Here is a 72,089-nt window from a genome sequence, read left to right on the forward strand (position 1 = left end):
CTTTGGCGATAGAGGTGCTTTCGCAGATTCACCCACTTGGTGAGTGGGGAGAAAGATTTTTTTGTGGGGTTTTGTTTTGATTTTGGGATCTATTTTGTGTGATTTGCAGGAAGGATGCGATTGAGCTGCAGATGCCGTACCAGGAAGCGTTTGATGAAATTAAGGAAAACACCCGCCTGGTGCTGGAGAATCGGTGAGAAGCTGGATTCGAATGCATTCCACCCAGGGGCCAAGCAATGCGTCATTCAGATGGTCAAGGCACAGTTTGATTAGATGGAACCGACATCAACAAGAAGATTCCCCGGGGGCCTCCATCTCCGCAGAAAGCGGTGGTGGCGAACAACCCGAACCTGACCAGGAGGACGATCCTGAGAACAGGGACAACCGGAAGAAGAGACAATTCAACAACAAAAAAACAAATTTCCATTTTTGACAAGCAAAGTTGATAGAAAATAAAAGCTGTCAAATTAATTTTATGACGCAACTTCTTCTATTTTTAACAAACCGAAATCCTTTTCTATTTCACACAAACATGGATTGATTATAGAAGGAAACACCATTTAAAACCGATAGATATAATGTAGTTTTTCATGTGACACAACACATCAAATTCAAGTGTTGTGCTATTGAATTGACAGCATCTTAAGGTGCCCAAAATTCAAGTGTTTTGCGATTGATTTTTGAGTGCTCTGTACAGCAGGGCCAGATCATGTGTAGAACACTTCGTTAAGCTGTGTAAGTTTTGCTCAGTGATATAGACAAATCAAGCGAAAGCTTAACGCTGCTTTTTGATGGTGAGAGATTCGACAGCTCCCATACTAAATGTCTCGATTTTCATACTTTTTGTTAATTTTCTTCTAAAATAAAATACTTAACATATGAAAACTATATATTTTTGGTGCCCAAAATTACTGCTGAATCGAATGGTGTACTTATATCAATTGCAAATTTTTCGAACAGTTTTTATTTTAATAATATTCTAGACACGTTTTGTGCACCTAATCAATCAATACTTTTATCATAAATAATCATTTTATTGCTTAAAAATTGAGTTTTCCTGAGCTCCCATATTCAAATACATGGAAGCTGTCATTTCTAACACCATTGGCCACCTAGCGGACATTTCAAACTGGATACGTCTATAGAGTTATCTAAGCCCGATCTCACGCACACACGCCATTTGTTTTGCTGGCGGGTACAAAATTTAACCTCAATCTTTTTTCGTGTACGTACACGCAATACATGCGCACGTAGATAACTCTATGACAATTCAGAGTTCGAAGAGTTGAATAGACCTTTTTCTTTATAAGAGATACATGATCATCCCATGTAAAGTTTTTTTTCATTTTAATACCTAAGTTGAATGAGGTAAACCAGAGAAAAAAAAAGCCAAAACAGTGCCAAAAAATTTAAAATTTTGAAAAAATAGTATTTTTTGGGAAATTTATAATGTCAAATTAAAAAATAAACATTGTTGAATAAAAGATTTTCCGAATCCGGGCTTTCTCGGGGCTACCTCCAGTAATCAAGGATAGGTCCTTCGCCAGGCTAAATTCATAATTTGAGCTCGATCTGACTACGGGAACCCCTCTGCCCTCACAATATTTTGTTTTTGAATTCTTAAAGTTTTTTTTTGTTATTTTTAGAATTTTATTATATTTATTTCATGTTAAAAAAATGCAGCAAATAAAAATATAAAAGAAATGAAAAAAAATAAATTATAAAATTTATCAATCAAATTTTTATAAAATAACAAAACTCCAGAAATAAAAATAATGAATTTTATATTCTTTTTTTATATTTTAAAAGTGATGAGTTCAAAAGTCTTCATTTTTGAAATTTTGTAATTTTTGGATTTTTGTAATTTTGGATTTCAAAATTATTAAAATTTTATTTTTTTTATATTTTAGATCTATGCTATTTTGCATTTTTATTATTTTAGAATACATAAATTCTTTAATAATTTTTAAAACATTCGTTTGTCTCGAATTCCAATTTTTTTTATTTAATTTCAATTTGGATGCCATTTAATTCACAATTATTAAAGTTTTTGAATTCTAATATTTTTAAAATTTCTAAAATTTTAAATTTCTAAAACTTTTAATTTCTAAAATTTTAAATTTCCAAAATTTCCAAATTCATAATTTTAAATTTCTAAAATTTCCAAATTCATAATTTTTTATTTCTAAAATTTCCAAATTCATAATTTTTATTTTTTGAAATTTCTTATTTTTTTTTAGTTTTGGTACTTTTTTTTCAATTTCCTGATTTAAGAATTTGTGATTATTAAATTTTTGGGTATATATATTTTTTTTTAATTTCTATATTCTATACATAATGTAATTTAAAAATTTACAAAAAAAATTTATGTTCCAAATTTTTTGAAATTTTTTATTTTTTTTTAGTTTTGATACTTTTTTTTTCAATTTCCTGATTTAAGAATTTATGATTATTCAATTTTTGGGTTTATATATTTTTTTTAAATTTCTATTTTTTTTTCGTTTTTAACTATGAATCTTGAGTTCATGGATTTTGAATTGCTGAAAATTTACATTTTGGAGTTTTCAATGTTTTGTAGTTTGGTGTTTCTTAATTTTTTTAATTGTTTTTTTTTTTTATTGTAGAGTTACAGAATTGTTTTCTTTTTTGAATTTTTATATTTTTGAATTTGGAAATTTTGTATACATTAAATTTTTGTATTGAATTTTTAACTTTTCGTTTTATTTGAAATTTTGATATCGTTTTATTATTTTTTAAATCACTAAATTCTAAAATTTAATATTTTTAAGTTTTGAATAATTTATTCACTGTTAATTTCATAACTAAGATAAATCTAGATTTCATAACTTAAATATCTGTAATTTTTTATTTCTGAATTTCGTTATTTTAAATTTTAGAGAGATAAATAAATAAATACATGATAATTGTTGTGACTTTTTCATTAGTTTAACTTCATTCTAAGCAAATAATTATGAGGTTTATTATAATTATGATGTATCAATATTAAATATTAGATCGAATATAAAATTATTTTAACGTTTGTAAACTCCCAAAAATTAAAGGACTGATTTTGTGTTTTGCTCAGAATGAAGTAAACCAGAGGGGAAACACTATAACAATAATCGAAAACATAAAAAAATCCTAAATTTAAGAACAAGAAAATTTTTTTTTTGAAAATTCCAGAATCGAAAATAATAAAATTTGATGATAACATAATTTAAAAAATTAAAAAATTAGAAATCCATGAATACGAGCAGGCAAAAAATATAAAATTTATAAATTTAGCAAGTGCAAGTCAAAAAATTAAAAAAATGAACTCAAAAATTAAAAAAAAAACTGATGATTTCAAAATTTTGAATACTGTTCATACTAAATTCTACGCAGTACCTGCTAAAATTTTGTTTTGGATGATCGAATTTTCTAAAAAAAAAATTACCTTAAAATATAGCTCAAAAAATGCTACAAAGTTAACTGACTTTTTTGTAATCAAGAATGGCGAAAATGACCGAATATAAGAACCTGATAATTTAAGATAAGGATGATTATAGAAAGTTTTGGAACTTCAAATCTTATAATTCTATTTTTTTTAATTTTGTTTTTGCGTTCCTTCCTAAAAATATTCCAAACAAAAAATTCAAAATGTAACAATTTAAAATTTTCAGTACTTAGATTTTGAAATTCTAAAATACAAACCGTCATTTTTGCCACCATCATTAAGGACAAAAAATCAGATAATTTTGAAGCAATTTTAGAGGTATACTTTAGAAAAGAGACACAAATTTTAGAATAAAAAAAAACTAGATTTGCTTATTCGGATCTAAATTTTAGCGGATAATCGAGAAAAAACTGTATGTTTTTTTCCAAATCCCTAAATTATTGAATGTCTAATCCTCAAGTTTCCTTTTTTAATTTTTAAATCATTGATTTTTTTTATTTTCAAATTCCTAAATTCTTAATTTTTTTTTGTATTTTGTGTTTCTTTTATTTTAAATCCAAGATTTTCACATTTTTGAATGTTTGTATTTTTAAATTTTGATGCTCTTGGTAAACCTTTAGATAACAGCAATAATTGTTCCAAGATAAATTATAATGTAACACATAGCTGAATGAAACTTCAAAACTCTGCAATGTACATACTTCAAACTTACCTGTGCTTAGAAATAAAGTCATGCTTTCGGAATTATCAATAAGAAGTACGAAACCAGTTAAAGCAGTTACACAAAACGAATAATTTATTAGTGTAGCTTACGAGTTAAACAAGTCCAAACATTTTTGTGTCTTCTCTCAGCAGGATGATCTTTTATTTTATTTCATTATCATTTTATTTCTGTTTTTTTTTTTTGTTTCTGTGGTGAATGTATTGTGTGGTTCTGTTGTTGGCTATTTTTTTCTCTGTAGTCTCTCTCACTGCAACTGCGGCAAAAACAACTGCGCGTAAATGATCATGTTCAGATAGAGCAGCACAAAAATGACCGTGGCCGCCTTCTGGTGTCCGTATCACTTCTTCTTCGGATCCTTCAGCCCCGCACCGGCGTTAAACTTAAAGAAGATAATGTCCCCGTCCTCGACGGTGTAGTTCCGGCCCTGCTGCCGATACTTGCCCGCGGCCTTGGCGCCCGCTTCGCTGCCCTCCTCCTTAAAATCGTTGAAATGCATCACCTCAGCCATGATGAAACCCTTCTCAAAGTCGGTGTGAATCCGGCCGGCCGCTTGCGGGGCCTTCGTTCCGCGCTGGATGGTCCACGCCTTCACCTCGTCCGGCCCCGCCGTGAAGAAGTACTCCAACTGGAGCGCCTTGTAGCCCGTCGTGATGATTTTGTCCAGCATCGAGGTGCACTTGGTTTCCTCTTCGTACGCCTTCCGGTCGGCCGGATCTTCCTTTTCCGCCAGCGTGTGCTCAAACAGGCCGGAGAACGGAATCAACGGGGCTCCCGGGTCGTTCTTGTCGATCCACTCCTTGATCTTGGGCAGCCACTTGTTCTTCTTGCGGATAAAGTCCTTCTCCGACAGGTTCGTCAGATATATGTTCGGCTTGGACGTCAGGAAGAGGTACTTGTTCAGCACTTCGATGTCGTGGGCGGACCAGTCGGCGAACCGGATGTGCTTCTTCTCGTCCACCAGCACCTCCTTGATCTTCACCAGCGTTTCCTGCGAACGAGGCGGGAAAAGGTCGTGTCAATCAATAAATTATTTGCAAATCACAATACCCGCTGGCCGGCCGCGAAATTATGGGAAATTTTAGAAACGGTAAATAATTTTTACAAATCAACAAAAGACCATAATAATTTAAGAATTGACTGGAGTGAAACCAGTTCAGGACATTTAAAGCCATGTGTAAATTTTTATGTACAACGGTAAAAAACACGACTAAAAACCATTTCTGATCACTTATTTTCATTTTAATGCAAACTATATAAATTGACAAGACAACATTTTTTCGATGGATCAACTATGGTCCCCTTGGAACTAGCTGTCAAGTAGGACCTTTCCTATCAAGAAGGGCCGCGAAGTAAATTTTTCAAAATTGATTTTAAAATCAATTTTAAATCCTTTGCGGTCTTACAAAGGGTCATTGTACTCAGAAAAATAAGCTTTATCGCTGTGAACAATAATATCACAAATTTAGGCTGAATTTTATCTAAATTTCAGAATAATCGTTCTTTTTTTATAATCGTTATTCAAAAAAAAAATCAATTTTACCCCTATATTTTAAAAATATAACACAATTGGGCATAGAAAAGATTCCAAAAAGTTCAAACAAAAAAAAAATGAATTCCATTTCCGACTTCTTGAAGAATTGCTCTAGTTCGAAATTAGGTCCTAAGATTAAGCTAAAATTTGTGATATTTATGTTCACAACGATAACGCTTATTTTTCTGAGTACAATGACTTTTTGTACGACCGCAAAGGATTTAAAATGGATTTTAAAATGTGTTTTACTTGACAGCTCGTGTCAAAGGGGACCATAATTGATCCATCAAAAAAAAATGTTTTCTAGCCAATTTATTTTTCTTGCATTAAAATGAAAAAAAAAAAATCGATCAAAAATGGTTTGTTTTACGTGTTTTTTTTACCGTTGTACATAAAAATTTATATAGGGCTTTAGGACCCTATTGTTGAAATTTCTAAATCTTCTAATTTATTGATGTTCCAGTTTTAAAACTTTTGAAGTTTTGAATTTAAGAAGGGATAAGTTTATAAATTTATGAATCAATGAATTTGTGAACATAATTTTTTTTCACTTTAACATTTTAGAATTTCAGATATTTAGGATTTTTTTTCTAAATTCGTATTTTTTTTGAAATCGAATTTTAAAAACTCATGTCTCAGAGTTTTAAAAATTCCAGAATTTTGTACTTTCATATTTGTTTGTATAATTGTCGCGACATTCGACACTTATTTTTTTTTTCTCTGAAACAAATTACATGTTCATTGCTTTCAGTAAAGAGTATTTAATAGTATTTTTGAATTTCATAGTTAAAAAATTGATTGAGAATCTATCGAAAAACGGCTTTGTTTACAACTAGCGCTTTGGACCTATTGAAAACTAACTAACTCGATTTTTTTAAAAATTTTGTTTATTTTATATTATTTTTTCAAATTCGAAACTTCTCAGGAAAGTTGTTGAATATTTCTTTGAGGAGACTTCAACCAAAAAGGAAAATTTTAAATTGAAGTTTTATTTTTAAATTTTAGAATTTTTTGAAAAAAATAGAATTTTTTATTTATTGTTTTGAAATTTTAGCTTCTATTTTTGTTGAACCTTTTCTATTTATAAACTAATTTATTAAGGTTGAAAATTTAAAAAAATCTTATGAATAAAAAACAAATTCTTTTAAAAACACTAAAACTTAAAAAAAATAGTCTGATATTTAAAAAAAAACTCTGAATATATATTAAATTAAAGAACATAAAAATTAAAAATGCTGAAATGGCTTTAAATAATAAATAAAATTTCAAAATTATGATAATTTATGAAATTTATAAATCCAATTCAGGAAATAAAAAAAATCTAAAAATCTGTTCTAAATTGAATTTATAAATTTTAGAAATTATCATAATTTTTATTTATTATTTATATCCATTTCAGCATTTTAATTTTTTTGTTCTTTATATTTTTATATTTTTTTCATTTCAAAAATATTTTTTTTTCAATGTCGGACTTAATTCAATAAAAATAGAAGCAAAAATTAAAAACAATCAAAAAATTTAAATTTCTTGAAAAAAAACAAATTTCAAAGCTGAAAATGAAAAAAATCTCAAATGAAAAAAAAAACATTAAAAAAGAGTTAAAACTTTAAAAAATGTTTAAAAATGAGAGATTTTTTTAAATAAATATATCAAACCAAAAATTAAAAAAACGTTTATATAATAAATATGGCCAACATTTACTAAATTTAATTCATATACTTAAAAATCTTATTAGGGTAATCAACTTTTTGGTCCCGTTGGAAAAATTTCTCGATTACGCATCCAACGATGTTCTCAATTTTTATTCTTTACATTATAAGTAAGTATTAGACTACGACAAACAAAAAAACTTTTTGGCAGTTTGCCTGCATTTGTTTGCAGAAACGTCAGCATGCATACGTTTGGCTTTGTTTGCGAGTTTGGCAAAATGTCAAACACAAAAATATGTGAGTTTGTTTGTTTGATTGCCATAGTCTAATAGCTCCTTTAGTAATTAAAAATCTTAGAGGAAACTTTTTTATTCAAAGAAAATATTGTTGTTCAATATGTAGCAGCAGCGTAAATTTTATTATGTTCAATGATGATTTTATAGCTTTTCCTCAGTAACCTCAGTAAGATAAGGAAGGCAAAAAAAAAATCAACAGGTTTTAATTCAGAAATTTTAAAATTAATAAGTTTATAAATCCATAATTTAATTCATACCATAATGTTTTACCCAGAAAAATTACAAAAAAATAATCCAGAAAAAAACTGAAAAAAAACAAAAGAAACTGCCAAAATTCACAGATTAATTTTTTTTAAAGAAATTAAAATTCAAGAACATTAAAAAATTGCATTCTAGCCAGTAATTTTTTCAAGATTTGGTTGAAATCAAAGCGAACTCCAGCCGATTGATTTTTTAGTGAAGTTAGATGAGTCGTCTAATGTCATATACTTTTGACAGGTTGTGTAAACACGAATTGAAATGAATGAAATTGTCTTGTTACACGCTTATCCAAAATAATTTATTACTATTACTAAATTACGTTGGTTGCGTAACTCATTATCAAGCGAATTTCTAAAATCCAACCAAATCTGCAAACCCATGGGTATATTTCACACAAAATTTAGATTTGTTGTGGTACACGCTAATTTCAAATAACTCATTACAGAGTTTATTCCACTCAGATTTAGTCAAGAATAATTTTTGGAGATTTTCTAACCTTCGGGAAGTCGTATGTTTTCGCCTTTCTAACAAGTGCCCTTACAAACTGTGTACAAAGTACACGTATGCGACCTCCGGTGGGATAATCACAGCTGAAAAACTTCGAGTTGAAAATTTTGGTAAATTTATATAAAAAAAGAGTGTAATGCATGATTTTTATTTTCATTTTCAGTATTTTTCATGTTTGAAGAAAACATTTTTAAATTGTTAAATGACATATATTTTAAACTTAATTTCAACAATTTTTAATCACTTTGCTGTTTTGCTTTCAATTGGGTAGATCACATTGCTGAACGATCATGACTCTGATTCACCACTCATCATCTCTGCAACCAAGCCCAAGACTATTATTAGGTACCTTTAGTTTGATATCGTGATGACTGTCCAGAATGTGAATAAAAGAATCCACCGTCCATCCGCCACAACATCGGTGGATTGGTGGTGGGTGGTCTAATCCAATAAACACCTCTCTCACTGTGTCTATCTAGCCATCTAATCAAGTGTTAAATATCTCCCTCCCTACACTGATTTGATTTGATTGGAATTCAATTTGCTGTGCAGTGCAGTGTCATCGCGTGAATAAGGACCGAACTTGGAAGAGTTGACCTTTGACTGTTTCGCGTGATGTATTATATTTCATTGGAGGGGGAGGACGATAGGTGATTTGATGATCTATTCAAATCTGTAGGAAATTGATTGAATTACCCCCCGTTCAATCCATTATGACGATGTTGGTGAATGATTAATGAGTGAAATTGACACAGCTGGTGGGTTTGAGCACGTGTTGCTTTCTCACTGAAAAATTGAGTTAACATTAAGTCATTTGAAATTTCAAATTAAATCAAAGCCAAAAAATTTAAATTTAAAGCGAAAGAAGTCCAACAAAATACATTGTTGCTAAAGTGAGCCAGAAATCTCTATCATCAAAATTTCACCTTTGCAATCAACTCAAATCAGAAATCAATTTAACTTAAACGAGAAAATAACCTTCACATTCCTAATGTGATATAATTTCTGTGCACTTTTCCTCGAAAAATAACAACTCTCAAACCAGCAAAATAACAACAATTTAGCTGCTCGTCAATTACCAATAAAAAAAAGTGCGCCACAATGCCCCGCGTGCAATCCAAATCGCCCAAACTACCAACCAACTATTTACCGGATGAACTAGAGATAGATAGCCCCCTTCTCTCTTAGAAAATACGGGTCACTAACCACTCGGCATCAGCAGCTCGTCGGCAAGATATACAGTGTAACACCTGGAGGGTGACTTTTATCACATTGCGCGTTGGCATAAACTCCAAAGAGCACGAAAAGTTAGAGGATTGTTATTTTGTTTTATTCAATTCTTTTGAAAAACGTTCTTTTTAAACAAATTAATTTGAAGAATATAAATAAAATTCTGCTGACATTTTTTTTTAAGTCTTTATATCAAAAAGTGGTTAATTTCCCATAACTGTGTAGCTAAATCGTTTGGAATGTTGGCGGTTTTCCAATCAGCGTGTGATCTGTCACACAATCAAAACATGTACACTGTAAAAGTGGCTTACTTATTTTTGTTTGTTTTTTTTTTTACACTTTAGGCCAATGCAAATATTAAAAAAAGTTTTTGTCCTTCGGCCCTGGCCGAGGTCAAGGGGGGGGGGGGGCAAAAAAATAAAAAAATATAAAAATTTAAATAACAAGCCATAGTCTTCACATTTAAATGAAAAAAGTGTTTTAAAATGCATTTTACACTAGTTCAGTTGTTTTGCAATCATTAGTTTTCAAAAAATCTAAGATCTGTCAAAAACAAAAATTGTATCGAAAAAAAAGATTTTGCATCGAAAATTTTCAAAAATCTTAAGATTTTTAATAAACCCAAACATGCTAAAAATGATTTTAAACGCAGGAGAATGTATTTTAATTTGATTTCAGCTGGTTGCACTTGAATTTTCATTGAAATTTTGAAGTTTATTGTAAAATATTTTTTTGCCCCCTGATTTTTGGGCCAATTTTGAAGGGGGTGACAAAACTTTTAAAATATTTGTACCAGCCTTAATTGTATTAGTAAAACTCTAACTTTTCAAAAAACGAAACAATTAGAAATTTGTTGGTTAGTCAGTAATAATTAGTACACACAAAGCCAAAAGTATCCCTCAAAAGGGTACTTTCAATCCTCAAAAAGGATACTTTCTATCCTTTTTTAAAGTTCACCCTTCGTCACCCTTTTAAAAGGGTATGTCAAATTCAGTTAATTTCATGTTAAATTTTCAATGCACTCAATAAAAATATATTATTTGATAATGTAGTAAGCTTCAAAGTATAAATCTCGGGTTAGTTTTCGAAAGGTCCTAAGCGCCAGTTGAAAACAAAGCCGTTTTCCGATCGGTTCTCGATCAATTTATGAATGATCATATTCTAAAATGAAATTTTGTTTTATTTCAGCGAATCAAAAAAAAAAATCAAACAAGTGTTGCAGTAAATACTCCAATATTCATAATTTGCGATATGGGTATCAAACGAAGCGAAATTTGGTGTGCTTTTTCACTTTTTTTAGATTTTTTTTTGTAGTATATTCAAAATTTACAAAATACAGTCTTTTTTCGAAAATTCTAAAAATTTCATCATTTGCAATTTGGTTATCAAACGAAGCGAAATTTTGGTATGCTTTTCACTTTTATTAGTTTTTTTTCAAACTAAAATATTCTACAAAACACGGTATTTTTTCGAAACTACTCAAAATTTTATTATTTGCAATACAAATTTGTATGGATTTTTGCTCATTTAAAGTTTTCTGTGTGAATTTCTCAAATTTTTACAAAAAAAATGCTTTTTTTCGAAAATACTCAAATTTTCAAAATTCACATAAGGGTTATCAAACGAAGCAAAATTTTGCAGATAGTTTTGCTATATTGTTTTTTTTTGTAATATTCTAAAATTTTCATGAAACACTGACTAGAAAAAATTATGAATTTTTGGCGTTTTTGGAAAATACTAAAATTTTCACAAATAACCGTATTTCCGAAAACACTTATTTTTTTGTAGTATGTTTGAAAATATTACGATATTTTGCATAAAACGAGACGAAGTTTAATGTGTTTTTTTCACTTTTATTAGTGTTTTTTTATATACTAAAAAGTTAGCAAAATACTGTATTTTTTCAACATTCTTAAATTTTTATTATTTCCAACTATACAAACTTTAGTTTTATAGTTTTCAAACGAAGCAAAATTTAGTATGCTTTTCACTTTTATTAGTTTTTTTCGAACAGATTTTTTTTTCACAAAACACGGTAAAATACTCAAATTTTCATAAAATATTGACCTAAAAAAATAATGCAATTTCAATTTGTTCAAATGTTTTTTTTTTATAAAATACTAAAATTTTTTAAATTATCGTATTACCGAAAACACTAATTTTTTTAAACAATTTTTAATCAAAAGAAGAGAAAATGCATACCTTCTTTGTTTGAAACCCATATTGCAAATTATGATCATTTGAGTATTTTCGAAAAATACGAAATTTTGCGAATATTTTAAAATTTTATAAGAGAACGCTCTAACCAAGCGAAAATGCATTTGAAATTTCGCTTCTTTTGATAATGTTGATAATGTTTAAGAAAACGAAATTTTGTGAAAATTTAAGTATTAAAAAAATAAAACAGTGAAAATGTTTTCAATATTTTGCTTCGTTATTTTGCATATTGCAAATTATGAACAAAAAACGGTTTCAAGTGAAAATTTCAATTTGTACCAGCCATATTAAAACTTTTATAACTTAAAAATATTTTGGCCGCTGCGTTTTCGCGAAAAAAAAAAACAAGTTATTTTAAAACAAGCCCAAAGTTAAATTTTTGAAGTTTTTGGAAAAGATATTATTTTTTGGATCGATTTTGAAGGGGACTTATACAGGGGAAAATACAAAACACAGATTGACAGATTTTATGTTGGAAAATGAGTAAATTGAGCTTCTGTCAAATTGGAGTGCATTTCATTCAGAGCTTAACGAAAACTGAACAAAATTCAACCCAAGTAATCATAAAAAAATTAATGCATTTTCAACTTTCAAGTGATTTTGTAAAATACTCAAATTTCACAAATTACCGTATTACGGCAAACACTATTTTTCAAAATGATTGACAATCAAACAATGGTAAAATTTTATGTACTTTTCCTTAATTACAGTTTTTTTTTGTAAAATAATCAAGCTATCGCAAAATACCATATTTTTAAAATACAGTATTTTTTATTAACATTGTAGCACGTTTGAAAGTAAAACGGTATTTTGTGAAAACTTTAGTATTTTATTAAAAAAAACTCTATTAAGTGAAAATGCAAACCTTCGTTGTTTGAAACAAATATTCCATAATTTAAGAGTTTTCGAAAAATACGGTATATAATCAATATTTTAGAATTCTATAAGGAAAAAAACTAACCAAGCGAAAATGTATTCGAAATTTCGCTTCTTTTGATACCCATTTTGCAATTGATAAAATTTTAGTATAAAAACGATTTCCTGTAAAAACTGAGTATTTTACGAAACAAAAAAAAAACGGCTCAAGAAAATGTTAGTATTTTGGAAACATTAGGGTTTCTTTTTTACGAGTATTAATACATTAAAGCTTACTAGATTGACAAAAAATACATTCTTAGTGAAAACTTTAAAAATTGATCAAAATTGGTTGATGGTTGGATTGCCCGTTATCGGCGATAAATGGCAATAAGAAAGCATTATCGAAATAACGATAACTTTAATTTTACCATTGCTTAATTTAATTCATTCGAATTATGATCTTTTCAACATTTACGAATATACGAATATTTTGGGAACCCCTGAGAAAAAAAATGTATTTGAAAAAGTATAAATGAACTAAACCAGAATTGAGTTAAATTAAATTATTTTGTTTTTTATAAAATGCTTATTTTTCTGATAAAAAATCGGAAACTTTGAATTTAAGGAGCTAAGATCGAAAAAAAATCTTCGATATTTACAAATTGTTGACAGAAGCATAACTGAAAGTGTGTTTAATTTTTTTTTGATATTTTTTGCCTTAAAATAATTAAATTAGGCTTTAAATTTTAAAATATGTAAAATTTGTACTACCGTATTAAAATTTGAATAATTTAAAAATATGTTGGCCGCTGCATTTTCGTGGAAAAAACTAATCGTTTTTCAACAAACCCAAACATATTTTTTTCGATTTTGAAAGGGGCTTATACACGGCAAAAAACCAAAACCCTTTTTTGACAGATTTTATGTTAGAAAAAGTGTTATGCAAGAAATGATGAGAAAATGAAGCATCCGTCAAATTTGAGTGAGAGCTTAACGAAAACTGAGCAAAATTCAACCCAAGTGAAATTCACCCAAATCTGACAGATGACTCAATCTACTCATTTCTGAGTAGGTTTGGGTTTAACGAAAACTGAGTATATGAAGTGTTTGTTTCAAGGTTTGCATGTTTTGAAAAAAGGAGTTTCAAGTAATAAAAATCTGTTATAAAATAGCCAAATCAAAATAATTTCAATATTAATTTTTGTTGCTATGATTGAAATCCTTCACATATTTAAGTTAGGCAGTTGTTAAAATTTTTCTGTGTTTTTATACTTCTCGAACACCTCTCTTTCCGTCCACATCTGGTATCCTCGCGCCCATCGCCGATTTTATTATTGTGATTATTTTTAGTATTCCATAAAGTGCCCATTCAGCTGATCACCGTGCACTTTTGGTCCTCGAAATGATTATTATAATAAAGAAACAAACCAGCTCTACCCCCGAAGGGGCGAACTAGCAACTGGTTCGTTACCGTTTTTGCCGATACCTATCATAATCGGTCTCGCAAGATCAAGGTCACTCTCGCGTGCCGTACAATGTTGCATGCAAGTTTCATATAATCATACAGAGGATGGCACTCACATATTCGGGCTTGCTCTTCTTGTCGCCACCGCGCGTCACCAGCTTCTCCAGCTTGTCCAGATACTTCATCAGGTTTTCCTCGTCCTTGAGGCGCAGCTCCTCGGAGATGATGGCCAGATCGCGCACCGGATCGACCTCGCCCTCGACGTGCGTCACGTCCGGATCGTCGAACGCGCCTGAAAGAGGAAAAAAATGTGCATAAAATTAGGCAAACTCGCGTTAGATTCGCGCCAAATTTAAATAAATGCGAAACTGAGAAAAAAACAGGGTTAGCCTTCAAGATCAAAGGCCCCGACGGTGCCGGCGGTTTCCGGAAAGGTTTCTTCGCGCGCCGCGCGCACCTCCGCGAAATTGTAATCAATTTGAAGCGATGTAAAACTTTTTCAAACCATTTCTCTACGGCCAAATAACTATCATTACCGCGGTTGACCACAATTGGGCTTTGAGACAAATGGAGCGTGGGATTTAAAGTGGTGGCGGCGGCCACATCTCAAAGGCCGACCGGAACCGGATAATGGCCCCGGTGCAAACGTGATCAAAAACGGCAAATCTGCAACGCAAATAAGACATTGCCTGGGGATCGCGCGAGATTATGGCACTTTTTTTTTGCTCTTGGTTATGATGAGAGTGAGTAAATTGCAGTGGAGAATGGTCGAAATTTGCACGTTGTTAAAGCCGCTGGAAAATGGTGATTTTATTCAATTAGACAGTTGAGGGAAAGATTGCTTGGAAAATAATCGTAATTCGTTTGCTAATTTATTTGTCAAAATGCTATTCTTTAATAACAAAGCGAAGAGCTCAAATTTGCTAAGAAATCATAGTTTACTCATTTTAGGCATGTATAATGACTGATTCCTCATGCGCGTGTAACTAAACAGCTTAAATTCTTCGCTGGTTACAAATCAGCGTGCATGTGTCAGAAAGAACAAAAATATACACGGTGACAGATTATTACTTGATTGATATCAATGTATAATCCATAACAAATTATTAACTTTTCATTGAGTTTTGTGTCAAATTTACGCAAAATTTCTTTTAATAAGCGTGAAAATTATCAAAAATTTACATTTTTCCCAAAAATGCGGGCAATTAAAAAGTTTAAAAAGAAGTTCCAGATTCGATGCAAACTGGGCACATTTCATCCAGATAGGAGCTTAATTAATTCATAAATCAGTGAAATTCATCCAAATCTTAAAGTCACATTAATAAAATAAACAACAACAACATCCAAATCTAGCTCATGGATAATTTTGGTACTTTTGGTCATTTTGGTAATTTTGGTAATTTTGGTAATTTTGGTAATTTTGGTAATTTTTATAATTTTTATAATTTTGGTAATTTTTGTAATTTTGTAAATTTTGTAAATTTTGATCATTTTGGTTATCATGATCATTATGATCATTTTGGTAATTTTAGTATTTTTTGGTAATTTTGCCCATTTTGGTCATTTTGGTCATTTTGATCATTTTTGTCATTTTGATCATTTTGGTCATTTTGGTCATTTGGTCATTTTGGTCATTTTGGTCTTTTTGGCCATTTTGGTGATTTTAGTCATTATGATCATTTTGGTAATTTTGCCCATTTTGGTAACTTTGGTCATTTTGGTAATTTTGGTCATTTCGGTCATTTTGGTAATTTTGGTAATTTTGGTAATTTTGGTAATTTTGCCCATTTTGGTCATTTTGGTCATTATAATTATTTTGGTAATTTTTGTAGTTTTGGTAATTTTGAAATTTTTTTAATCTTGGTAATTTTGGTAATGTTGGTAATTTTGGTACTTTTGGTCATTTTGATCATTTTGGTAATTTTGGTAATTTTGATCATTTTTGTCATTTTTGTTATTTTGGTCATTTTGATCATTTTGGTCATTTTTGGCCATTTGGTCATTTTGGTCATTTTGGTCAATTTGGGCATTTTGGCCATTTTGGTCATTTTGGTCATTTTGGTAATTTTGGTAATTTTGCCCATTTTGGTCATTTTGTTCATTATGATCATTTTGGTAATTTTAGTAATTTTGGTAATTTTGTCATTTTGGTCATTTTGGTGATTTTGGTGATTTTGGTTATTATGATCATTATGATAATTTTGGTCATTTTAGTATTTTTGGTAATTTTGCCCATACTGGTAATTTTGGTCATTTGGATCAATTTGGTAATTTTGATCATTTTGGTCATTTTGGTCTTTTTGGTCATTTTGGCAATTTTGGTCTTTTTGGTAATTTTGCCCATTTTGGTAATATTTTGCCATTTTGGTAATTTTGGTCATTATGATCATTTTGGTAATTTTGGTAATTTTGATCATTTTGGTAATTTTGGCCATTTTGGTCATTTTGGTAATTTTGCCCATTTTGGTCATTGTGATTATTTTGGTCATTTTAGTAATTTTGGTAATTTTGCCATTTTTGTAATTTTGGTCAGATTTCGTCGATTGAATATTTACTCGTTCTCTGTGAGGTTCGTTTTCAAGAAAAGTGTGTAATTTTTCTTGACTAACTTAAAATGCTAAATTTATTTCGCTTGTTGTCTTATTGATTTGAATAAGACTATTTAGACGAATGTGAACATTCTTGATTGTTAATCATTTCGTTGTTTTTTCAACTCATTTGTGCGCTGTTTGATTTTACTCAGTTTTTTTTTATAATTCCACTCGAATTTAAAAGCTGAGCTTCACTTTAAGTGAAATTATTTTTAATGAATTTTGATGAATATATAAATATGTTCCGATTGATTTAGTTTTTTTTTTCAAGAAAATATAAATAAATTAGGCAAATGTTGTCTATTTATAGAAAAAATCATTTCAGTTTTATTTTACCTCGATTTTGAGCTTGTTTATTTTTACTCAGTTTTGGGTTAGTATAAGTTCTTCATAAGTGTTCGAGAATTTCATTCGACAAAATTTTGAGGTTAGTTTTCATTAGATATTTACTGAAAAAGAAGGCTAACTGAAGCCGTATTACGCAATAAATATAGTTCTACTGAGAGAATTTAGCAAAATTAAACAATTTAGAGCAATAACAGTTTTTTCACAATAAATTACAGATGTTTCACTTTAATTTAAATAAATTAAATTTAACTTTATCTATTTTGGATTAACCAATTGTTTTAAATCACAACGAATTTCATTCGTTTATGGAGTGATATTTACGCAAACTTGTTCAAGATGATTACTTAGACAGAAAGTCAACAGTTAAGTGCAAACCATATTGAAAAAAGGGCAATAGTAATATCTTGAACACAGATTAATTTTGGAATTTTGGAAATTTGATAATTGAATGCAAATATTTTTCAAAGTGTTTGTCCCTCGACTCTGACCGTGGTCGAGGGGGGAAGGGAGGGGGCGTCAAAAAAAATAAAAATAAAAATGAAATAACAAGCCATAGTCTAAACATTTGAATGCAAAAAGTGTTTTAAAATGCATTTTACACTAGTTCAGTTGTTTTGCAATCATTAGTTTTCAAAAAATGTAAGATTTGACGAAAACAAAAAAAAAATTGTAAAAAAACTTTTTGCAGTAAATCGAAAACTTAAAAAAATCAAAGTGGTCAACCCAAACATGCTAAAAATGATTCTAAATTGATTTCAGCTGATTGCTCTAAAATTTCCATTGAAATTATGAATTTTGTTTTATTTTGTGAATAATATTTTTTTGCCCCTTGATATTTCGGGCCAACTATGAAGAAGGGGGAGGGGGTAAAAATAGTGATGAAAAAGTGCAATTATACATAAGAAGATGTTCAATTACAAATTTTTAGAGGTGAAATTACACGTATTTTCAGACTTAAATCTGTACAACAAAAAAGTCGTAAAATTACACTTTGTTTAAGGGGCAAAATGAGACATTTTGTTCTACATCATAAATTACTTGTTCCAAGATGTAATCTCAACATGATTTTTTACTGTGTAGCTTTGTGTGAATTTCACAAATTTAATTAAAATTTTAATTAATGTTTAAATTTAAAATACCCAAATTTTATTAGAATATGATAAGAAAAGGTGAATGCTACAAAGGAATCAATATATCAACCAAATATTTAAGTAAATTTTAAAATACTTCTCAATGTTTTGATTTTTTTCTTTAGATATTTTTTTTTGTTTGTTCTCGGGTTAGTTTTCAGAGGACCTAAGCGCTAGTTGTAAACAAAGCAGTTTTCTCAGATACTCACGGCACAGATGAAAGATTGCGTCGCACGCGTTGATGTGCGAGAGGAATGCATTGCCCAGGCCCTGGCCCTCGGCGGCGCCCTTGACCAGCCCGGCGATGTCGACCACGTTCAGGTAGGCGGGCACTTTGCTGGAATTAGTTTGAAGAAATGAAGTTGGATTAGATATTTTGAAAATTTACCTTTTTTAGTTATTTTAAAACTTGTAAATGAGTCATTCTGCATCAGAGTGCAACGTTTCCGTAAAACAATCAAACAGCTGTCACTCTGCTCTACATTTTTGGATCAAGTCTGCCCTACACGTCCTACGGGGTACCATTTAAGTTAGGTTAGAAAATTGCTGATTTATTTGCAGTGAATTTGACGACTGCCATGTTTTCACAGTTTCATTCCACAGAATGCCTTAAAAACCCGTTTGGCAATTGAGTAAAAGACACAAGAAAAAACAAACCAGCTGCGAAAAGAGAGAACGAACCTCGCGGAGGCCACTCTGCAACATTAATTTATGTATATGAATGCGAACATAAAACAAGCAGCAACATAGTGGAAGCGCAACAATAAAAGGAAACAAGTCTGGACGCGCTGCTGGCCGGTGTGTGTGCATTCTCCATATTTAAAAGAGGCATTTACCACGCCAACACGAAAACAGTAGCGCTGACGTGTGCAATAAAGATGGCGCCCGCGCGCGCAGCGCAAAACAAAGATGGCGGCCGCGAATAAATTAGTTGGGAAGAGTTGTGGCGTTAATTTGTTTAAGCGTTTTTTTTTTATTTCTAGGTTATGAAAGTGACAAATTTTGCCACACCCTAATTAACCAGAAGGGTCATAATTGGCACGTTACCGGGTGCAAACGTCGAGTCGGTTTTGTTGTGAAAATATTTATATAAATTTAATTATAACAATATAGGGAGCAAAGGGGGGAGGCCGTCAACCGTGTACAACACCTTCGGCTGTCTCTAATAACGCATTATCGGGAAGCGAGTAATTGCAGTCGGGGCGGGTTGTAATGAACAATCCCCTTAACAATAATCTAGAGTGTTGTTTTTTTCATGCAAACAAACCTGGGGGAGGAAGTTAATTGGTGGGTTTTTAATGAAACACCTCCCCTCAAGCTGACTCAGTAGCACAATTTGCTGGAATATCTAAAAAGAGAGTTTTTTCCTTGATTTTCAAGGTTGTTTTTATTTTTTCGAGCAAATTTTGACTTTAACCTAATTACGAGTCACTCTCAATGAGCGTGGAATTTGATTTTTGATTGCCTTCTTTCAAAAGTCAAAACAATACACGCTAATTCTGACTATTCAATATTGTTTAAAGTTTAGTTGCACAAAAAAATGCAAACAACAACATTTAGGGTTACAATAACATTTAGGTAAGCAAACAGTGCATCTTGCTCACGTCAGTTAATGTTTACATTAGGAACGGACAGGATGGCCGGTTTGTTTACACTTCGTATTTGGATTGTTTTGCAAGATTTAAGATCACAAAAATATTTCGAAAACAGAACCTACTCAAAAATGAGTAAGTAGGGCAAATGTTAAATTTGAGATTTTTTTGAGAAATTTTTTGTTTTGAATTTTGACATTTTCCCCACTTACTCAAGTTCGAGTAGCTTTGGTTTTGATGAAAACTGCGTGATTTTAATTGAGACTTTGAAACTGAAGATTCGTGGCCCGTTGGATTATCAGATTTTTTAACCATCAAATGTGGCACCACACATAACCTCAGATTCTAGCGAAGATATGTGTGGCATGTTGTTGTCCTTTCGGCCGCCTTGCGGCCATCGTTGACGTTTCACTCCGTCCACGGGTCGCAGAGACTGTTGCGACCCGTGTGTGTGGATGTGGCGAAAAATTTGAAGCAATTTGACGTAATTTTGACCAATTTTCCATAATTATGCTTCCTCAGCACACCCTTCCTCTTCCACAAGTCAGTCAAAAGTGCCACCGCGCCGCCATCTCTCGTGGCAGTATCACGTACTCAAGTGGAGCGCAGAAATGGCGATTTCGGGGCAAGGGGAAAGATTCCGACTTTCGACGCAACGCAACTCGGCTCCGCTTGATTGCAGGTTACAATCACCATCTTTTGGCGGCAGAATTATGCAGTATTTTTTTTGCTTGCTTACATTTTCTTGTTGTTGGCGAAAACCACCACATCATACGTGGCTGGCTGTAAATATGGGAACACAACAATCGTGTGGACGTGGCAATTTTCTTAGAAATTTTTGGCAATTTGAATAAAAATACCATTGAAGCTGCTGCTGCTTGCTGCCGCAAGCTGTGTGTCAGGAATATCAAGCTGGAGGAAGGCTTGTTTTCCCTGTACTGCGGGAAGAATGTCGTTAACCAGCGTTGGTTGGATTGTTCTGCAAATATTTATCAGGGTGCTTAGAATATTGCAGAATGACAAAATCCTAAAAAATAGTTTATAAAACCCATCACAATCAAGCTGGCCACAAAGCAAACTAAATATATTTTGATTAAGATTTCGATGAAAAACGTTTAAATTAAGAACAAATAATTCAGACTTCCACTTAGTTCACTGTTCCACGCTCTGAAAATAAAAATATTTTAGATCGAGATAATAATTTGAAATTATCGTATCGTATCGATACCTGAATATTGGACCAGAGAATAATCAATTAATTAGATTATGATTGGACGCTTTTTGTTGACACTCAGAAACCTCATTATTGTTTTTTTTTTCTATCAGAGACTGTATCTCAGTAACTGTAAGTACAACCTTCAATGTTTTAAGAGCAAATTTATAAAAAAGCCGATCTTTTTGAAAAAAAATATAAATTCAGACTTCAACAGGTAAAATTAGTCACTTTTGTACAGAAATAACTTTTTGGTTCTGGTCCAATGCTTTTCAGTTGAATATTCGAAATAAAATCAAAAAATGAAATCAAAAATGCTGCTCAAATGGAAGTGATCCATTCCCACTAACTTGCACGCACTTTCAAAATTACTCAATTTTCGGCAAAACCAAAACTACTCAAAAATGAGTTGATGGGGCACCTAACAGAATTGAGTGAATTTCTTTTAGCGATAAATTACTACTACCGATTGAACTGTTGCGACTTGTCAAACTGGCCTGAGAAATATTCTTTTTTTTTCTCAAAATATATCAAAACGTGCTGAGTTTTGCGCCATCACTCTTAATTTGAAAATGAGAAAGTCCAAATTCGTTTATAATTCAAAGCGTTTTTTTCGACAGTGATTTTGATTTATTGCAAAATTCTGTTTTTTTTTTTTAAAGCATGATGTCAGGGGAAATAAAATTGAATCAACTTGTTCCACAGCTGAAAAGATGGCATTTTTAGTCTCCTAAAACAAAATTTTAAAAATACAAAAAAAGATGTTTGAGCACTAGGGGAACAGCATCTAATTCCAGCGTGCCTCTAATGTTGGTAGGTCAGAACTTTGACATTCAATTAAAGCTAATTAAAAGTGTTTTCAACTGAAATCGAGTGATAAATAGCTCAATAAGAAGTGAACAAGCAAGTTTCTATCAAAAGTTTTGCAAAATTAGTTGTTGTAATAGTGAAAATCAGCAATTTGGATGGAGTTAGGAGCGAGTGTTTAACCTGCCAAACATACGAGAATTTCCCCTAAGTGTTATTTTTTTTATTTTACATGCCCAGATTTTTTTTAGGTCGGAATGGAGTAAATCAGAGGGGAACGGACTTCAAAATTCAAGAATATATATAGAAATGAAAAAATGAAATTGAAATAAAACATAGAGCTTTATGACGTTTTGGGTATACACACACTAGCGCACCATTTGGTTTTGCTGGCCGGACAAAATTTAACCTCAGTCTTTTTCGTGTAAAAACGAAACTATTGGCACTACGCCCCCCGGGGCATGGCCTTCCTCTAACGTGGGATTTCTGCTCCAGCGCCTCTGACGAGACAGGAGAAACCGGGACCGACGTTTTACTTCACCATCCGATAGAAGCTCAGTGGATAAGGCGGGAATCGAACCCGCGTCTCATAGCATCATCGGGATCGGCAGACGAAGCCGCTACCCCTGCGCCACGAGACCCACAAGTCTTTTTCGTGTACGTACACGCAATACATACGCGCGTAGATTATTCTATTGAAAATTTAAAACAGAGAATTGAAATATTGTAACATTTTATTTTGAAATGTATTAGGCAATGAATATGGCGATTTTATTTTATGTTGTTGTTGTTTATTTTATTAACGTGACTTTATTTTATTTTATGATTCATTGAAAATCTCTACAGAAACCTTTGGAAGATTGAACTGGTTTTCGGATATTCAAGTATTTATTTAAAAAATAAAAGTTTTGAGTTTTTGAATTTTTAAAATATTTTAATGAACAGTGGATGTTTCTTGAAGAGTCTGAAAAATTTATTAGTATTTGGAGCAATATAGCAATTGAGAAGATCGTCAGCTAGAGAGTCGACCGTATTTAGATACTTTTAATTTAAGAATTCAAAAAATAGTATTGAAAGAATTAAAACAATAAAAAGTATAGATTCTTTGAATGTTTTAAGAATTCAAAAAATAAGAATTTTAAAGTTTAAAAATTATGCAATAAGTTATTTTTGAATTTATTCAATTAATTTCAAGAATTCAATTATTTTTTACGTTTTCGGTAAAATTTGAATTTTAGAATTTTAAAATCTAAAAATGATTAGTTTTCAACAGGACGTAAAAGCCATTGATAACCAAAGCCCTTTATGCAGCGGTATTTGATTCTTATGGTTTTTTGAAAACCTACCCGAAAATAATGCGAAAGTTTTCTTGACCGCGTTCCATCCGAGCTCCGTACTCAGCTACATTCAAACCTCTAGGTGCCCAACAATTTGTTTTACACTCAAACCCCGATGGTTTGACACCAACTGTAGTCAAACGAACGGGGTCACTTTTTAGTTTGACACCCCTTTTACACGGAGTTCACACACACTACCAAACGTTTGTTTTGATAGTGTGCATGAGCGCCGTTTAAAAAGTGACAATTCGTCACTTTATAGTTTGACTTTGACCAACCAACGGGGTACAAACTAAAAATGTGTCAAACGAAAAAGTGAGCAACCACCGGAGGTTGAGTGTATTTGCATGTTGTTATCAAAACTCAATTTAAGGCCCCAATGTTGCTATGGTTCAAACTATTAACATTTTTCTCGAAATTACAAGCCCCAGCGACATTGTTTCCGCATTTTAGTGCAATAAAACCAATAAAACAATACCAAACAATTCGAAGAAGTGAAATAACAACAAAACCAAAAAGCGGGATACGGGATTTGCCAAAAGTGCGACACGAAGCAGATTTGTCGCATGTCTTTTTGAGAAAACCGAACAATAATCAAGCAAAAACTAGTTCGGTTCAATGATCTAAAATTCCAAATTCATCTCAAAATCTAAAAATAATTGAGATCGCTCATTCAAAATAAATTTTCATAACATTTCGTTTTAATCTTTTTAACACATTAATTGCATAATTATTGCGATCCGCGCACGTACCCAAACTTTGCTTAGTTCCAAACGATCCAAACCAAACAAAAAGTAAGCAGTATCGCGGAAGCGTGTAAAAGTGTCAACCTGAGTAAACACACAAACACAAACACTTTTCAAATCCAAATCCAACGGCCGTTTCGATCGTATCCGCGCGCCTACACGCAAAACGGACATTAGGTATAAATTCCTAATTTTTAGTATTTTTTGAACTTATGTTCTAGCTTGTCAAATTATACCTAAAAATTAGTATTTTTTTCTTCCTAAAATTTAGGATTTTTTTAGAACACTGAAGTACTTCTTAAAAATTCCTAAATTTGAGTATTTTTTTTAGTTCTAAAATTGCGATTCACGTTTTGACAAGTCAAAATAAAATAATTTCGTGGCTGTGAGTTGGTGTTCCGCAGTGCTGCTGAAAACTTAGGACCTTTGGCAAGGTAAGTTTTGTGCAGGAAGAAAAGTGGTTCTCCGGTTCTGCACGGAGAACGGAACCCGGAGCATCCTTGTCAGAGGAAGTGTGGCTCGCGTGCTTGTGGAAGAGGAGGAGGAGGAGGAGGAGGAGGAGGACGGAACCTTCAACTCCCGGCGAAATTAAAAAAAGCCGCCTCTTCTCTCTCGTGCTCTGGAGGACGGATCTCGGGACAGATATTTGCGTGGCGATTGTGTGAATGAAAAACTGTATCGAGTTTTAGTTTGACGAACCAATTTTTATCTTTTTGTGATTTGGTTGGACGTTGCGGGTGTGTGTATGTATGCGTTTGTGAAAGTGTTTGTGTGTGTGTGTGTGTGTGTGTGTGTGTGTGTGTGTGTGTGTGTGTGTGTGTGTGTGTGTGTGTGTGTGTGTGTGTGTGTGTGTGTGTGTGTGTGTGTGTGTGTGTGTGTGTGTGTGTGTGTGTGTGTGTGTGTGTGTGTGAGACTGAAAGTGAGAGGGTGGGGGTAGAGGAAGAGAAAGAGAAAGAGAGAAAGAAAGAGAAAGTGGGAGAGAGAAGAGGAGAGAAAAAGTGGGAGAGAGGGGAGTGAAAGAGAGCGAAAATGGGAAAGGGAGAGAGAAAGTGGGAAAGGTAGAGAAAGGGGGAGTTTGTGAGAGAAGGCTGGAGGGGAAGAGGGAAAGAAAATGTGGGAGAGAGATAGGGTGAGGGTAGAGGAAGAGAGAGATAGAAAGTAAGAGAGAGAAAGTGGGAGTGAGACGGGCAAAGATGAAGAAAGAGAGAGATAAGAGATAAAACTCCAAAAAATCTTATATTCTACAATTCCAAATATTTAAAGATTAAAATGTTGAAGTTGTAAAAATATTAAAATAATAAAAGATATTTAAATTTAATAAATAACAAAATATTAAAGAACTAACATATTATATAATATTATACAAAATTATAATGTTAAAATATTCAAATCATTATATATTTATTTGAGGTAAGTACATTTATGTAAAAGTTGTGTTTTAGGTAAATAAAAATATTAATATCATTTATTTTTTTTTTCTTCTGCCTGCATATCTCTTGGAAAATACCTAATTTAAAAATTAAGATATTGAAATATCAAAATATTAAAATATTAAAATATTAAAATATTAAAATATTAAAATATTAAAATATTAAAATATTAAAATATTAAAATATTAAAATATTAAAATATTAAAATATTAAAATATTAAAATATTAAAATATTAAAATATTAAAATATTAAAATACTAAAATACTAAAATACTAAAATATTAAAATATTAAAATATTAAAATATTAAAATATTAAAATATTAAAATATTAAAATATTAAAATATTAAAATATTAAAATATTAAAATATTAAAATATTAAAATATTAAAATATTAAAATATTAAAATATTAAAATATTAAAATATTAAAATATTAGAATATTAAAATATTAAAATATTAAAATATTAAAATATTAAAATATTAAAATATTAAAATATTAAAATATTAAAATATTAAAATATTAAAATATTAAAATATTAAAATATTAAAATATTAAAATATTAAAATATTAAAATATTAAAATATTAAAATATTAAAATATTAAAATATTAAAATATTAATATATTAAAATATTAAAATATTCAAATATTAAAATATTAAAATATTAAAATATTAAAATATTAAAATATTAAAATATTAAAATATTAAAATATTAAAATATTAAAATATTAAAATATTAAAATATTAAAATATTAAAATATTAAAATATTAAAATATTAAAGTATTAAAATATTAAAATATTAAAATATTAAAATATTAAAATATTAAAATATTAAAATATTAAAATATTAAAATATTAAAATATTAAAATATTAAAATATTAAAATATTAAAATATTAAAATATTAAAATATTAAAATATTAAAATATTAAAATATTAAAATATTAAAATATTAAAATATTAAAATGTTTAAATATTAAAATATTAAAATATTGAAATATTAAAATATTAAAATATTAAAATATTAAAATATTAAAATATTAAAATATTAAAATATTAAAATATTAAAATATTAAAATATTAAAATATTAAAATATTAAAATATTAAAATATTAAAATATTAAAATATTAAAATATTAAAATATTAAAATATTAAAATATTAAAATATTAAAATATTAAAATATTAAAATATTAAAATATTAAAATATTAAAATATTAAAATATTAAAATATTAAAATATTAAAATATTAAAATATTAAAATATTAAAATATTAAAATATTAAAATATTAAAATATTAAAATATTAAAATATTAAAATATTAAAATATTAAAATATTAAAATATTATTGCGGGCGTTAATAATTAGAGTTCACGCGCGGTGATACGACCGCAAGATAATGGTCGCATGACAGCCGCATGACAACCGCAGAACAAATTTTTGGCAGTTGTCAAAGGTTGCCTTGAGTTTTCAGCTGACTTTTTGGAAAATATTCAAAACAAACCAAGTTGACAGCCAAATCAACGCAGAATTTCAGTTCAACTTGCTGATTTTTACACTGCGGTAGTTAGGCGGTAATAATCTCCTGTCAATCACAGCGATGGAGAAACGTGATTTTATCTCGCAATAAGCAATATTAAAATATTAAAAAACTAAAATACTAAAATACTAAAATATTAAAATATTAAAATATTAAAATATTAAAATATTAAAATATTAAAATATTAAAATATTAAAATATTAAATTATTAAAATATTAAAATATTAAAATATTAAAATATTAAAATATTAAAATATTAAAATATTAAAATATTAAAATATTAAAATATTAAAATATTAAAATATTAAAATATTAAAATATTAAAATATTAAAATATTAAAATATTAAAATATTAAAATATTAAAATATTAAAATATTAAAATATTAAAATATTAAAATATTAAAATATTAAAATATTAAAATATTAAAATATTAAAATATTAAAATATTAAAATATTAAAATATTAAAATATTAAAATATTAAAATATTAAAATATTAAAATATTAAAATATTAAAATATTAAAATATTAAAATATAAAATATAAAAATATTAAAATATTAAAATATTAAAATATTAAAATAATAAAATATTAAAATATTAAAATATTAAAATATTAAAATATTAAAATATTAAAATATTAAAATATTAAAATATTAAAATATTAAAATATTAAAATATTAAAATATTAAAATATTAAAATATTAAAATATTAAAATATTAAAATATTAAAATATTAAAATATTAAAATATTAAAATATTAAAATATTAAAATATTAAAATATTAAAATATTAAAATATTAAAATATTAAAATATTAAAATATTAAAATATTAAAATATTAAAATATTAAAATATTAAAATATTAAAATATTAAAATATTAAAATATTAAAATATTAAAATATTAAAATATTAAAATATTAAAATATTAAAATATTAAAATATTAAAATATTAAAATATTAAAATATTAAAATATTAAAATATTAAAATATTAAAATATTAAAATATTAAAATATTAAAATATTAAAATATTAAAATATTAAAATATTAAAATATTAAAATATTAAAATATTAAAATATTAAAATATTAAAATATTAAAATATTAAAATAATAAAAAATTAAAATATTAAAAATTAAAATATTTAAATATTAAAATTTTAAAATATAAAGATATTAAAATATAAAAATATTAAAATATTAAAAAATTAAAAAATTAAAATATTAAAATATTAAAATATTAAAATATTAAAATATTCAAATATTAAAATATTAAAATATTCAAATATTGAAATATTAAAATATTAACATATTAACATATTAACATATTAAAATATTAAAATATTAAAACTTTAAAATATTAAAATATTAACATATTAATATAATAAAATATTAACATATTAAAATACTAAAATATTAAAATATTAAAAAATTAAAAAATTAAAAACTTAAAATATTAAATATGAAAATATTTAAATATTTTAATATTAAAATATTAAAATATGTAAATATTTAAATACTAAAATATTTAACTATTAAAAAATCAAAACATAAAAACCAAAATATAAAAAATAGATAAATTTAATATTAAAAATATAGATACATTAAAATATATATATATATATATATATATATATATATATATATATATAGATATATATATATATATATATATATATATATATATATATATATATATATATATATATATATATATATATATATATATATATATATATATATATATATATATATATATATATAGATATATATATATATATATATATATATATATATATATATAATTTAAATTTTAATATTTATTTTTAGGTGAGAACATCTATGAAATAGTTGTGTTTGATGTAAATAAAAATATAAATATCATATAAACCATTGTTTTCTTCTGTCTGCATATCTCTTGGATAATACATAATTTGATCTTTGATTATTCTTAAGTATAAGTAATTTTCGATCCCTCACTTTTCTAGAAAATACCTCAAATTTAGGTTTTATACCTAAAAATTAGGAATAATCATGGTCCGCCATCTTTAATTATACCTGAATATCAGTAATTTTGGATCCCTCACTTTTTCTGAAAATACCTAAAATTTAGGTATTTATACCTAGAAATAAGGAATATTCATGGTTCGCCATCTTGGATTATACCTAAATATTAGTAATTTTGGATCCCTCACTTTTTATGAAATTACCTCAAATTTAGGTATTTATTCCTAAAAATTAGGAATAATCATGGTCCGCCATCTTGGATTATACCTTAATGTTAGTAATTTTGGATCCCTCACTTTTTTCTGAAAATATCTCAAAATTAGGTATTTATTCCTAAGAGTTAGAAATAATCATGGTCCGCCATCTTGGATTATACCTGAATATCAATAATTTTGGATCCCTCACTTTTTCTGAAAAAACCTCAAATTTAGGAATTTATTCCTAAAAATTAGGAATAATCATGGTCCGCCATCTTGGATTATAACTAAATATTAGTAATTTTGGATCCCTCACTTTTTCTGAAAAATCCTCAAATTTAGGTATTTATACCTAAAAATTAGGAATAATCATGGTCCGCCATCTTGGATTATATCTAAATATTAGTAATTTTGGATCCCTCACTTTTTCTGAAAATACCTCAAATTTAGGTATTTATTCCTAAAAATTAGGAATAATAATGGTCCGCCATCTTGGATTATACCTGAATATCAGTAATTTTGGATCCCTCACTTTTCCAGAAAATACCTCAAATTTAGGTATTTATACCTAGAAATAAGGAATAATCATGGTCCGCCATCTTGGATTATACCTAAATATCAGTAATTTTGGATCCCTCACTTTTCCAGAAAATACCTCAAATTTAGGTATTTATACCTAGAAATTAGGAATAATAATGGTCCGCCATCTTGGATTATACCTGAATATCAGTAATTTTGGATTTCTCACTTTTCCAAAAAATACCTCAAATTTAGGTATTTATACCTAGAAATTAGGAATAATAATGGTCCGCTATCTTGGATTATACCTAAATATCAGCAATTTTGGATCCCTCACTTTTCCAGAAAATAACTCAAATTTAGGTATATATACTTAGAAATAAGGAATAATCATGGTCCGCCATCTTGGATTATACCTAAATATTAGTAATTTTGGTCCCCTCACTTTTCCAGAAAATACCTAAAATTAAGGTATTTTGGTTCTACAATTATACCTAAAATATAGGAATTCTCGTACTAAAACGCTATTAGTAATTTTATTACTAATAGCCGATTAGTAATAAAATAACTTATTGCAGTCAGGTTCGATTATACCTAAAAATTAGGAATTTATACCTAATGTCCGTTTTGCGTGTAAGAAATCCTCCGCCAGGTCTTTCCGGTCAGCATCGAAATCATCTTTAACTGTGGTAAGTTGACTAAATTTAGACTAAATTGAGGAAGATTTTTTCTGACGGAACTTCCATTCCAGATCCAGACAAATTCCCCCCTGACCATGTCCAGTTTAAACCTCTACGGCTCCTACGACCCGTACCGGACCCCTTCAACCGCCTCCGAGGACGATGGCGTCCTCAAAAACTTCATCTCTCCGGAAGTGCGCGCCAAAATCATGACCGGCCGACTCTTCACCGTGGTGGAGGAGGGTGAAAACTGGCCCGACTTTGGCTACTTTTACTACGCCAGCAAGTGGTCCGAGATTTACGAGTGTCTGGACGATGATGACGACGGCGACGCGCCGGATAAGCTAGTGGGAGTGGGTTCGGTGGGCTGTTACGAGGGACAAACGGAACCCGGGTCGTTGTCCTGGGTCGAGTGGGAGGAGCTGTTGCGGGGAAATCTTTGTGGGAGGTCTTTCTGTGAGACGGATGATCTGGCGCTGTCTCCGGCCAATAATGAGGAAGGTGGTTGCGCTTGGAGTACGGACGACTTCTCGAGAGGGAAGCTGGGTCGGGGAGCGTTCGGGATTGTGTACGCGGTGCAGGAGCGACGGACCGGAATCGTGGTGGCCATTAAGGCGGTGGATAAGCGGATGGTTGAACAACGGAAGTGCACCCTACAGGTAAGACGAAAATATTGAGATATGTTGAAGCTACACGTTGCGTCAAACTCGATCAACTTTGAGTTCAAGCTACTTTTGCTGCATGGGCTAATTTCTTCCCTCTCAAACCAGATCCAGCGCGAAACGGAACTTCAATTCGGCCTCACCCACCAAAACGTTTGCCGCCTGTTTGACCACTTCGACGACCGCCACCGGATATACCTGGTCCTGGAGTTCGCCCCAAACGGCACCCTTGCCAACCTCCTCAAAACCCTAGCCCCGTCCAAAACCCTCCCGGAACCACTTTCCGCCCGCTTCCTACGAATGCTAGCCGCCGGTCTCGACTACATCCACACCCTCGGCATCATCCACCGGGACGTCAAGCCGGAAAACCTGCTGCTCGGCCCCCGCAACATCCTCAAGCTGGCCGACTTTGGCTGGGCCGTCCCGGAGCGGGATGCGTCCGCCTGCACCGTGTTCTGTGGCACCGAGGAGTACCTGGCGCCGGAAATGCTCAAACGGGTGCGCGTCACAACCCAGCTGGACATGTGGGCCGCCGGAGTGGTTCTGTACGAGATGCTGGTGGGGCGGACGCCCTTCCGAGGGGCCAACCGGGCGGAAACGTTTTGCGGGATTTTGCGCGGGGAGTTTGCGACTCCGTCGGCGCAGCTGTCGGTGGGGGCCAGGGTGCTGGTGGTGGCGCTGCTGTGCCAGAAGCCGGAGATGCGACTGACGGCGGAGCGGGTTTGGTACGATCGGTGGGTGAGGGAGCAGGGGGAGGAGGATTGAGAAGGGTTGATGGGGTTTTCTGTGTCTTTTTGATTTGCTATTTTTTGCTTTTGTGCTATGTTTAAAAACATGTAATGATTTTAAGGTTTTGGTAAAAGTTTTGATTCACATGTCAAAGTAGCGAATAATTTATTCCCAAGAAAAAAAAAAGTTCAAATAAACGATGTAACGAAATAAAAGCATATCAGTAAACCCTGCCTCCAAGCTTGCTTTTTCATTTGTCTCTTCAAAATGTTAGAACAACATGTTTGACTGATATCCGCAAATTTCCGTTTCATAACGTGAATGCCCTTCCCTGTAAGCGAAAAAAGCCTTTCTTAAAAAATGCTGACAGTTGAACGGACAAAAAAAAACATTTCAAAAATCAATTTTAAAGGTATCAAAAGTCAAAATAAAAGAATTCCCAAATTCCAGATAAACAATGTGCGATTGGATAGACTCTGTGTTTATAAACTGACATTGGCCTTTTTACACTGTTTTGCTGGAATTCATAAATTGAAGAATTTTTAATTTAAAATTTCCTAAAATCAAAACTATAGACAAAAATATAAAAAATCGAAAATTCTAAAATTCTCTAAAATAAAACTCTGATAAAAAACGAAAATTTTAAAATTCTAAAATTATTAAATTTTAAAGTATTTAAATGCCATCATCTCCAATTACAAATACATATTCCTTTAACTTAGGATGATTTTTTTTGTGATTCGATTACCCGTAGTTACATTTTGACGAGGATAATCGAGTGTGTACGGACAGTTTTTAAATTTGTGAAATGCCTTGATTTTTGAATTTAAAATTCAGATTATTTGAATTTTTAATTTACAAAGTTATTCAATTTTAAAACTTTTAAGGTTTGATTTTATAAATTTTCGAATTTTAGATTTTATTTGCCACTATTGAATTCATAAATTTTCCTATGATTGACCATTATTTTATTATTTTTTTCATTTCTGATTTTTTTTTTATATTTTATTTTATTTATAAGTTTTCTCTTTTTATTTTTTGAAATTAAGGTATTTGTCCCAAATTTGGGCCTACTAAGCAGAGCGCACTTTTAGTTTGATCAAGGTTGTTAACGATAAAATTATCGTGGCTATCGTTATCGTTATTTAAATTATTCTAACGGCAAAAATCTAAACCAAATTATGTTAAAATTTCAATGCTTTCACTAAGAATATATTTTTTGAAAATAAGTTTCAAAGTATAAATCTGGAGTTTTTTTAAATGGTCCAATAAACCAAATTTCCAGTTTTTTGCTTTTTGGGTGTTTTTGAAAACGCCTTGAGTCAGGAGTATTAAAAAACACCCAAAAAGCAAAAACTAAAAAAATAATTTTTTGGACCTTTTTTTTAAAAAAAAAAAACTCAAGAAATTCTCAAAATTGTTCACAAAAGAACTATTTTTTCAAAAGTACTCAAATTTTAAAAAATTGCAATATGGGCACTAAACGAAGAGAAATTGTGTATGCTTTTTCACTTTATTAGATTTTTTTTCTGAAAATACTATAATTTTCACAAAAAAACCGTATTTTTCTAAAATACTCAAATTTTCAAAATTTGCAATATGGGTAATAAACGAAACGAAATTTGGTATGTCATTAGAGTTTTTTTAAATACTATAATTTTCGCAAAATACCGTATTTTTTCTAAAATACTCAAATTTTCAAAATTTGCAATATGGGTATTAAATGAAGCGAAATTTTGTATGCTTTTTTCTATATGGGATTTTTAGTTGAAAATTTTAAAATTTTCGCAAAATACCGTATTTTTTCTAAAATAATTAAATTTTTTTTTAACGAAGCGAAATTTTTTATGCTTTTTCACTTCACTAGTTTTTTTTTTAAATACTCAAATTTGGGTATCAAACGAAGAGATATTTGATATGCGTTTTCAGTTTATTAGAGCTTTTTTTCTTGAAACATTCAAATTTTCACAACACACACTGTATTTTTTGAAAACTTTCAAAATTCGAAAAGGAAGCATTTTGAATGCATTTTCACTTTTTTATTTTTGTTGTAAATCACTAAAGTTTCACAAAATATCGTATTTTTTTTTAAATACTACTCTCTAATTTGCAATATATATGGGTATCAAACGCAGAATTTTTTTAAATGAAGCATACAACATTTGAATGTATGTTTGAGGCATGCAAAAATTCAGTTTGTTCGATACTCATATTGCATATTCTGAAAATTTGAGTATTTTCGAAAAATACGGTTTTTTGTGAAAATTTTAGTCTAAGAAAAAAACTCTAAATCAATGGAAAAGTATACAAAATATCGATTCGTTTAATACCCATATTGCAAATTTAGAAAATTACATTATTTTCAAAAAATACGGTATTTTGTGAAAATTCTAGTTTTTAACAAAATAAAACTCTAATGAAGTGAAAAATAATGCAAAATTCCGCTATGTTCGATACCCACAGATACTTGGTGAAAGCAGTAAAAATTTAACGCTATTTGGTTAAATTCGATTTAAGAAAGATTTAAAAATGAGTTATCTAAAATATTTTTTGTCCCTGTTTTGGGCCTGTAGCTCCTAGGATCCGACCGTCAATGTGTCTATTTTCGACCTACCTTCTGATTGATTCTGGTTGGTTAAAAACAAGAAGGGGGATATATTGATTGCTTTGTTTTGCCCACCAAAATGAAGATAATGACAGCACGTACCATTCTCAAGTGGCAGGTTCTTGCCAGATTTGGTGAAGTGCACTTCTATAAATTATGTTTGGTAGACCCAAAATAGGGCAAAAAAAAAAGACAATCACACCGTCTTCGCAGACTGAACAACATATACAATACATTATTTTATTTAGGCATTATTATTTTGTAATTCTATTTGTTTAATTGATTTAATTTTTTCTTCCAAAATTTCAATTCATGATTTGCTGAATATATGCATTTTTTTATTTTGGAATTTTGGAATCTTGGAATTCATGGTATTTTTAATCTAAGATTTTTTTTTGTAATTTTGAATATCTCAATTTTTTTTCAATTTTCGGAAGAAATTTTTTATGTTTTTTGAATAAGTGAATTTCGTAATTTCTGTTTCCTTTGTCTTATTTTCAAATAGATACAAATGAAATTTTAAGTGCAATCAACTGAAAACAACGTAAAATGAATTTCCATGCCTTTATAACCATTTTTAACATGTTTAGGTCTATGTTGTTTAAGTAATAAAAGAACGCTCCCTATAAGTTAAAAAAAATGTATTTTGTAATTTAATTGGCAAACAAATACTAAAATTTTACTAAAATCGGGTCGCAGAACTCGAATTTGATGTTCAAAGCAAGGATTTTTTTTCTGGATTTGATTATCCGAAGTTCCATACAAGCTTTCGGATAATCGATGACCTACAACTTTGTCGAAGACTTCGAAGCGATTTGAGAATTTAAAAATATCCTGCAATTTTGTCTAAGAAATATTGACGATTGGATGTGATCAAATGATGAGAACACATTTTTAATCGTGGTCCTAGATATTAACCCTCTACTACAGAGCGGATTCGCTAACTCGAATGGAACTGCATGCGAATCCGCTAATTAAAACGACTGACAGCTGTCAAAAGCTTGAAACCACGTGTTCGGAAATTTTCGAACAATGGTGTTAAAATGTCAACATCAGTTTGACAGTTGATTTTGACGGTTGAGTGGTTTTTAATTCGAATACGTTCGAATTAGCGAGCGGTTTGTTTGATTTTTCGCTCCGCGTTTTTTTCGTCTTCTGAGGATTTCCGTCAAATTCTTATCGGCTAGTTCTAGACGAACTTGTGAGTGGCAGTGGACAAGGTGGAGATGGTGGAGATATCCGGGATTCGCGTTGCGTTGCTGCATGTCCGGGAAGACGTCGCTGACCTGGGATAGAGCCTCAATCGCGCAGATGACGAGGAAATCTTGGTTGATTTGATGCGGCCGGATTGGCGGCTCCTAAGAACTTAGGAGCTGCAGGTTGGGACACAATCTGGCTGTGTCTTTCAAAGATTTTAAGATTTGCTGATTCTTGGTGAGAGCTTTCCATCATTATTTGCTAAATGATTATATTCCCTTATAGCATTATACTATAAATTCAATAGCCCTCCTACCCCTTCCACACTTTTCCATTCCTTAATCCCATTTTGCCCAATTCCACTTCCCCCTGAAAATATAATTATCTGCCAAACACACCACTACCTAACTGATCCACTAACACACCACACCTAACTGATCCGGAGCGTTTGGTACGGTATGTCCACGCATCCTTCCTCCCCTGTAGATTCTGTGGAATGTGATCCGTTCACAGAATCCTCTCTGCGGTAAACACAACGCAGTAGGGCTGGCCGCTTTAATTGTTGTATTACATTTTCGGGTGATCTCGGATGTATGGCAATTATTAATATTGACAAGAAAAGTGCTTGGGGCGTAATCTAATCACAAGACTTTCCAGCATGCTTTCATCGGACTGGCTGCGTTTGTGTTAGATTAGATTAGATTAGATTAGAATACGTTCGAATTAGCGAGCATTCAAATTAGTGGACATTCTAAGTAGCGAAATTCGAATTAACGAATCCGCTCTGTATCTTCTCATTTTTTTATTTTACAACTTATTAGGGGAACAGCATCTAATTCCAGCGTGCCTCTAATGTTGGCAGGTCAGAACTTTGACATTCAAATAAAGCTAATTAAAAGCGTTTTCAACTGAAATCGAGTGATAAATAGCTCAATAAGAAGTGAGCAAGCAAGTTTCTATCAAAAGTTTTGCAAAATTAGTTGTTTAAATAGTGAAAATCAGCAAATTGGATGGAATTAGGAGCGAGTGCTTGACCTGCCAAACATACGAGAATTTCCCCTACTTTATTTAAATTGCTCCACTACCGAAAAAAAACTGTTTTTTAATCTTTAGTAGCCAACTTTACTCGAAATGCACACGTTTCAAACTTAACCAAATTTAATCTTAACAAACTCAACCCTCATGACCACCTTCGATCAGCTGGCGTTGATCCTCGTCGTACCACCCGTCGTAGAAGGTCGGCTCGTCGCAGTAGTCCGGCTCGTGCAGCACCTCCGCGAAGAACATGAACCGCAACTCGGACGGTTTGAGCTGGCGCACGTCCCGGTTCGCGCGCCGGAACATCTCCCAGAAGGCGAGACCCCGCGCCCTGGCAATGGCGCCCCGGCTGTGCACGTACACCAACATCCGGTGGGCCAGGGTCGGTTCGCGCTCGGGCAGGATGATGAAGAGCCCGGCGTCGGGTTTCGGACTCGGTGCTGGTTTAAGAAATTTGAGTTGTTTTTTAAGAAGTTTTGTAAAATTTTGATAAAGTTCTTACTGTTGCCGGTTGTTGTCATCGTGCAGATCAAAGTTAGCGTTGACAATCGTTGGAAAAGAAATCGAGCGCGCGCTAACGGATTCTCAACCGCACGAAATGATGACGTCATCACGTACACGTTGCTGAGAACTTACTCAGATCATGGTTGAAGTTTAACCTTTAGCCGAGGGGGAAGACACTTCTACAATTTTTTTGAAAAAAATGATTTGGAAATAAAAAAAAATAATCTGAAATTGAAATTAAACGCTCAATTAAAGTAACCGCAAGGGGTTCCTCAACTCCAGACAACGATTTCCCGGACCAATTTTCAACCCAAAATTTCGGCCAAATTTGCATAAAACTCCATCACGTTCTAAGTAAACGATTTCATCCTTTCCAACCTGGCACGTTTTGCATCAAGTATGTACGCAAATCTCCGTGCGCAACCAACTTGGCAGGCAAATTCCTCGAATCTCTGTGGTTCAAACTCCACGTTTATAGACCAGATATTAATGGCGAATTTAAATACTTAATCACTTTGATTATCGTCATAATTCCCAATAATGATAATGATAGTGTGCAGTGCCCGCAGCAGCCCAACCGAGAGGTCGTCCTGCGCGCCTCGGTTTTGGAACGCATCCCAGGACCAGGGGCCACTTAACAGATTTTAATACATTCTGCGTGATCCGTCCAGAACGTCTCGACGCCGCCGACGATGATGATCATTATCGTGGTGCGTCTCTCCGAGGAGGGAAGAAAGTGCGCGGATCAAGTGCGCAATTGCAGGGTTCTCGTGGTGTGCGCACCGTGATGCTGGCTACCTTTAAAGTATACGGTGCTGAACGTGATCATCAAGATCATGGTGGGGTTGGCCCAGGCTGCGTAAATATTCAACGATTTGGTTATGTGCGCACACCAAGCACGGTAGCGTCCGGGCGATTCGTCGAGGACGTTTAATTGCTCAGAAGCCTTGCGTTTGCCAGGTTGTTGGTTGACGAAAACAATGTCTGCAATGGTAAAGGTAGATGTTTGATGAAATGTTTCATCGATCTTCTAGACAGTCCGACAAATGAAGCAAAACAGTAGTCAATTTCCCACTGACTAGTTTCAAATCAATCCGTTTTCGTCAAAACCGAACCTACTCAGAAAAGAGTAAAAGGGACATCTGTCAGTTTTGAGTGAATTTTAGTCAGTATTCAATCAAATTTGACAGATGCCTCATTTCTGAATAGGTTCCGTTTTGACGTAAACTGAGTGATTTAAACTGAGGGTGCATGAAATATTTCATCAGTTAATTTTAAACACACATTCTGGTTCGACGCAATCCGTTCAACAAATTGAAACATTTCAAACGTCCGCAAGGACGTACGCACGACATCAATCACTATCATTTCACAGCGAGCGCGCAAAGTCCAGAAGCTGTTGGCGAAATTCCATGTTGTACACAGTTCTCACTTCATATCGTGCAGCATTAAGAAAAGGGTGTGGTGAAGTAGTACCCCGCTAGTGCCAAGACGAATCCTTTCCAAACAACAACCTGCAGTTTTCTTTTCGAACGGAACGGACCGATCCGGGCAGGGCGAACGACTGCGCCGTAATTGAATACAATATTATATAGAATTACAGCTTTTCCTTATTTATACGATCCACGATAATGATAATAATAAATTTGTGCCCAGCCGCTGACGCTGCGCACCCTAGAGTTGAACCTTTAGGGGGGGAACAACAAGTGGTCACTTGACAGCTGCGCTGGCGTCCTTCGGATCGCGACAGATATCCGTGACCGTCGTGCCCTTTAATCTGCTGCCTAATTTGGCGTTGCCGATGGTGACGCGTATGTCTCGTGGAATCTTGTTGAATTGCGGAAGCTTTTGATTTGTTTGAAATATTTCATCGGTAACCATCGCTCAAACGTCAAAACGAAGGAAAGGGCATTGTAAAAAAAATCAGTCTGATTTTTCAAATGTAATATTCACTGAAAATAACAACACAAAATTTAGCTCAACCCATCTAGCACCACCGCGTAGTCCGACCGGGTGTTGCGGGATACCTCTCTCGACAACGATCAGCGCCCCCGGGGTCCCAACAACGGCACGGCCGATCGATCGACCCGCGATAAGATCAATCGATCCTCCTCCTCCCATTCTGCGCGTGAGTGTGGCCATAATGATCGTCATTATTTTCTCCAATTTCTCCACCCCATTAAAAGAAGCCTCGGCGCAGAATTTGCTATGACGGGACGGGTTCGAAGAACTTTTCAAACTCCCGGGATGGTAAACCTTCGCGGAAAGAAGGACAACTTCGTAGTCTGATGACGGGGTAATGAAGGATAATGACACGCTCGAAGGATGTGCTTAAGATATCGGACTCGATCTACTTTGCTCTTACAGAGAGCGATGGTTTCTAGTTGGACGTATACGCATAACTTGCGAGAACATTGTTGCAAAATACCTACGAGCAAGGATTAAGTCCGGATAATGGTAGCGATTTGCGCTATGAACTCTTAACTGGTGGTACTCTGGGGTGGAAACATTGCCGGTAGCTACGATTTTCTCAATCATAACGAGTTTCGAAGTAGTTGAAGACAGAGTTTGAATGTATTTTGATATCGGAGGAGTTTTTTTCCACAATCAGGTCCACAATGTATTTTCTTTTGCAAGCAGAACATAATCAAACTTTTAGCAAACGTCAAATCAATACAAATTGCTGCCGGATCTTTTTTCCGGATCTCTCCCCGAAAAGATCCGGCAGCAATTTGGTATGGTTTGACGTTTGCGGTGGGTACCACAAAAAAGGTAAACAAATCACTTCGTGCATCAGCCAACAGCCCTGCTGAAAGTAACGTGGACAAAGTTGCCAGCAATATTCAGCACAATGAGATCCGGCAAGATCCTGGGAACAACGGAAGATCAACAAAAACAACAAAAAAACGCCTGGTAGAGGATTTGACCTATTGTTATTTTTATTGACTTTTTTTTTAATTGGGTCCTAAAATGAAGCTTAGATTGCTGATATTATTGTTTACAGCGATAAAGCTTATTTTTCTGAGTACAATGACCCTTTGTACGACCACAAAGAGTTAAAAATGGATTTTTAAATCAATTTTGAAAAATTAACCTCGCGGTCCTTCTTGACAGAAAAGCTCCTACTTGACAGCTCGTTCCAAGGGGACCTTAGTTGATCCATCGAAAAAATGTTGTCTTGTCAAAAAAATATTTGCATTAAAATAAAAAAAAAAGTGATCAGAAATGGTTTTTAATCGTGTTTTTTACCGTTGTACATAAAAATTAACATAGGGCTTTAGTACCCAATTCCCAAATAACTTTTGAAAGCGTCCTTCCCTCGGTTCCACCGCGATTTGACAAATAAAAAGTAAACAAACAATTTAATGCCTGATAAAAGATCATACAAAACAAATCATTTCTGCGTACATTTTACTCAGATTTGAGTCGCATTTTAATCGTCATGACAAGCACTTAACGCTTAAATAACCACCTACATCTTTTTTGAATCATTTCACCGCACAAATCTAGCGGCACATTGTTTTTCGCAAGCAGTAACATAAACAAACTTTTTGCCAACCTCAGCAAACGTCAAATCAATACAAATTGCTGCCGGATCTTTTTCCGGATTCCTCCCGGAAAAGATCCGCCAGCAATTTTGTATGGTTTGACGTTTGCGGAAGGCACCAAAAAAGGTAAACAAATCACTTCGTGCATCAGCCAATAAGACCTTCTAGGTCCAGTGAAAACAGGGGGTAGCGAAGAAGCCACCATCTTGGAAGTTCAGATAACAAACACTAAGAATCAGTATTATACATATTGGTAACACAAAGTGTGTTATCCTGGTTAAGCTAAAAAGTACCATGCAAATGTGTAAAACCAAACTGAAAACTGTGTAATGCCGATTCTTAGTGTACGGGTGCACTGTTTATCGACCCAAAGAAAAAAAGCAAAAAAAGGTAAACAGAAAAATCACTTTTTTCGATATGAATTTTCAGCCAATATTGGGATGGAATCTCCAATGATATGATAGAATTTACCATCAGCAATACAATGCACGTGTTTCAAATTTGAAAATCAAAAACCCAAACAATGATTTGTTATGGGCTACCATTTGACAGTTAGTGCTTTTGTTGTGGGCTCTCATTTGACAACCGTGCTCATGTCGACTGTTGTCAGTTTGCTTAGGTCGGAATAGGGTTGCCATATCCCCGAGTGAAAAAAAACACAATTTAACCCAAAAATGACGAATTTCTCGTCACAGTGTCCTGATGCAAACACATCGAGATCGAGCTGTCACATCAGTCCCTGCGAAATATGATGGCTGACATATCGGGCGGACAGTTGAAAATAAAACAGCTAGAAGTCGCCTGACAAAAAAAAAACTTTTGCTGGACAGAGATAGCAAATCTGATGCAAACAAACCCCCAGATGTCTTGTAAATACACTTTAAATGTATTGGTAAATTTCTGACTAGAAAGCCTTATGGGATTTTGCAAGCAGTAACCTTACTACCAAATCTGCTATCGGGTCGGATCTCTTTCCGAATTGGTTTGGTTAGACGTTTGAGGGTTGAGTCGAAAAAATGTAAATAACAATTTTATTGAGATTTTGTTTTGTGGAGGATATTTGCATTTGTTTTAGGGGTGATAATGTTAAAATACATAAAATCATTTAATTCTATTCTTACTCACCTCGCCGGTTTGTGGTACTCGCACAGGTAATCGTACCGCGCATCGGGAACCGGTACCCTGGAAAAAAAAGAACAAGATGTTACAAAGTTAATGTTTAAAATATGCAAAAGTAGAATTTGTGCAACCGCAATTACGTATCATTATCCCGCGCAAAACAACAGTCCGCGCGAAAGAGAATGTCCGCCGGCCACCGGATCGCCTCCGGCGCCCAACTTTTGGCCATCATCGACAAATGGTCATTATTTTCATTAATTTTTGTACTTTTTTTCGCCAAAGTCCGCTGTTTTGCGTAATTTTGCCAGTTTAATGTTGCGCTAAAGTGCATCGCTCGCACATTCACCCTTGAGGACGGAGGGAGCTACGTAATTTGCGTATTTCAGTAGCCTGCGCCCCGGAATCGGTGACAATTGGCCCACCGTTCCGTGAAGGGGACGATGGGGGCGAGGACGAAGATGGTGCCGCGGCCATCGTGAAATGCAGCATTTAATGAAGGGGAGCTTGTTTTCGTGTTTTCTGGTCAAGTTTTGCATTTTATTAGCTTTTAGCACGCTAGGTTGGAAATTTTAAGGGATCGGAAAAGGGGGATTGGTGAGGAGGGGAAAAGGAAAATATTTGCAATTCTTATTTTAGGCAATTATGGAAAACATTGGAAGGATGGAATTTATGCTTGAAAGTTTAATTATTTGGAAATATGAACGTAAATATTTTTTTAAAATTGCTTGTCACATTTTAAAAGGGGCGAAAATATTCAGTTTTGGCCTTTATAATTGTTAGGCTTGATTTAAAATTTTCAAAACAATTTTTATTGAAGAGGGCAGAAAGTTTCCCAAAATATGCATATTAAACGTTGAAAATCTAACAAATTACCGATCAATAAATCTGAAAAACCATTCGTTTTAAAATTGAATAAATTGAACATTTATCGATTATCTAAAAATGCCTCAGAAATTTGTTCTAAATTTGGTCAGGGGATGTCCACAAATGACATATTTTTCAAAACGTCCATAATATTGCCCCCCCTTCCTCAAAGAGCTGGACACGCTAGTGTTTATGAGATTTTATTTGTACTTAAGAATTTCTAAATTTAAGGTTTTTTTAAATTCAAAAATTTGAATTTCCGAGTTATTGAGCCGTAAACATTTTAAATTTTAAAATTTATGTTTTTTTTTGAAGAATTTTTAAAGTGTAATATTTACTTAGGAATAATTTTTTTCATTTTCTATTAAAAAACATATTTTAATAGTTTGATTTCTTTAAATTCGATTTGCGCAATTCAAAAATTTTATAATTTCTGATTTTATTTTAATTTTAAATTTATTTATTTTTAAAAAGCAAATAATAAAATAAAAATATTAAACATTTTTAAAATCCATTTTTTACTTGTTTAAAAACATTTAACATTAAAAATTTAATAATTTTAAGACTTCAAGGAATTTTAAACTTTTAAACATTTTAAGAAAGTTAAAAAAATAAGAATTTAATGAACTTAAAGTATTTTAAAAACCTAAAAATTTTAACAGCTGTAAAATTTTCTAGAATAAAAGAATGAAAATATCTTTATAATTTAAAGAATTTGGAGAGTTTCAAGAATTTCAAGAATTCCTGGAAATATTGAAACTTGAAATTTTTGAAAAAAATTTAAGAATTTAAAATTTTTTAGAATTTATAGAAATTTTAAGAACATTAAGAATTTTTAGAACATTAGGAATCTTAAAACATATTTTAAGAACCTAAAATTTTTTGAATTTTTCAAAATTTTAGGAAATAAAAAAAGAAGATTTTTAAGTATTTAAAGAATTTGGAGAGTTTAAAGAACTTAAAGAACATAAGAGTTTCAAGAATTTCAAGAATTTAAAGAATTTAAAGAATTTAAAGAATTTAAAGAATTTAAAGAATTCAAAGAATTTAAAGAATTTAAAGAATTTTAAGAATTTCAAGAATTTCAAGAATTTCAAGAATTTCAAGAATTTCAAGAATTTCAAGAATTTCAAGAATTTTAAGAATTTTAAGAATTTAAAGAATTTAAAGAATTTAAAGAATTTAAAGAATTTAAAGAATTTAAAGAATTTAAAAAATTTAAAGAATTTACAGAATTTAAAGAATTGAAAGAATTGAAAGAATTGAAAGAATTTAAAGAATTTAAAGAATTTAAAGAATTTAAAGAATTTAAAGAATTTAAAGAATTTAAAAAATTTAAAGAATTAAAAGAATTTAAAGAATTTAAAGAATTTAAAGAATTTAAAGAATTTAAAGAATTTAAAGAATTTAAAGAATTTAAAGAATTTAAAGAATTTAAAGAATTTAAAAAATTTAAAAAATTCAAAGAATTTAAAGAATTTAAAGAATTTAAAGAATTTAAAGAATTTCAAGAATTTTAAGCATTTTAACAATTTCAAGAATTTTAAGAATTTCAAGAATTTCAAGAATTTCAAGAATTTTAAGAATTTTAAGAATTTTAAGAATTTTAAGAATTTCAAGAATTTCAAGAATTTTAAGAATTTCAAGAATTTCAAGAATTTCAAGAATTTCAAGAATTTCAAGAATTGGGTCCTAAAATGAAGCTTAGATTGGTGATATTATTGTTTAAAGCGATAAAGCTTATTTTTCTGAGTACAATGACCCTTTGTACGACCACAAAGAGTTGAAAATGGATTTTTAAATCAATTTTGAAAAATTAACCGCGCGGTCCTTCTTGACAGAAAAGCTCCTACTTGACAGCTCGTTCCAAGGGGACCATAGTAGATCCATCGAAAAAATGTTGTCTTGTCATAAAAATTTTTTGCGTTAAAATGAAAAAAAGTGATTAGAAATGGTTTTTAATCGTGTTTTTTACCGTTGTACATAAAAATTTACATAGGGCTTTAGTACCCAATTTCAAGAATTTCAAGAATTTCAAGAATTTCGAGAATTTCAAGAATTTCAAGAATTTCAAGAATTTCAAGAATTTCAAGAATTTTAAGAATTTCAAGAATTTCAAGAATTTCAAGAATTTTCAGAATTTCAAGAATTTCAAGAATTTCAAGAATTTCAAGAATTTCAAGAATTTCAAGAATTTCAAGAATTTCAAGAATTTCAAGAATTTCAAGAATTTCAAGAATTTCAAGAATTTCAAGAATTTCAAGAATTTAAAGAATTTAAAGAATTTAAAGAATTTAAAGAATTTAAAGAATTTAAAGAATTTAAAGAATTTAAAGAATTTAAAGAATTTAAAGAATTTAAAGAATTTAAAAAATTTAAAAAATTCAAAGAATTTAAAGAATTTAAAGAATTTAAAGAATTTAAAGAATTTAAAGAATTCAAAGAATTTAAAGAATTTAAAGAATTTAAAGAATTTAAAGAATTTAAAGAATTTAAAGAATTTAAAGAATTTAAAGAATTTAAAGAATTTAAAGAATTTAAAGAATTTAAAGAATTTAAAGAATTTAAAGAATTTAAAGAATTTAAAGAATTTAAAGAATTTAAAGAATTTAAAGAATTTAAAGAATTTAAAGAATTTAAAGAATTTAAAGAATTTAAAGAATTTAAAGAATTTAAAGAATTTAAAGAATTTAAAGAATTTAAAGAATTTAAAGAATTTAAAGAATTTAAAGAATTTAAAGAATTTAAAGAATTTAAAGAATTTAAAGAATTTAAAGAATTTAAAGAATTTAAAGAATTTAAAGAATTTAAAAAATTTAAAGAATTTAAAGAATTTAAAGAATTTAAAGAATTTAAAGAATTTAAAGAATTTAAAGAATTTAAAGAATTTAAAGAATTTAATGAATTTAAAGAATTTAAAGAATTTAAAGAATTTAAAGAATTTAAAGAATTTAAAGAATTTAAAGAATTTAAAGAATTTAAAGAATTTAAAGAATTTAAAGAATTTAAAGAATTTAAAGAATTTAAAGAATTTAAAGAATTTAAAGAATTTAAAGAATTTAAAGAATTTAAAGAATTTAAAGAATTTAAAGAATTTAAAGAATTTAAAGAATTTAAAGAATTTAAAGAATTTCACCTTAAAGAATTTTTAGAATTAAGAAAATTTCAAGAATTCCTAGAATTTAAAGAATTGAAAATTTGTAAGAACTTTTTTTTTTAAATTTCATCAAAATTAAAATTTTTAGAACTTTTAAGAATTTCAAAAACAATTAAAACTGTTATTTTTTTTTATTTTGAAAATTAAAAAAAAAATAAAAAATAAAAAAAACCAAGAATTTTGATTTTTTTATTATTATCTTTTATAAAATTGAAGAATTTTAAAATCTAAAAAAATTAAGAAATTTTGAAAAACATCCAGGTTTATATTTTTTTTGATTTTAGACATTTTTCGGAAATTTTCAAGTTAAATTGCATAGTATTATTTCGACGTAGCAATTTAACCTGAGCATTTAGTCTCAAATGATTTCCCCGACTCCCAAAAATGACGTTTAATGAATTGATAACAGGTTGCTTTCGCACGCTCAAAGACAAAGTCAAAAAACGTGACCAATAATACAATTTAATTGCGAATGCGAAAAACCTCCAGTTTTTAATTAACGGTGCTCGGAGTATTTTCCAAAATGGTGGCCTTCACGCTTCGGGCTTTCTTTTTTGGACGCCAATCAGCAGGCCCCGGAGGGGCCCTTTAATTAAGGGTGCACCAGCTTCAGAAGCGAATCGAATCGAAAACGAAAAACGTTCGAATTTTCACCTTTGATATGCAAATGAGCGCTCTGCGAGGAGGGAAAATTTCCGAAAAAGGTGACTTTTGCTGCTGCTGTTGGGGCTAATTAAATAAGCGAGAGCGACCTGTCCTACCTGTTCTCGTTGGGGTCGATCGTGCAGAAGGGGAAGTTTTCCGCCGGGGCCGCACTCTTGGTCAGCACGTTGAAGAAGGTCGACTTGCCCACGTTCGGCACGCCGACGATGCCGATGCGCAGGTTGGTGCCGATGCGACCAATCAGCGGCTTCACCTCCGGCTCCTGGACCTTCTTCGGGGGCATGGCTGAAAGGGAGGGAGAGACAAAAATAAATTGAAATATGATTTCAAACTTTTTTTTTACATAATAAAAATTTCTTGGAACATTTTTTAAAATGATTCATATTTGCAAAACAAGGTTTTCTAGTCAGAAATTAACCAACACATTCAAAGTATGTTTACATGACATCTGCGGGTTTGCTTGCATCAGATTTTCTATCTCTTTCCAGCAAAAGTTTTTTGTCAGGCGTCTTCTAGCTGATTTTTTTTTACAAACCGCCCGATATGCCAGCCAACATATTTCGCAGGGCTGTGACAGCTCGATCATTGTTTGCATCATTACACTGTGACGAGAAGTTCATCATTTTTGGGTTAAATTATATTTATTCACTAGGCCTAGTAAGCGTCATAAATTTTTTGTTAAATAAAAAAATATTTACAGAAAATTTATTTAGCTTTTATAAAAATTAATCCTTGTTATCAATCAGAATCACCTTTTTCTTACTTCACTCGTCGTCACACACAATGAAAAAATACTGTAACACTAAAAAGTATTCAACTTTTATTGCAAAAGCTGGCAAAACTAGCTGGAATAAAATTAAAACTATTATGTGGACCAATGATTCATTTTGTTTTGAAGTTGAAAATTTGTTCGGTTTTACTACATTTAAAAGTGCGGACTTTTTGTATATAAGTACACTAACTTTTGTTCATTTTTCTTTGCTAAACGTTCAAAAGTTCGAAACGTCCCCAAGGTGGCTCGAATTTAATAAAAAGCAATTTTACCACTGGTTTTTGAATAGGTAATAAGAGTAGTTCTGGTTTTGAGTGTAAGCAAAAAATACAATCTCAAGGCCAATACGCACCTCCCAAGAAAAGGGATCATGAAATGGCTTTACGAACAGCAGAACAAAGGAGAGATAACGAATTCTTGAGGCCTTTCTTCACCCTCTCTGGCTTGCTTTCGCTGCCGTTGCTGCCCATTTGATTTTTTTCTTGACCGGTTCCATCCGAAGTGCGTATACCGCTTTACCCAAAACTCGTCAAAGTGCACTCATGGATACAAACCCGTACTTTAGTCACAATTTCATGAGGCTATCTAGTCAAAAATTAACCAACACATTCAAAACACAGAAGCTGGATTGATTGCATCAGAATCTGCTTTCTCTTTCCCGAAAAAAAATATTTAAAATTATTTATTACAGAAATTTCGCTTTCGTTTTCGTTTTACGGAGCAAGGTGGGGGACGCGGCCTCAAGTCAGTCCAAGTCCGGTTTCTTGTGGAAAAAGGGTAGTGGCCGAACTAGTATTGCATACAAAAAACCACCGGAAGATATAGGGCATCAGGAGGGGGAAGTTGAGAGTTTTCCGATAACTGAAAATTAAGCTTTGTGTAGAGTAATTTACCTTACAAAAAAGTTCAAGGGAATCATTTGAAAAACAAAAAAAAATATTTGAAATGACTTTTTGAATTTAGTTCAACAATTAAAAATATTAACCACGAAAAAAACTCACACAAAAAACTCAAGTTGGAATCTGTTTTTGTCTAAATATTCAATCGATATGATAAAATGAAATAGAATCATACGTTTATGCTTGCCACAATCATTAAAATTAGGCTCAATTTTAAATTAGTTTTTCATTAACTTAGTTGATGTTTTAAGTTAGAGTAAGAACGAGAGGTAATTGTTTGAAAAATAAAAATAATTAAAAAAAAACCCTAAATTTAAAGTAAGTTACCGTCATCAGGGGTGACATTGGGTCTGGGGGTGAGATCGGGTCTTACAATTTTCAGCATTTTGTATGACCCAATCTCACCCCCTAGACCCAATGTCACCCCTGATGACGGTACTAATGAAGAATTGAGTGAATTTAATTTGACAATTGTACAAAATATAACAACATTATTCAAGAATTAGAAAAAAAAATCAAGCAGATGAGTGCTTAGGATTCCCGACTTTCTGACAAAAAAACACAAATTCCCGACTTTTTCCCGATTTTTGGCGGATTTTAGCGAATTCCGAACTTTTTCCCGACTTGAGTGGCCACCCTGACAGGGTGACTACTCAAATTCCATTTTCAAATTCCCGACTTTTCCAGAACCTCAAAAAATATTTATTTCTTACTTGAAGTGAAACCATTTTTTAAGCAAAAACTCTTTAAGCAATTTAGCAAAATTAAACAGAAACATAACTGTACGCTGATGTAATCGTCGGAATTAAACAATCTGTTGATTCATAAAAAGTATTATAAAAAATTGGGTCAAATGTATGCCACCATCATCATTCAAAATTTTTAAAGATTTTCAATGTAGTAGGTCTTAAATAGCCTTTCATTCCCATATAGATTGAAATGGTTAAATGAACCCGAAATTCAAAGTTAGATGCTAATGACGAATAAGGTGAAATTAATATTTTAAAATTATTCAAGAGTTGGAAAACATTTTTCAAACAAGGATGCTTGGAATGGGTGTACCCCATTTGGCATAATGGACATTTGGCATAACGGGTTTTCAAGAAGGACGTTTGGCATAATTGTTCCAAGACATTAGGGACGTTTGGCATAATGGACATTTGGCATAATGGACGTTTGGCATAACTCGTTCCAAAACAATCAAGGACGTTTGGCATAATGGTCATTTGGCATAATAAATGTTGGCGTAATGGACGTTGGGCATAATTATTACTAGATTATTTTTGTTTTATTTTTCCCCAAAAGTAAAAAGTTTCCTTTTTGAATAATTCACAATAAATCTTTTTAATGAAATTTTGATATTTTTATTGAAAATTAAGTTTAAAGAAGGAAATATCTCTTGTTAGCTTTACATTTTTCCCTAATCAATATAATTAGCAATGTTTTTTTTAAATAAAATTTTCTCTTCTTTTATATGAAATTCAACCTAAAGATGAAAAAACCTCTTCAAATCTTTGACAATTAAGCTGTTATAATGTAATTTTCCCTTCTTTTGATCATAATTTAACTTGAAGAAGGAAAAATCTCTAAATAAATTCACATGTTTCCCTTATTTTTTTCGAATTCAATCTAAATAACCCAGAACTGGACAGCACTCGTCCGACAAGAGAGTAGCGGTAAGATTTACAGACACAGAGAACACAGTTGTAGATGACCGAGAAAATTATGCCATCGAGTCCATTTCAAGGAAAAGTTCATCCATCAAAACAAAATGTGTAGTCTACGGGAATTGAACCAGGGACCTTTAATAGAATAACTCAACCCTGTATTTTGGCTGAAGGGATGTCGATTTAGCCTTTCTTTAAATATTTTGCAATAATGTTTTTTTATGCAATTTTTCCATCTTTTTTATATTCAACTTGAAGAAGGGAGATTCTCTTATAGATGTTCTCTTTAAACATTTCTATCATTTTAGCACATTTTTTGACTGTTGCTTTATTTTTTGCAATAAAGTTGTTTATACAATTTTCCCTTCTTGTATTTAGACAAAGCTTATCTTAAAGAAGTGACAATTGTTAAAAAAATAATCGCTAATTAAATAGATTTTTTGAATAGAGGTAGGTGAAAAACATTAAAATAATACGATTTTCAAACATTTAAAGAGTGGCAAAATGTGAATCTTTAAAGAGACTTTTCCTACTATAAGTTGATTTCATATACAAGAAGGGAACAAACTCAATTGTCAAATATTCCAAAAGTATTTTTTTAGAGATTTTCCCTTCTAAAAGTTAAATTTAAAATAAAAGAAGGGAAAGTTTCATAACTTTCATAACTCATTTGTAACATATTTAAAGAAAAAAAATGCACATCCCTAATTTAGGTCGAATATTAAAGAAGGGAAAATTGCATAAAAACAATAATTGCAAAATATTGACCAAAAAACACAAACTGAGCATCTTTTGAGAGATTATGCCTTCTTTTCTTACATACATTCTTTAGGTTGAATTAAAAAAAGGAGGGAAAATAGTATAAATCTTTATTGCAAAATATTTAAAGACTGGCAAAACTTACATCTCTTTGTTAGATGAAATTAAAATAAAAGAAGGAAAAATTTAATACAAAAAATTAGCTGCAAAGCATTTTAAATGGAGAAAAATCTTAATACTGTATAAACTCTTTCTAAAAAAATAAAAAAAATATGAAAAAATGCATTTAAAGCTTTATTAAGAAATATTCCAAACTAGGGAAAAATCACATCCATTGCAAGAAAATAGATACTTGATATTTTGAAAAAAAAAAAAATCTTTTAAAGTAAAATTATCTGTTTAGAAAATAGGAAAAAAGCTATAAGTTATTATTCTTTACAAAAAATAAATACTAATTTAACAAAACAAAAAATGCTACAATAATTATGCCAAACGTCCTTGATGGTTTTGAACGAGTTATGCCAAACGTCCATTATGCCAAATGTCCATTATGCCAAACGTCCCTGATGTCTTGGACCAATTATGCCAAACATCCTTCTTGAAAACCTGTTATGCCAAATGTCCATTATGCCAAATGGGGTACACCTGCTTGGAATTCTATACTTTTCCCGACTTTCTAACGAAAAATCACCAATTCCCCGTTTTTCCCGATTTTTCGTAGATTTTAGCGAATTCCCGACTTTTTCTCAACTTCCCGACTTCGCCACCCTGTGTACTAATCTAATCTAATCTAATCAGACCCTAGCGCAGCCAATCTTTCGAAGGGATCCTGGAGAGTGCCTTAGGTTAGATGACGCCTAGCACTCTTCTTGTCATTTATTAACATTTGCAGTGCACCATTGCATCGGAATGCATTGAAACATCACAAGCGTTAAAGCGGCCAGGCCTACTGCGTAAAGCCGTATCGCAGAGATGACTCGTAATTAGGTTGAGTTTGAGCACTGAGTGTTCGAACAACAACACAATTCTGAATCGACAGGGGAGGAAGAAGCGTGGGGACACACCACCATTAGGGTGCGCCACAAAAGCAAAAAGTTGAGCTAGATTGGATAGGCGGGCAGAATATCATAGTTTTATATCCCCTGAAGCTCTCCTGAAAATTTCAGCCAATTCGGTTGAGAATTCGAGGTGCCCACTCGATTTCAATTTTGTATTGGATTTTGGATCCGTTAGTATGGGGAAAACGACACTTTTTACACTTTATTGCCCTAAAATTCCAAAATTGAACCAAATAAAATTCTGTGCGAGCTGTTTATAGATTTTTTTATGGGGAACAACTTTGTAGAACATCGCGAAACGATCTGAGCAGAACTGGCTTAGTTATAAGTGGTTTAAGTCAAATGGTTTTTCCAGGGTTAACCTCAGGATTAAAGTATAGCCTTTTTATCAAAACGGTCACTATGATCAAAGAAACAAAACTGTCTGACAGGTGAAAAACTTGTTTTCATTTGTTGGAAACACAAACTAAATTCGTGTCGAAATTGAGGTAAGTGTCGATAATTTCCGGAGGATTTTCAACGTTTTTACCATCAGTTCCTTCCTTCCTTTCTTTCTAGCCACGGTTATAACAGCAGGAACTTATGGAAATGGAACAGAGTGCCAATTTAGGAGCGGGTTGGCAGTATGGCGGGAGATGAGATTCGTTTGAAACCAACCTGGGCGAAGGTTAGCCAAGACAACCGGTTCGTGAATACCGATGGGGGCAAACAGATCAAACCATCTCCACACAATATGGGATCCGTGGCCCAAACTCAGAAATGTAACTCGGACGAATTTAGAGAAAAATCAGTAGTCATGCAACTTTTAACGGATGTTCAATATGACCAATGCGAACCCGACCCGAAGCCTCGAACTAACCGTGACCAACATCGAAGAAGCTCACGGGAACGAAGCCGTGATGGAACCGTGCGTTAATGACAGCAATCCTGTTTCATTTCTGTTTAGAGTTAAATACTCTTATTGTATTTGAAACTAAAAAAGAAATAAATAATTTTTTTCTCAGGTTGTGGTCATTTTTTAACAAATAAATATATGCAGCTTTAACCTTTTTTAATAAATAAGTCTTATGCGAGGGCTTTCCGTTTTTGATTTTGCCAATTTTTCTGGATCAACACATATTTTTTTGCAAACTTAAGCAAACTGGGCCCAGATATCGACGAAATACAAAGCGTGACGCCATCGCATTGTAAAAGTTTAATTTTAACATCTGGATTAATTAAAAATCAAGAGAGCTGTAGCAGAAAAAATTACATGAGCTTTGCTTTCTGAAAATTTTATTGCTTTTGATTACACGAAATCATAAACAAAACTGCCATCTCCGGTCATCTCGATCCTGATCCAGCGGCGCCGAGTTCTGACTGAGTATGTGGGGTACATGGGAGGCAGCCTATCTCGCCAAGGGAAAGGGTTAACATTTTGGGGGAGCCCCCACCAACGTCGGCGCACCTGTCCTGATCTCTTTGATTTTTTTTGTTATTATTGTGTGGAGATGGTTTGATCTGTTTGCCCTCATCGGTATTCGCGAACCGGTTGTCTTGGCTAACCTTCGCCCAGGTTTGTGTTTCCAACAAATGAAAACAAGTTTTTCACCTGTCAGACAGTTTTGTTTCTTTGATCATAGTGACCGTTTTGATAAAAAGGCTATACTTTAATCCTGAGGTTAACCCTGGAAAAACCATTTGACTTAAACCACTTATAACTAAGCCAGTTCTGCTCAGATCGTTTCGCGATGTTCTACAAAGTTGTTCCCCATAAAAAAATCTATAAACAGCTCGCACAGAATTTTATTTGGTTCAATTTTGGAATTTTAGGGCAATAAAGTGTAAAAGTGTCGTTTTCCCCATACTAACGGATCCAAAATCCAATACAAAATTGAAATCGAGTGGGCACCTCGAATTCTCAACCGAATTGGCTGAAATTTTCAGGAGAGCTTCAGGGGATATAAAACTATGATATTCTGCCCGCCTATCCAATCTAGCTCAACTTTTTGCTTTTGTGGCGCACCCTAACCACCATACGCTCCGAGATTTGGTTGTATTCGTTGGGAGCACCATGCTAAGAAGGTTTGGTACTCCGGGACCCTCTGGGATGGGACATTGTATTTCCACGAATGCCCTGGACACTATTTGCCGTGGTTATAGCGCCACAACTCGCTCTCTGTAACAGTAGTCCTAATTCCAGACCAAGCTTACCAAGTCGTCATGGCCTAGTGGTTAGCATTTTTGCTTACCAACCCAAAGGACGGAAGATCGAACCCCGCCTCGAGCGACTTTGATTTTTCGTTCATATTCATCATTTCAAATTCTGTGTACTTAACTTTCTCGTTGGGAGCAGATGGGAATCGAACCCAGAACCATTCGCTTACAAAGCGAACACCGTAACCAGTCAGCCACGGCCGCTCCCTCTTCCCGACTTCGCCACCCTGTGTACATAAAAAAATACATTTGGCTTTATGACCCTTTTTGCGATTTTCATACAAAACAAAATTCATGATAAATTTCGAATGGAATATTAGTAAAAAAAAACTCAAAGACTAGTTTTTTTCAAATGAGCGTGTAAAATTTTCGATCTGTCATACTGTGAAAAGTTGGCAATATCTGATAATTTTGGTTTTCTGAGTTCAGAGTGTAGCTTACTCTAGATTTTTGGCGCGCATTTGTTTTTCGATCTTTACTTGAAAAGTAACTCCAAAATGTAAATATCTGGGACCCCAGGTAAATATTAGTGATTAAAAATTTTGACGGTAACCTCGGTAACGGTCGTGTTTCAGTGCGTTGAGTTCGCTAAGACTGTTTAATTTGAGAAAAAGAAATAATTGCATTTGAAAGAATAATAGTCTAATTATAAAGTTCGTACATGAACTACAGGATTCCAAATTACAGAATGACGGGAAGAAAATCTCAGATTTTGTAATTTGAATCAAGTGGAGTGTAAAAAATGTGGTTTAAAAATTCAAAGTGAAGATTACTAAGTTGAAATTATTTTTGGATTTACAAATTCATTGAATTTGAATCCGGAGAAGTTTCAACAAGGAATTTTGTTGTGGCTTCAGCTGTTGCATATGAAGGAGGAGGTAAGCATTGCAATACACTGGCAATTTGGATGAGAATACGAATTCTTAGTATTATTTTAAACATTAAGTACCTAGGATGCATGTTTTTTTCGTTTGAAGTACCTAGGATGCATAAAATTTGCCAATGCTTGTATCCTAAACTGAGATGTGAACTATAAGAACTTTGCAATTTTATAGCACAATTAGTGTTTCTCAAATAATTTAAATTCAAGTTCCTGAATTCTAAACAAGCATAACTTACAAGGTAAATTACGTTATCCAACGCAATTCTGGTTATGTCTACGACATAACTATTTTGCATTTTTGCTGAACAGTTAGTTAATATTGATCTTGGTATCATTACTTATTCAGTAATGATTTATTGATTTCTTTTAAAACTTCACCTAATACACAATTGCTGCAACTAACCAACTAACCGATATCATATCCAATAGAACATCCAACCAAAATCCACAAAATATGCCGCGTTTAAGCCGGCAAGCTTCGTCCCAAATTTCATCCAAAAATGGAACTCCCAGCCGCCCCCTTCCGAGCTCACAGCGAGCGGAAACATTTGCCAATTTCTAACCTTACTTCGGTCGAAACAAAACCAAAACAAACCCGCCCCGAACCAGCTGAAATCATCACTTCCTGTTGATTCAACCGTCCAGCATTGGCCACCGGTCCGGACTCACCTTAGGACGTGCTAAATCGGGGCCGCTAATCACCTAAAAAATCACACGCGAAACTTTTTAACGCGGATCGGCACTTAATACGCGAGGAGGAGAAAAGCTAGCCGGACGGCAACAAACGTGGATTCCGCGGCGGAGCCTGTTTTGACGTTTGACAGCGCGTGTCAGCTGTCCCGGGCCGGGAGTTCATTCGACTCGGCCGTTCATGAATGTTGGTTCATTTTTGTTCTTTGAGACATAGGGAAGCCGGGGCTAATTTAAGAACATATTGTAATTTTTTAACACACCTTGATTTTACTGTTATTTTGAAAGATTTGGATTGTTTAAAAATTTATAATAAGCAACATTTTACAGGAAAAAACCACTTCATTTACTCGAAAGTACTGTGGAGTCCGACATGCCCTTGAAAACGATCGCGTGGTGCATTCCAATCAGAATGTTCCGCTAGCTGGCCATCTGTCGGAGGGTAGCGAAAACACGTGGTGTTTGCATGATTTCCGCACGTTGGTTAGAGATTTGGAGTTGGAGTTCAAGCTGGAATTTATCGGCGTAAAAATGAATTATGAAAAATATTCTTTGCACTTGAGATAAAGGTTGGGATTTCTTTTTTTTCCTTCTCGATTTTAACATTTTAAACCTTTTTATTAGGCTATATTTCAAATACAAAAAATAGACTTTGAGACTTGTGGTTTAAAAAATTCTTATCAATCTTTCAGAACTTTTTTGTACCTGAATAAGGATTTTTCAGCCCAAAAACTCAATAGAAAACAGCGGAAAATTTCATTAAATTTTTAATATTGGAAATCGAAATATTATTTTCCCTCAGTTGGAAAATGAGAGGTTACTAAATGACACTGAAAAAGTCTATTTTTTCAAGTCTCAAACTTTAAGATGTTATATCTCATCAACCAAGTATAAGGAAAAGTGAAGGAAATTTAAGCAATAAATAGTAAAATAAAGAAATCAGGTTTTTTTTCCGCGCAATTCTAAATTGCGGACATTCAAAATCAAATAGTCCTAAAAATAAACTACAATTTTTCCCAAAACACCAAATCGACCAGAAAATCCCTTCTCAAAATACACATTTTTGAATATTCACATGATCATTTTGTAAGATCAGCCCGCAAAATTGTATGAATGATTGTGAACATTGGCTTTTTTTGACACTATTTTATGAACATTGGCTTTTTTTGACACTATTTTATTATTTTTTAATTTGACAAAATTTAATAAAATGAAAAAATACAAGAAAAAAAGGGAAACTGTTAAAACCTCGGTTAAAACTCAAGGACGCATTAGACTACGACAAATAAACAAACAAACTCGCAAACAAACAAACTTTTTGACAGTTTGGCAGTTTGCCTGCTCTGTTTGTTTGCTTACAAAAACGTCATCTGGCTTAATTTGTGAGTTTGGCAAACTTTTTTTTTTTTCATAAAATTATTTTTTATTAGGTCCTTTTCGGTACTGGGACCTGGTTAGGACCGAGTCGGCTTTTGTAATTACAAAAAACTTAATAATTACAGAGGATCTTGTGTGTAAATGTTAGTGGGAGGGGAGCCGATTACCCGCGGCCTACTCGGGGTTAGTAGGGAAGGGATTGATGTTAAAGACAAGGCGTGGGAAGGGAAGGGGGATTGTGTAGGGGTCTTGGTTGGCTCTTCTGGCCTTTGCGTTTTGTCCTCAGCCACAACTCGGTGTCCAGCTGCTGGGGCGATCTTGCTTTGCTTCCGGTGCAAACCAGAAACGACGGCTTTGTGTGAAGACGAGTTATACTAAATAGAGGAAAACTAACTGAAGAGAAACTAACTGGAAGAAAACTAAATAGATATTTTGGAATCTGAGAGGAACTGATAGAAAGGATAGAGAACATCAAGGTCTAGTTGAGATAACGCATCTCGCATCGGGATTTCTGGTAAGTTTGGCAAACTGTCAACCACAAAAATGTGCGAGTTTGTTTGTTTATTGCCTTTGCCTTTTTTTGCCTCTAATACCTTCTTCAGGTGCAAATTGTCCAGGTTATTTAAAGCATCAAGATTTGAACAATGTTTGTTTCAAATGATTACACCAACTAACAAAATGTCTGCGCAGACTCAACTTGAACTTTGCGATCTCCAGAATCACGTGCAATGAATTTTCCCCAAAGTATGTATGGAAAATTAGTGCGGTCAACATCTACGAGAAGGATACAAAAAAAATTTATCAGATGTTGACAGTTCATGTGAAAATTTGCTTTAATTGCCGTTCAGTTTTGAAATCAAAACTTTAATATGAAAACAAGTATACAGGCGAGTATACAGAACTACGCGTTAAGTTAGTAGAAAGTACCTAAATTTAGTAATTAGGTTATAATATTGTATTTAACTTTGGTAGAAGTCCGGGCAGACGGTAATAACGAAATTCATTCCATTTCAATAAAAAATACTGTTAAAATAACACAAAGTGTTATGGATTCTTCTTGAAAAATCCATTTTTGCATAAGAGTTAAATAACAGTTTTTGTTATTACAACAAAATTTGTTATTGGTCTGATATTGATTGAAAGCAAAAACAACTTGGGAACAACATTTTTTGCTATGGAAGAATAACTCCAACTGTTATAGGGATGATCGGATTAGTTGTTAAATAACAAAAATAATAACAAAGATTTGTTCGAAGAATAACTTAAAATAAAATAACTTAAGTCTGTTATTACAATAACAATCGAATAACAAAAAATCATAACGACGAATAACAAATCTTGTTATAAATAACATAAAATGTTATTGGCCTAGTATAATGAAATATCAAAAAATGTTATTCCAAAGTTATTACCGTCTGCTCGGGATATGCATTAAAATTAAATTTACAATGTAGGTATTTTTATTGTTAAAATCGTTTCTTACATCGAATGTAAATGGCAAAACTTTGCGAAATGCTTTTATTTCATTTTACGGTTATTTCCCCGAAAGACTTGTGTATCCACAAAGCAACAATTCATATATACACCCACAAAGCTCTCATCTAACAAAAGTTGTCCCTTCACGAGTCCCGAAAACCTCAAACAACGTGAAGTTTATTATCGATCTCAAAGGACTCGCCCAAAGTAGCGGGAATAATCCATTCGGCGTGGTTACTGCCTTTCACAAAATAATAATAGTGAAAAGTTTTGCTTCGAAACGAAAAGGAGCGGAAAAATCTATAAATTAGTTAATCTTTTTGACAACAGTAATGATCGCCACCAGAGAGTGAATAATTACTGCTAGAGGAGAGAGGGCACGTGAGCGCTCGTGTGTATTTGGCAATGAATTTTTATATTCTTTGGTACCGTAGATTGGAGTTGGTTTGAATTTGTGTGAAACCAACTTATTTGACAATTTTAGAAAAAAAAATGTGACACAATTGTTTCGACACCATAAAAACAGATTTTGTACCTTAATTGTTTAAACCCTTTTGATTTCAAATGAACCCTATTCTACGGTCCTTATTCCAGGTTTCCTTCCGACCCAGAAATGCAGTTGTTGTGGGCAGATCCCGGTTCCCCGCCCAGGGTCGAAGCGGCTTTTTTGCCGTGCCTTGCCTGCATACGCGCGTTGTACCCACTCTTTGTTCATTCACAGAATCGGAGACCAGAATCCCGATCCCTTCGATTTCTCCTTTTTTTTTGTTTGCGAGGATGTCCTCTTCCGACACGACACCCAGTCCAACTTTTTGTTACATATTAATGCATCTGTCGCTTAATTATATGGTTTCACGGTTTCAGGCTGTTCACGTATATACATGTTGGCCTCGCGGGATCTATTCCGGCCATCGTGGCCTAGAATCGGCCCAGGCGTGTGCGCCATCTATTTAGTCCAATGGCGCGCGATCATCTGTCACAAGACTGCTGGCCGGCGGCGGCGCGTGGAACAGACCCTCCCTTTAAGATTTTAACATGCTTAACAATAATATTTTTGGAGATCTTCGTGAGCTCTTTATTGAAGCTGAATATATATATTTTTTAAATAACCTGGATTTCTAGTTTAATTTGAAAATTGTACCATTTAATTTAGAAAAATATAGTGCGACTCAGAATACCTTAAAATTATACGAGTAGAAAAGATGTTTTTGTAGATTTGCGTTTTCTTCAATACTGTCCTGACATGAATAAGAAAAACAAAGACCAAACCATTCTTCGGAAAACCTAATCATATAACAAAAATTAAATATAGATCGTACCCAAGTAACATTTTGGGTTTATGAAAGCTGTCATAACCGCTATAAAACCTATTAGCTAAAACCAACATTCAAACCACTTGGTCGTAACAGCCTCCCCAGAACCCCGATTAACCTCTGTTAAAACCAGGGGGTAGCGAAGAAGACGCCATCTTGGATGTTCAGAATACAAACACTGAGAATCAGTATTATACATATTACTATGGTTACACTAAGTGTGTTATCCTGGTTGAACTCAAAAGTCCCATGCAAATGTGTAAAAGCAAACTGGAAAAAGTGTAATGACGATTCTCAGTGTACGGGCGCACTGTTTTGTCGACCAAAAGAAAAAAAGCAAAAAAAAAAAAAGGTAAACAGAAATCACTTTTTTCGATATAAATTTTCAGCCAATATTTGGATGGAATTTACAAGAATATGATAGAATTTTCCATCAGCAACACAATTCGAGTGTTTTTTTCAGGAATTTATCGTTTAAACTGCGGAAAATTTTAAAATCAAAAACCCAAACAATGATTTGTTATGGGCTACTATTTGACAGCTAGTGCTTTTGTTGTGGGCTCTCATTTGACAACCGTGCTAATGTCGACTGTTGTCAGTTTACTTTGGTCGGAATAGGGTTGCCATCCCCCCGGTTAAAAGCCAAAAGGACCTTCGCAAAAGGTTGTCTTGGCCTATTTATAAAACCTACATAGGAGATCAAGGCTTTAAAATTGAATCCTAACAACCTCCTCAAAGTCTAATAAAACCTTTGTTAGGAGTTATGGAAATAGTAGTTTATGCAACAAGTTTCAAAAAGAGGATTTTTTCATCATGAGTCGTACATTTATCCAACGAGGTTCACCGAGTTGGATAAATACGACAGTGATGAAAAATCAAGTTTTGCAACGAGTTCCATACAACGTTTTTGCAATTCCGAGAAACACCTTTTGGACAGAATTATAGGACAAATGTCCATGCATTGAGTCAATGAATCGTTTAAATAAAAAATGTTGAAAAGTATAACTTTTCCTAACAAATGCTGAAAAGTTCAACTTTTCAGCATCCATTCAGTGCTGAAAAGTAGAACTGTTCAGCATTTGTTTTGAAAAGGGTTACTATTCGATTCTGTTATTTATGGTACAGAAAAGTAGGCTATTTCGTCGTTCAAGAATGACAGGAAAAGTAAGTAGTTTCACGAAGGAATTAGGTTTTACGCCGACTCGATTTTTAGGTTAGAAATTTGACAGTTCGGCTGCACTGTTTACATTTTTTTAAATGTGTGTGCGTGTGCGCTCGTGACTTCACGCTGTAACATTTTTTTTACACTAGTGATTGCAAAACAACTGTACTAGTGCTAAATGCATTTTAAAACAATTTTTCCATGTAAATGTTGAAACTATGGCTTGTTATTTCAATATTTATATTTTTTTTTGCCCCCCTCTCTACCCCGGCCAGAGCCGAGGGACAAAAACTTTGAAAAATATTTGCATCGGCCTAATAAGCATTGAAAACGTCATCCAAATATTTCCCACACCGGCAATAGATTTGATTCAAAATTCAGTAGAACCATCCATCCGACCCAGTGTCACTGCCGTAGTGGGTGGATCCGGGTGGGAGTTTCCTCAGCTCAGCCCCTCTGAATTATGCTCTCACACCCAACAGGGAGGGAGTAGGAGGCCGAGGTGCGCGCGCGCCCAATAATGACGCCCGATACGCCCTTTTCAAAGTGTGCTCGCTCGTGTTGTTGTTTTGAGAAGGGCGCGCAAGCAAAGATCGCACGCGTGATTAGATTTCGTCGAAAAGCTCATTAAAAATAATATTTTTAGCATGACCGTTGGCGGTTGGCGGTTGGTCGCCTGCTGCCATGAATGTCTAATGAGGCCTTCCAGATCGTGCCCGCCGGGCTCATTTAGAATCGAGACCACGGAACGAAGGCGACGACGGCGGCGGTTGATAATCACCGGATGATAAGCGGGTTGCATGAGTCGATGATGGCTGACGAATGGCCGAGCAGTGAGCAATCGAGCCGCGCGAATCACGATTTGTTGCATTTTAATCTATAATACCGCGGCGATTGCATTTGATGAATGCCATTACAAGGCAGAAGGCAGCTACGGAAAACTGAAATGCAATGCAATGTGGGATGAGTTACATTTTCTGAGCGTAATTGATCATTTGAATGTAACTGAGAACTGTGTTATTTTCTAGCAGATTTGAATAATTGAGCACGCAGAGTCTAAAATGCAAAACTCATGATGAGTTCTTATTTTTGATAAATATTTTTTTATTTGAATTTAAACAGGTTCATATTACAGTGGCACTATAATTGTTGTTTTGATTGTTTTTATTCTGTCGATTTTTTTTTATCATAAAAGTCCCAAAATTTTAAGTTTTAATGTTTTGTAATGTTTTGTAAAATGTTACACGGAGTTTACACACACTACCGAACGTTTGTTTTGATAGTGTGCGTGAGCGCTGTGTAAAAAGTGACAGTTCGTCACTTTTTAGTTTGACTTTGACCAACCAACGGGGTACAAACTAAAAAAGTGTCAAACGAAAAGGTGACCAACCACCGGGGGTTGAGTGTATTATTTTTTGGTGATGATAAATAGACTAGTTTTCACTGTAGTTAAGAAAGTACAGTGGACCCTCTCGTTGTCGATATTGAAAGGATCGTCGAGAGCAGGAGTTATCAAATTATAAAACGAAAAATCAAAGCAATTTATTTAAAAGGACTGAAAAATTTATTGACAGCTGGAGAAATATTTATATCGAGAAAAAACGACAGCCAGAGAGTCCACTGTATTTTTAGAACGAATTGCAAAATTGATATGTTGAGTTTTCTGGCCTTCTGCACAAACATACAAAGCAGTTTCAAGCAATGCCAATTGTATATTTACGGTATAACTTGCCCTAACCTGTGCAAATCAAAATAAACCATACCAATTTTAAATCTTACAAGTTATTATGGAAATATTGCTTATCACAAATGTTATAAACTTTAAAAAGTTCAGCTGATCATGGTTCTAAACAAATGACTGTTTAAAACTAAGAGAGCTTTCAATTAAAATTAAATTCTTTTCAAATAATACCCTTGGCCACAGCTCGAGTCGTATAACAGGTTCCCTGTTTAATCAGAACCCATCAAAACATTATTAGCAATACTTTTGCCTCACGCTCTTTCATTTCGTATGCAAATTTTTCTCTTTCTCCCACAATCACCCAAAAATCGTCCATCTTTAAGTGCCCGATCATCATTTATCCCCCCTTTCTTCGTTTACTTTGCTCGCGGTCAGTTTTGATTCACACAAAAAAAATAAAATAAAAAAAAAAAACAGACCGAGTCTGGTCGCGACGAGAAACAAGCTCAAAAGCAGGTTCCGCGAATTGCAGGGGCGGAGTCAAGGCCCGTTCCACTTCCGCGGCCCCAACCAACACAAGCAACCCCCCCTCTATTGCACACAGGTGAGTTTCTCTCTGCCTCTCAGAGCAAAAGTTTGCTTCAAAGGCACGTTGTTGTTTGCGGAGAAAACGAGTTTTTTTTTGCTGGGGGGAAACCACCATTGATTTTGAGAAGGATTTCAAGCTTCTTTTGTTTTCTTTTCTTTGGTTTGGCAAATTAAGCTGTGAGGAGTAGCGAAATTTGTAGGGTTAGGTGACTTATCATTAAACTGTTTTCTATGTACTTTCCATATTTCGATGCCAACATTTCAAAAAGCATCATGTACAAACCATGCGTTTTGAGAAAAACGCATTTGAATGTTGAGCATCCATTTTCAATTACCATTTTTATATAAAAGCAAAATAAGATGTTCTAATGATAACAAACGATGAAAAACGTTGCTTTTGTTGATACTTGATCATCCATGTCAATAAAACATTATTTCCGTAATTTTATTTGAGAAAAACAAACATAACTTCTTTTGAAATCACCAACGTCGATATCACCCTGCTGTCACTGAGGGGGGCGCTTTGTTATGATTCGTTTTTCTTCGCCGAATGTACATGGCGCTTTTTTCATGTTGCTTTTTTTCGTCACGAGGTTTATGTAGCCTTTTGTTTGACAGGTTGACAGGGCTACACTCAAACCCCGATGGTTTGACACCAACTGTTGTCAAACAAACGGGGTCACGTTTTAATTTGACACCCCTTTTACACGGAGTTCACACACCCTACCAAAGGTTTGTTTTGATAGTGTGCGTGAGCGCTGTGTAATAAGTGACAGTTCGTCACTTTTTAGTTTGACTTTGACCAACCAACGGGGTACAAACTAAAAAAGTGTCAAACGAAAAAGTGACCAGCCACCGGGGGTTGAGTGTATATAAACAGGGACTGCTGATGGCAGAGATTTTGTTTATGTTACTTTATTTAAAATCATGATTAAGCAGACTTTACTGAAGTAACTTTTGCTCATTTTTGGTGGAGAGGTAGCTCATAAGAAGTACTTTCAGAATATACAATAACCCAGAAAGTGTCAAAATGTACATGATGCCTTTTGAAATGTTACCGTCGATTTAACTGGGATGATGAGAGTCCATAGCCTCGATTGTTAGAAGTTTCGATTATCCAAAATTGGATTCGGCCTCAAAAAAAAAAAAAAAAAAAAAAACTTCGAATAATCGAATCCTGAAAAAAATGCTTTTTATGTTCTGGTTTTAAACGTTTAATTCGAGTTCAGTCATTTCAAGTGAGTCAAATTTGACATTCGTCACCGGGGGGATGGCAACCCTATTCCGACCAAAGCAAACTGACAACAGTCGACATTAGCACGGTTGTCAAATGAGAGCACACAACAAAAGCACTAGCTGTCAAATGGTAGCCCATAACAAATCATTGTTTGGGTTTTTGATTTTCAAATTTCCCGCAATTCAAACGATAAATACCTGAAAAAAACACGTGAATTGTGTTGCTGATGCCAAATTCTATCATATCCTTGGAGATTCCATCCCAATATTGGCTCAAAATTCATATCGAAAAAAGTAATTTTCTGTTTACCTTTTTTTGCTTTTTTTTCTTTTGGTCGATCAAACACTGGGTGCTGAAAAGACAGAATGCGTAACGTGATTTTCGAAAGCTCCCCACTGCTCCCTACTAATACAACTGCACTACAGCTGTAAACATAAGCAAAGTAGACGGCTATGTTCAAGCTCAAGCGTGACATATTTTTTGCTGCTGAAGTGAATTATTATGAAACATTTTGGATCTGTTGATGTTGAAGTTTTCGATGAAAAATTAAGTGCTTCGCACTTTTTTCTTCGTAGACTAAACGATGGGCGGCCAAAAGAGGCCTTTTTTGTTTTCCACGTGATGAAAAATTGTGTCAAAAGTGGGTGGAATTTCGTGAATCAGAAGAGCAACCGAATGGAAGTTCCGAGATTATGCATCTTTGACGTGTAGTGATAATATCGGAGTAAGATTATCCAATATTATTTGGAAAGTACTATTCATAGTTATTGATAATTCGCTAACATTTAAAAAAGCGTCATAAACATAGGTTTTGCGTGAGACATAGCGATTATAAAATTTTAGCAACGAATTATGCCAATCTCGATTTCAACCCTCTTATTAAGATGTTTTGACTTCGAATACCTCTATAGCCATCGATTTTTTTTATTCCTGACTAAATAAATTATAGATCGATCACAATACTTGCCACTTCTTGGTATAATTATGCGAACAGTAAATTGGTTCTGCTTTGACAGTTCTAAATTGAGGCCGCTTTGCGGACAACTATTCGGCACCCAGATCAAACAGTGCGCCCGTACACTGTGAATCGGCATTACACATTTTTCAGTTTGGTTTTACACATTTGCATGGGACTTTTGAGTTTAACCAGGATAACACATTTCGTGTTACCAAAGTATTATGAATAATACTGATTCTGAGTGTTTGTTATCTGAACTTCCAAGATGGCGGCTTCTTCGCTACCCCCTGTTCGGCACAGAGGCTTATTCACAAGTAGTACTAAGCTTAATTCTTGAAATTTTAACAAAATACATGTTAAAAACCGGGACTCGTGGTGTAGGGGTAAGCATGGTTGCCTTTCACCCAGTCGGCTTCGGTTCGATCCCAGATGGTGCCGGTGGTATTTTTCGAGACGAGATTACGGGGAAGTAAATGTTGGCCCCAGAAGGGGAGCCGATTACCCGCGGCCTACTCGGGGTTAGTAGGGAAGGGATTGATGTTTAAAGACAAGGCGTGGGAAGGGAAGCGGGATTGTGTTGGGGTTGGGGCTCTGCTGGCTTTTGTTTTTGTCCTCAGACGCAACTCGGTGTCCAGCTGCTGGGGCGCGATCTCATCCCGGTGTAAAAAAAGATTTGCAATTGTTGAAATCTGATTTATTTTTATCATGAATAAGGTATGCAAATTATTTTTTCCTAAACATTAGTTTAGGATAGACTCCGTGTTAAGATATCAGTAAGTTGAATTATTGACGACAAAATTAACATAATTTATGTAGCTTTTAAAGTTTAATTTGAAAAATCTTCATTTAAATTTTAGTTGAACTTAACTTTTTAAATTGCAAAAAACTGAATATTTTTCGAAAAACACCGCCTTAAATTGCCTATAAAAAAGCACCTGAGCAGTTCTCTCAAATTTCGATCATTCGATTTTGTTGTATTTTTTAATCCGACTGAAACTTTTTTGGTGCCTTCGTCATGCCCAAAGAAGCCATTTTGCATCATTAGTTTGTCCATATAATTTCCATACAAATTTGGCAGCTGTCCATACAAAAATGATGAATAAAAATTCAAAAATCTGTATCTTTTGAAGGATTTTTTTTGATCGATTTGGTGTCTTCGGCAAAGTTGTAGGTATGGATATGCACTGAAAAAAATGATACACGGTAAAAAAGGGCTAAACATTCAAGATTACGCCCTTTTAAAATGTTTGTCTTGTTTTAAAAATTTCGAAAATGTTTTTTTTTTTAAATCGGAAAATATCACGAATGTTTCATATTTTAACATTGTAAATCGGACCATTAGTTGCATAGTCCATATCGACATTAGAAAATGGTGGGTTGTTTGGGTGAGGCTTGGAAAACATCATTTTTTCTGTTTTTAAACACTTGCATGGCAATATCTCAGCAACTAAGGGTCGTATCAACAAAGTTCAAAAAAGCAAAATATAGAGAAGTTTCTCAGCTTTTCAAAAATATTTTTTTCAAAAGTGGGCAAACATGTGCAAAAAAAATGAAAAACTGCGACTATTTTCAAAGAAGTCTCCTGAAAATGGATTTAACTTGAAAACGGTGCACTTTATCAAAATTTCACTGAAGTACTATTTGATTGCAAATTTGATTTTACATCGAAAAATCAAGTTGAAAAATTTTTGCGACCATTATTTTGATTTTTTCAAAAAATTGTATTGATTCAAAAATTCATAACTCGGTCAGAGATTTTTCGCACAACCTGTAAATTTCTGAAAAGTTGGCATTTTATGTCCTCTAAAACATATAAAAAAATAAAAAAATTAAAAATAGTGTTTTTTTGCAAATCAAGTTTAAGTGACAAAAAGTTAAATAAAAAATCACCATTTTTTTAACGGGTATAATTTTTTTTACAGTGTAGTCCATATCCTTGACTATAACTTTACCGAAGACACCAAATCGATCAAAAAATTCCTTCAAAAAAAAATTATATGGACAAACTAATGATGCAAAATGGCTTCTTTGGGCATAATTTTATTTGTCTTCAATCATGACATTTTAGAAATTTTGTATATTTTATGTATTTTCGATTTGCACATGTTTGCCCACTTTTGAAAAATCTACGTAACAAAGTTGGTCTTTTTTTGGTAAGTTGACAATATTCCATACACAATATGATATTTTTGTAGAATTTTTTTCAATATTGCAAATACAGTCCATACGTGATTATCCGAAGCATCGACTACCCGATATTTGAATTGTGCGAATCATAATAGGGTATTTGTCCTTATTTTGGGCCTAGTACCTTTTTTGGGTCTACCAAACTTAATTCAACGAAATTGAGCATTTCACCAAATCTGACAAGATTCTGCCACTTGCTAATGATACGTGCAGTCATTATCTTCATTTTGGTGGGCAAGAATAATTTACTTTTTCCTTCTAAATTAGAAATAAAGCAATAAAAATAGCACTCTTCACTTTTTTCTTGGCAAATCGCTAGTTGCCCATTAGGGCGAAAAATTTCACCACTTTTGCTTACCGCTTGTTGACACTCAGCGTCACGGCTTTCATCGCTCAGCAAACGAATGAGAGCCGTCCCCTGAATCTCCAATCACCGGCAAAATGTTTTTTTTTGTGGGTTGCACAATCCCGTTGCAAAAACATTCACTAAACTGCCACCAAATCAATAAAATAACTGATTAAAGTTACTTCGTCCATTTCGGAGAGAATGGCTTTATATTCAGTCCATTTGACACTTCTACAAATTGTGACAGTGTGTGTGCGTTTTTCACAAGTTACAGTATTTCTTGCATCTTACGGGCTTGTTGTTTGGCTACGCAACAAATGTTTAATTGTGTTCAAAACTCGTAAAGAATGATATAAATCATGTCCAAGCTAATTATGCACGTAATGCAAGTGAAATCAATCGTTCTAATGTTGATTTGTGGCTTAAAGCATCACAATGATTGAGCATGTTCGTCGACCGAATTTGTGCGACTGTACTGTACGAGCTGGGGCCGAACCGTACGTCAAAAAGTTCGCCACGTGCTTCGAGATTTCAACCAATCAGAAGGTAGGCCGAAAATATGTACAAAGAAGGTCGTATGCTAGAAGCAATATCCCCAAAATAGGGGAAAAATGTTTCAGTTTCTCGGGCTTATACGGAAATATAAAGTATTTTCGTAAAAAAAATGTGATTAAGTAAGAGCATTAGCATTAAAAAACCAACTTATTCATGCAATAAAAGCAAAGCTGCCTATAGCAGCCATTGAATTAAATAAAAAGTGCGCTTGGCTTAGTAGGCCAAAAATAGGGACAAATACCCTAATCGTATTTTTTTATTTTCTTACTTACAAATTTTAGCTATACGAAAAAATGTGATTGGTTAATTGTGCATTAAATTACCAAATGCATTTTCTCAATATTTCATCGCTGGCATCTTGAATTTAAAAAATCTAAATCAGTTAGAGTATTGTTAGATTAGTGGAGTATACTTAAGCTTGACAATCAAAAAAATGTTTTTTCGTGATTTGATTACCCGATGATTTTTTTCTAAGGTCTTTGGATAATCAAGTCTGGACTGTATCAGTATCGCAAAAGTGCCTAGCTCGATATTGTGACCATTAAGATCAAATACAGATGTGCCCCGCTTAAAGTGTCCTCGTGGATTATGGATGGTCCCTAAAGACACAAACAAATCTGGAGCAACACGAGAAAAGGGCGGATAAGCATTTTGATAGCTGGAACTATTTCGCAAATTCCGAGCCACCAGTTAACTTTTTCACAAAACTCGATGTGTAAAACAATAGCTGCCCTTCCCAGCTACCTTCTAACGCTGCGGTTTTGTTAAATAGTTAACTGTTGTGTTGCCGAGCTGGGCAACGGGTGCTGATATTTTCCGGATTTATAACTCAAAAATCGTCGCAGTTTGGCGAGTTCATTGCGATTGTATTTCAGTGGAAGGAGAGAGAGTTATAAATTTCCTAAAATACAGTACAGTGGCGTAAGAAAAACTCAGCAATTATAACTAATAAGTAAACTCACGTTTAGTGTCAGCGGTCCCAATTTGGGTATTCAATTGAGCATCGTTGATGCAGATCGGTTCAGGTTAGAATCCCGCGTGGAGTACTACCTGCACAAAGGGGGGGGGGGATGTTTAAGCTATATTTTGTAATAATAACTCACTAATATTATCAATAAACACATTGATAAGTACCTAATTCTCGGAGCAGGTATTTGATAACTAATTTAACTAAATTAAAAAGGCCTTCATGGCGAAAAATACGTTTTGAGCTAGCACTAATCACTCAGACGGTGACGATACGAAGAATGTAAAGGATCTTTGTTCGTGGCATCACCGTTTGGCAGCTGTCATCTGTACGGGATGTACTGTTGCTGGTCCGCGAGGTGCGTTTAGCGCTTGCCGCGCGTAACATGTTGTCTCGGAATTTGCAAAATAGTGCTAGGCTGTCAAAATCCTTATGCGCCCTTTTCAAATGTTGCTCCAGAAATTGTCTTCTGATGGACTGTGATCGTTTTCGAACTTCATTATGGCCATAGATTATTAATCAAGTAGATGTCCCACTTAGAAATTGCTTCATATACACAGTTGGCGACACCCCTTTAGCGCTCTGCACGCCATCATCGTCAGTTTACAGGTACTAAATTGCTAAACAAAATCGTAGCTCGCTATGACTTTCTGATCACAATTTTGTTATCATCAACAACTGTCATTTATTTCGATTTGCATATTTGCTTGTGGAAAAAAAATCTGGTGACGACTTTGAGCGAGTTTTAGCGGATGCAGATCATTTTCGAGGTGCGCAAATATGATCCAACAATTAACACAATGATGGCAATGGCTGGTGCGATTACCGGGCCGAATTACCGACGTCGGATGGATGACTGCAGGCCCTCGGAGACGCCTGTTCTCTGCACCGCTACACCGTAATCTACAGTACCTGCCGGTTGCGCCAATCGTAAGGATTAGCGATACACTAAATGAAAGACCGAAAGTTGATTCAAAAACGACCATAGAAGTGAATTCACCAATTTCAAGTTTGGTTAGGCTCCGCGGTTTCCATCCTCTCGGTCATGTCCTCAACAACCTAATCTAACCCTTTCCTGGCGGAAAACTATCCTACCTCAGGTTTCCCGTGGAGTACACCATAGTTGCAATCTGATATCCTGAAACATGTTCTACAATAAAAACAATAATAAAGTGTGTTTCTACATTTATTGTTCCGTAATACTGATATTGTATACCCCCGCAGGGCATTATGTGCATGGTTTCAAGGTGAATAACAGAAAAATCTTCCCCCGGTGCCAGTATTTTCGTTTAAAAGGACGTTAGACCAGGCTGGACCAATTCATGTCCATCGAGGCATTGCTGGAAGCATCGACTTCCATCCACCGCGGCCAAACTGACTTCCACTCTTCCGCTTCCGAATGCACCGTCTATTCGCTTTCACCATCACCACGGTCATAATTTTCCGGAAACTCGCGAAGCTGTGAAAAACAAAACAAGCTTTTTGATGGAGGATAATTTGCTACAACTTTTTTTCTCACCTGCCTTCTTGGAGAGCACAACACTTCCGGTCTATTCACTAGAACATTCACACCGCCAGAATCTGCATGGTAGAACATTCACACCGCCAGAATCTGCATGGTCGACGGAAGTCAACCAGCTGCTTGATGCGGTAGAATACGGCACAATCAGCAAATTTCAAATTCGCGAAGCACGGTCTTTGTTTTGACATTTCTTTGAAATAGGGTACGTTATCCATTAGTGGACCCCTTTCCTATAGTGGACCCTCTGAAGGGTTTTTGATGAATAATTCAATAAAATCACAATTTCAAGCGTGTTGTTGTCTACAAATCATTTATTTGGCATGTTCAGTATCATTTAAAACAATGTTGACTGACATTGAATTGTCCTTTTCACCAAAATAAGTGTTTTGAGTTCGACATCTGAAATCAGCCATGGCCACTAGCATTTTCACAACAAAACTGCATTTATATTTTATGATTGAATTAACCATCCAATCATTTTTTGACTGATTATTTAACTTCAGCAAGTCGAAATAATGTAAGTTTAAGGATCTTTACTAAAATGAAGCGAAGAACTGCCATTTTAGAGCAAAAATAAGGGGGGGGTCCAATATAGGACAACGAAATCCAAACTTTTCCAAAAGTGGACCCCTGTTAATTTAACCTTCAAAAATAAAGAAAACTGTGTATTCAAGCAAAAGTTTCTCTAAAACATGCAATAAATGCTTGTTGTTATCAACCTAAACGCATATTTTTTTCAATTATGAGTATAAATATAGCTGTTTTTATGTTTAAAGTACCAAAAATGCTGCAGCCACAAGAATTTATAATTAATCAAAACTAAAGTTATTTGTACTTAACTGAAGCATCATAATTGCAGTTTGAAATGATATTTTATAATAATAAATCAAGAACAAAACATTTTTTTAAATAAACATGCGTGGTTTTATCAGCAACTGTAAACAAATCTATTATTTAGTTTCGGTCAACCATTTATGTAATTAATATGGAACAAATTGCATCAAGATTACTTTTTTGAATTATTTTTTATGTTTATAGTGGTTTTTGAAACGTTTTCTCTGATCTTTTTTGGAAATAAATGTGTTTAAATGTCTGTTAGGTTTTTTGTTGTTTAAAGCCAAATTTGTTAACAAAACCTATTTGTTTATAATGAAAAGTGAGCAAAATCCATCTTTTATTCATTATATCTATCATTAGACCTACACCATGCACCAAAACATCAAATATTGGTTAAATTTGGTATCAAAATAACAGTTTGCCTATAGTGGACCCGGGTCCACAATCGGATTATGGACCCGGGTCCACTATAGGAAAAGGGGGTCCATAACAAGGCAAAAAAACTTTTTTTTCAAATGGCTATTTTTCTGCTCAAAAACAAATAACTGATAAAACAAATAGTCA

General features: G+C 32.8%; 1 protein-coding gene and 1 long non-coding RNA gene across 2 annotated transcripts; both read right to left on the reverse strand.

Annotated features, from left to right (window-relative positions):
* Nucleotides 1-4,343: 4,343 nt before the first annotated feature.
* Nucleotides 4,344-55,457, reverse strand: LOC6036983 (obg-like ATPase 1). Its single transcript, XM_038256724.1, has 6 exons — nt 55,299-55,457; nt 46,494-46,680; nt 41,718-41,774; nt 18,453-18,580; nt 14,291-14,466; nt 4,344-5,148 (listed from the first exon to the last, which is right to left on the reverse strand). The coding sequence occupies exons 2-6, from the start codon at nt 46,676-46,678 to the stop codon at nt 4,498-4,500; spliced, it is 1,197 nt and encodes a 398-aa protein (XP_038112652.1). The 5' UTR covers nt 46,679-46,680; nt 55,299-55,457; the 3' UTR covers nt 4,344-4,497.
* Nucleotides 55,458-70,339: 14,882 nt separating this feature from the next.
* On the reverse strand, nt 70,340-70,870 carry LOC119765060. Its single transcript, XR_005276477.1, has 2 exons — nt 70,686-70,870; nt 70,340-70,625 (listed from the first exon to the last, which is right to left on the reverse strand). It is a non-coding gene; the product is annotated as an uncharacterized LOC119765060 (long non-coding RNA).
* Between the last annotated feature and the right edge of the window lie 1,219 nt (nt 70,871-72,089).

Source organism: Culex quinquefasciatus, chromosome 1 (genome assembly GCF_015732765.1).
Source record: "Culex quinquefasciatus strain JHB chromosome 1, VPISU_Cqui_1.0_pri_paternal, whole genome shotgun sequence".
NCBI lineage: Eukaryota > Metazoa > Arthropoda > Insecta > Diptera > Culicidae > Culex > Culex quinquefasciatus.

What these genes read in the sequence shown, in the direction of transcription:
- LOC6036983 (XM_038256724.1), bottom strand. Translation starts at nt 46,678, where the DNA reads ATGCCCCCGAAGAAGGTCCAGGAGCCGGAGGTGAAGCCGCTGATTGGT. An exon ending in GAGTACCACAAACCGGCGAG is followed by an intron (nt 18,581 to 41,717) that starts GTGAGTAAGAAT and finishes AACTAATTCCAG; the next exon opens with CAAAGTGCCCGCCTACCTGA. An exon ending in AGAAGAGCAAGCCCGAATAT is followed by an intron (nt 5,149 to 14,290) that starts GTGAGTGCCATC and finishes CCTCGTTCGCAG; the next exon opens with GAAACGCTGGTGAAGATCAA.